This window comes from Labeo rohita, chromosome 22, assembly GCF_022985175.1.
Source record: "Labeo rohita strain BAU-BD-2019 chromosome 22, IGBB_LRoh.1.0, whole genome shotgun sequence".
NCBI lineage: Eukaryota > Metazoa > Chordata > Actinopteri > Cypriniformes > Cyprinidae > Labeo > Labeo rohita.
Window position 1 is genome coordinate 17,182,092 of NC_066890.1, and position 72,089 is coordinate 17,254,180.

The 72,089-nt window shown below is 33.4% G+C and overlaps 2 protein-coding genes and 1 long non-coding RNA gene across 7 annotated transcripts in view; 2 read left to right on the forward strand and 1 right to left on the reverse strand.

The window, feature by feature from the left end:
• Window positions 1–4,184: 4,184 nt before the first annotated feature.
• On the reverse strand, window positions 4,185–11,499 carry LOC127154242 (uncharacterized). Its single transcript, XM_051095673.1, has 17 exons — window positions 11,434–11,499; window positions 10,058–10,108; window positions 9,883–9,941; window positions 9,740–9,790; window positions 9,562–9,625; window positions 9,256–9,306; window positions 8,947–8,997; window positions 8,631–8,681; window positions 8,329–8,379; window positions 6,683–6,733; window positions 6,357–6,407; window positions 6,041–6,091; window positions 5,882–5,940; window positions 5,739–5,789; window positions 5,575–5,633; window positions 5,420–5,486; window positions 4,185–4,460 (listed from the first exon to the last, which is right to left on the reverse strand). The coding sequence occupies exons 1-16, from the start codon at window positions 11,475–11,477 to the stop codon at window positions 5,463–5,465; spliced, it is 819 nt and encodes a 272-aa protein (XP_050951630.1). The 5' UTR covers window positions 11,478–11,499; the 3' UTR covers window positions 4,185–4,460; window positions 5,420–5,462.
• Window positions 10,667–16,343, forward strand: LOC127154243 (uncharacterized). The gene is made up of 3 exons (XR_007825463.1): window positions 10,667–11,124; window positions 14,516–14,631; window positions 15,842–16,343. It is a non-coding gene; the product is annotated as an uncharacterized LOC127154243 (long non-coding RNA).
• A 45,950-nt stretch (window positions 16,344–62,293) lies between these two features.
• The window catches only part of pcbp4 (poly(rC) binding protein 4), a 117,585-nt gene continuing 107,789 nt past the window's right edge, over window positions 62,294–72,089 (forward strand). For all 5 annotated transcript variants that reach the window (XM_051094837.1, XM_051094838.1, XM_051094841.1 and 2 more), the window contains exon 1: window positions 62,294–62,448. The gene's annotated coding sequence lies outside the window, so the exon portion shown is untranslated. The remainder of the gene's footprint in view (window positions 62,449–72,089) is intronic.

The window sequence follows — 72,089 nt, forward strand, 5'->3', positions numbered from 1 at the left end:
CTGTTGAGCTGAGGACCTCCGCAAACAGCGACACACAAAGTCCTTCAGGAGCATATCTGAGAGGACGTGTCACAGAGAATTAATAAAACTGTCTTGAGCCGTTCAGTTTTAATTAAGAGCTGGAGGGGTCTGGGAAGTGAGTTTTAAAGTGAAATGATTCCACCCCTTCTTAGCCCAGCCCAGACCTTAGCCTAACCCCAAGGACGGCCTTCACTGAAAATGCATTCTGACATGCAAATAAAACCGCCAGTCAAAGTGTGGCGTGATGCTCCAAATACGCTCTGTTGTGAGTGCTTACAAGTGTCTCCGAGGAGTCTGGGAGGTGAATTTTAAAGGATAGTTCAGGCAGATAATTTACTCACCCGCATGTGGTTATACACCTGTACAAAGAAAGAAAGACTTATATATAAATAAATTAATTAATAAATAAGATAACTGTGACTATTTCTCAGATTAACAGCTTTATTTCTCACAATTGAGACTATTGCTCATAATTGTCTTAAAGTCAGAGTTCTGAGAATTGACATGAGAACTGTGGAATATAACAAGGCCAGTGTGAGAATCATTTGTAATTTTGAACAACAATCACAGTTGTGAGAAATTAGGTCACATTCCAGAGTAATTATGTGACAATTATGTGACAATTATGTAAAGTCACAGTTTTGAAAAACAACTCACAATTGAGATATAAAGTCGTAATTATTAGCAATAGCGGGAGTTGTGAGATCACACAAGTTATACTTGTGAGAAACAGTGGCTATTATAAGCAACAGTCGCAGTTGAGAGAAATTCTGTCACATTTGTGAGAAATTAAATGACAATTACAAGAAATGAAGTCGCAATTATAAGATATAAACTTGCAATTGAGAGAAGGTTACAATCATAAGCAACAGTCGCAGACAAGGGAAAAGAAGTCACATTTATGCAAAATGGAGTGGCAACTGTGAGAAATAAACTCACAATTGAAATATAAATTTGCAGTTATAAGCAGTTAAAAGAGAACTGCTCCAGTTACTGCTGAAGTTAAGGGAGAAGTCCACTTCCAGAACAAAAATTTACAGATAGTGTACTCACCTCCTTGTCATCCAAGATGTTCATGTCTTTCTTTCTTCAGCCGTAAAGAAATAATGTTTTTTGAGGGAAACATTTCAGGATTTTTCTTCATATAATGGACTGATATGGTGCCCCGAGTTTAAACTTCCGAAATGCAGTTTAAATGCAGCTTCAAACGATCCCAAATGCGGTTGTAAACAATCCCAGCCGAGGAAGAAGGGTCTTATCTAGCGAAACAATCAGTTATTTTCATTAAAAATATATAATTTAAATACTTTTAATCTCAAATGCTCATCTTGCCTTGCTCTCGTTGAACTCAGTGTATTCTGACTTAAGACAGTTAGGGTATGTTGAAAAACTACCGTCGTATTTTCTCCCTCAACTTCAAAAATCATTTCAAAATCATCCTACATCGCTGCAGAAGTACCGACACAGTCTCTGCAAAGTGAACATGCAAAGAAGATCAAACATCCTTAACAAACAAGGTAAAACAATGATATAGGACAATTTTGAAGTTGAAGGAGAAGATGAGATGGGAGTTTTTCGACATACTCTAACTGTCATGAACCAGAACAAAAACAGTTCAGGCAGAGCGAGACAAGACATTAAAAAGTATATAAATTGTATTATTTTTCTGAAAACTGTATTTTGGAAGTTCAAACTCGGTGCACCATAGAAGTCCACTATATCGAAAAAAATCCTGAAATGTTTTCTTCAAAAAGCATTTCTTAACGACTGAAGAAAGAAAGACATGAACATCTTGGATGACAAGAGGGTGAGTACATTATCTGTCAATTTTTGTTCTGAAAGTGGACTTCTCCTTTAAGACCAACAGTCATAGTTGATAGAACTGCAGTCACATTTGTGAGAAGACAATTTATATACTTTTTAACCTTAAATGCTTGTCTTGTCTAGCTCTGCGTGAATTCTGTGTATTCCGGTTCAGTACAGTTAGGGTATGTCGAAAAACTCCCATGGAGACTGTATTGAACCGGAATACAAAGAGTACACAGAGAAATCCTGCAATGTTTTCCCCAACAAAACATAATTTCTTTATGATTGAAGAAAGAAAGACATGAATATCTTGGATGGCAAGGGGGTAAGTAAATTATTTGCAAATATTACATTTCTAGACAATTGCGAGCGAACAGATATTGCTGTTAGCCATTAGATATAACATTGCATAGCATAACATTATAGCATTGCAGCTATGAGAATAGTTGCAATTGTGAAACTCACAATTATAACTTATAAAACATAATTGTGACTTTATTTCGTAATTATGACTCACAACTGTAATTATATCTCACAATTATGAGAAATTAAGTCGCTACTTATTTCTCACAACTGCAGCTGTTGTTCATAATTGTGACTTTATAGCTTACGAATGTGACTTTCTCACAAATGCTATGTACTTTATTTTTCATGATGGTGATTTATGTTATCGCTTATAAGAACAATTTGTTTTTAAATTGGCTGATCCGCTACACGTCTACAGTTCCTGAGGCAAAGTTTTTAAATGACTTCAGAAGACTTTAAACAAAACAGTGTGAGTAAACAACAGTTGTTTGGTGAACTTTTGCTTTAGAATGAATTGATTCCACCACTACTTAACCCAGACTTTAGCCTAACCCCCACGGACGGCCTTCACCAAAAATGCATTCTGACATGCAAATAAAACCGCCAGTCAAAGGGCAGTCTGACGTTCCTAACAGAATCCATTGTGAGTGTTTCAAAGTAGCTTGGTCTCTTTCTTGAGACAATTTTCCACAGTCAGACTCACTTAGATGAACTAAGCTGCGTCCCTTTAGCATGCCGTATTGTGCCGACACTATTTTTAGAACGGCTGATGTATTTCCTCTATTATTTTAAGCAATGAAACAACCATCACAGATTATATAAACACCCTCCCAATGCTCTTCAAATGCCAAAGTATCTTCTCCATACAAATCCATAAATGTGTTAAAGGATTTCACCGTCCCAAAAAATTGAGATTTTGTCATCATTTACTCACCCTCATGCTTTCAAAAGCCTGCATAGGTTTTCTTTCTTTTGCTGAACATGATTTTAAAGTAAGTACTGGTCAGTTTTACATGCAAAAACATCATAAAAGTGGTTTGATTTGATTTCTTCACTACATTCCAAGGCATTATTCCCTGAAAACCTTGACATCTGCCATACTTTTACCTTACAACTGATAAATGACTAACAGCCCAAACAGCCAATCAAATCACAGCACTGCCTTGTTGCTATTCACCATTTTTTTTTTTTTTTTTTTTTTTAATTATAGTAAAAAGGCGATGTTATGCCACATTTAACTTGAATACTAGATATCCAGAGTGGCTAGTTAATTCGAGTACAAATAAGTACAAATAAAGCATGTGTTTGGGTAGTTTTCATTAACACTGCATTTAGATCCAATTTAGAGGATTACAAGGAGTTTTAAATGGCAATGTGTTCAAAGTCAGAAAAGCTGAGCAGGATATTTGGTTTATTTCCTCCGTAAATCTCTATCTTCAGTCAGACTGAACATCTGCACACTAAATTCAAATAGGCTTCATCCAAAATACTCAGGCATCTGTTGACTTCATCTTTCGTGAATATTATTTGGTTTTATTTGAAAAACAGAAGCATGCTGAATTGACTCCAGGTTGTATCTCCGGTTTCAACATCTCTTTGCTCTGATAAGTAATAAACAATGTGACATACAGCCAAAGTTAACATGATTTTAAAGAAACACAGACACAAAATATGATTTACCCCTGTTTTGTATCTCTGAAGCTTCCATCACACATTTCTCAAGTGTTAATGTCAATAATTATGACTCTTGTTTAGATTTCATTTTATTTATTTATTTGTTTGTTTGTTTTATTTTTTGCATGATGATAAACTGTGATGAACTGCATTTTCATATGCAAGTTCATACGGACATGTTCACCCTGTTTTTGAAATATGTATTGACTTTTTTTTTTTCTTTTGAACATGATTTTGAAGTATGTGCTGGTCACTCTTTTGCATGCAAAAACTTCATAAAAGTGGTTTATATGATTTATTTGCTGCATTCACAATCTATTAAAGGACAGCTGTGCAACACAATCAGACTCAAATTTAAGTTATTAATCACTGAAAACATTGACATATGCCTTATTTTTACCTTACAACAGATAAATGACTAACAGCCCAAACAGCATTACATCACTTGCTCTCAAACGGATCCTCTGCAGTGAATGGGTGCCGTCAAAATGAGAGTCCAAATAGTTGATCAAACATCAAAATAATTTTTGATGAAAAAAGGGAAAATCAAAAATTTTATCAGAACAGATTTGGAGAAATGCAGCATTACATAACTTGCTCACCAATGGATTCTCTGCAGCGAATGGGTGCCATCAGAATGAGAGTTCAAATAGCTGATAAAAACATCAAAATAATTTTTGATGAAAAAGATGGAAAATCATACATTTTATCAGAACAAATTTGGAGAAATGTAACATTACATCATTTTCTATCCAATGGATCTTCTGCAGTGAATGGGTGCCGTCAAAATGAGAGTCCAAAAAACTGCTAAAAACATAAAAATACTTTTTGATGGAAAAATGGAAAATCAAACATTTTGTCAGAACAGATTTGGAGAAATGTAGCATTAGATTACTTTCTCTCCAATGGATCTTCCGAAGTGAATGGGTGCCATCAGAATGAGAATCCAAATAGCTAATAAAAACATCAAAATATTTTTTGATGGAAAACAAAAAAAAGAAAATCAAACATTTTATCAGAACACCTCTGAAGTGAATGGGTGCCATCAGAATGAGAGTCCAAACAACTGCTAAAAACATCAAAATAATTTTTTACAGAAAAAATGGAAAGTCAAAAATTTTTATCCGAACAGATTTGGAGAAATGTAGCATTACATCACTTGCTCACCAATGGATCCTCTGCAGCAAATGGGTGCCATCAAAATGAGAGTCCAAATAGCTGATAAAAACATCAAAATATTTTTTACGGAAAAAAAAAAAAAAAAGGAAAATCAAAAATTTAATCAGAACAGATTTGGAGAAATGTAGCATTACATCACTTGCTCACCAATGGATCTTCTGCAGTGAATGGGTGATGTCAAATGAGAGTCCAAATAGCTGATGAAAACATCAAAATGTTTTTTGATTAAAAAGGGAAAATCAAACATTTTATGAGAACAGATTTGGAGAAATGTAGCATTACATCACTTGCTCACCAATGGATTCTCTGCAGCGAATGGGTGCCATCAGAATGAGAGTTCAAATAGCTGATAAAAACATCAAAATAATTTTTGATGAAACAGATGGAAAATCATACATTTTATCAGAACAAATTTGGAGAAATGTAACATTACATCATTTTCTATCCAATGGATCTTCTGCAGTGAGTGGGTGCCATCAAAATGAGAGTCCAAAAAACTGCTAAAAACATAAAAATACTTTTTGATGGAAAAATGGAAAATCAAACATTTTGTCAGAACAGATTTGGAGAAATGTAGCATTACATTACTTTCTCTCCAATGGATCTTCTGAAGTGAATGGGTGCCATCAGAATGGGAATCCAAATAGCTGATGAAAACATCAAAATAATTTTTGATGGAAAACAAAAAAAAGAAAATCAAACATTTTATCAGAACAGATTTGGAGAAATGTAGCATTACATCACTTGCTCACCAATGGATCTTCTGCAGTGAATGGGTGCCGTCAAAATGAGAGTCCAAATAGCTGATGAAAACATCAAAATAATTTTTGATGAAAAAGATGGAAAATCATAAATCTAATCACAACAGATTTGGAGAAATGTAGCATTATATTACTTGCTCTCCATTGTATCCTCTGCAGTGAATGGGTGCCAACAAAATGAGAGTCCAAATAGCTGATAACAACATCAAAATAATTTTTGATGAAAAAGATGGAAAATCATAAATTTAATCACAACAGATTTGGAGAAATGTAGCATTACATCACTTGCTCACCAATGGATCTTCTGCAGTGAATGGGTGCCGTCAAAATGAGAGTCCAAATAGCTGATGAAAACATCAAAATAATTTTTGATGAAAAAGATGGAAAATCATAAATTTAATCACAACAGATTTGGAGAAATGTAGCATTATATTACTTGCTCTCCATTGTATCCTCTGCAGTGAATGAGTGCCAACAAAATGAGAGTCCAAATAGCTGATAACAACATCAAAATAATTTTTGATTAAAAAAAATTAAAAAAAAAGAAAGAAAATCAAACATTTTATTAGAACAGATTTTGAGACATGTAACATTACATCACTTGCTCACCAATGGATCTTCTGCAGTGAATGGGTGCCGTCAAAATGAGAGTCCAAATAGCTGATGAAAACATCAAAATAATTTTTGATGAAAAAGATGGAAAATCAGAAATTTAATCAGAACAGACTTGGAGAAATGTAGCATTACATTACTTGCTCTCCATTGTATCCTCTGCAGTGAATGGGTGCCAACAAAATGAGAGTCCAAATAGCTGATAACAACATCAAAATAATTTTTGATTGAAAAAAAAAAAAAAAAAAAAAAAAAAAAGAAAGAAAATCTAACATTTTATTAGAACAGATTTTGAGAAATGTAACATTACATCACTTGCTCACCAATGGATCTTCTGCAGTGAATGGGTGCCGTCAAAATGAGAGTCCAAATAGCTGATGAAAACATCAAAATAATTTTTGATTGACAAAAAAAAAAAAAAAAAAAGAAAGAAAATCTAACATTTTATTAGAACAGATTTTGAGAAATGTAACATTGCATCACTTGCTCACCAATGGATCTTCTGCAGTGAATGGGTGCCGTCAAAATGAGAGTCTAAATAGCTGATGAAAACATCAAAATAATTTTTGATGAAAAAAGGGAAAATCAAAAATTTTATCAGAACAGATTTGGAGAAATGCAGCATTACATAACTTGCTCACCAATGGATTCTCTGCAGCGAATGGGTGCCATCAGAATGAGAGTTCAAATAGCTGATAAAAACATCAAAATAATTTTTGATGAAAAAGATGGAAAATCATACATTTTATCAGAACAAATTTGGAGAAATGTAACATTACATCATTTTCTATCCAATGGATCTTCTGCAGTGAATGGGTGCCGTCAAAATGAGAGTCCAAAAAACTGCTAAAAACATAAAAATACTTTTTGATGGAAAAATGGAAAATCAAACATTTTGTCAGAACAGATTTGGAGAAATGTAGCATTAGATTACTTTCTCTCCAATGGATCTTCCGAAGTGAATGGGTGCCATCAGAATGAGAATCCAAATAGCTAATAAAAACATCAAAATATTTTTTGATGGAAAACAAAAAAAAGAAAATCAAACATTTTATCAGAACACCTCTGAAGTGAATGGGTGCCATCAGAATGAGAGTCCAAACAACTGCTAAAAACATCAAAATAATTTTTTACAGAAAAAATGGAAAGTCAAAAATTTTTATCCGAACAGATTTGGAGAAATGTAGCATTACATCACTTGCTCACCAATGGATCCTCTGCAGCAAATGGGTGCCATCAAAATGAGAGTCCAAATAGCTGATAAAAACATCAAAATATTTTTTTACGGAAAAAAAAAAAAAAGGAAAATCAAAAATTTAATCAGAACAGATTTGGAGAAATGTAGCATTACATCACTTGCTCACCAATGGATCTTCTGCAGTGAATGGGTGATGTCAAATGAGAGTCCAAATAGCTGATGAAAACATCAAAATGTTTTTTGATTAAAAAAGGGAAAATCAAACATTTTATGAGAACAGATTTGGAGAAATGTAGCATTACATCACTTGCTCACCAATGGATTCTCTGCAGCGAATGGGTGCCATCAGAATGAGAGTTCAAATAGCTGATAAAAACATCAAAATAATTTTTGATGAAACAGATGGAAAATCATACATTTTATCAGAACAAATTTGGAGAAATGTAACATTACATCATTTTCTATCCAATGGATCTTCTGCAGTGAGTGGGTGCCATCAAAATGAGAGTCCAAAAAACTGCTAAAAACATAAAAATACTTTTTGATGGAAAAATGGAAAATCAAACATTTTGTCAGAACAGATTTGGAGAAATGTAGCATTACATTACTTTCTCTCCAATGGATCTTCTGAAGTGAATGGGTGCCATCAGAATGGGAATCCAAATAGCTGATGAAAACATCAAAATAATTTTTGATGGAAAACAAAAAAAGAAAATCAAACATTTTATCAGAACAGATTTGGAGAAATGTAGCATTACATCACTTGCTCACCAATGGATCTTCTGCAGTGAATGGGTGCCGTCAAAATGAGAGTCCAAATAGCTGATGAAAACATCAAAATAATTTTTGATGAAAAAGATGGAAAATCATAAATCTAATCACAACAGATTTGGAGAAATGTAGCATTATATTACTTGCTCTCCATTGTATCCTCTGCAGTGAATGGGTGCCAACAAAATGAGAGTCCAAATAGCTGATAACAACATCAAAATAATTTTTGATGAAAAAGATGGAAAATCATAAATTTAATCACAACAGATTTGGAGAAATGTAGCATTACATCACTTGCTCACCAATGGATCTTCTGCAGTGAATGGGTGCCGTCAAAATGAGAGTCCAAATAGCTGATGAAAACATCAAAATAATTTTTGATGAAAAAGATGGAAAATCATAAATTTAATCACAACAGATTTGGAGAAATGTAGCATTATATTACTTGCTCTCCATTGTATCCTCTGCAGTGAATGAGTGCCAACAAAATGAGAGTCCAAATAGCTGATAACAACATCAAAATAATTTTTGATTAAAAAAAATTAAAAAAAAAGAAAGAAAATCAAACATTTTATTAGAACAGATTTTGAGACATGTAACATTACATCACTTTCTCACCAATGGATCTTCTGCAGTGAATGGGTGCCGTCAAAATGAGAGTCCAAATAGCTGATGAAAACATCAAAATAATTTTTGATGAAAAAGATGGAAAATCAGAAATTTAATCAGAACAGACTTGGAGAAATGTAGCATTACATTACTTGCTCTCCATTGTATCCTCTGCAGTGAATGGGTGCCAACAAAATGAGAGTCCAAATAGCTGATAACAACATCAAAATAATTTTTGATTGAAAAAAAAAAAGAAAGAAAATCTAACATTTTATTAGAACAGATTTTGAGAAATGTAACATTACATCACTTGCTCACCAATGGATCTTCTGCAGTGAATGGGTGCCGTCAAAATGAGAGTCCAAATAGCTGATGAAAACATCAAAATAATTTTTGATTGACAAAAAAAAAAAAAAAAAAAGAAAGAAAATCTAACATTTTATTAGAACAGATTTTGAGAAATGTAACATTGCATCACTTGCTCACCAATGGATCTTCTGCAGTGAATGGGTGCCGTCAAAATGAGAGTCTAAATAGCTGATGAAAACATCAAAATAATTTTTGATGAAAAAGATGGAAAATCATAAATTTAATCACAACAGATTTGGAGAAATGTAGCATTACATTACTTGCTCTCCATTGTATCCTCTGCAGTGAATGGGTGCCAACAAAATGAGAGTCCGAATAGCTGATAACAACATCAAAATAATTTTTGATTGAAAAAAAAAAAAAAGAAAGAAAGAAAATCAAACATTTTATTAGAACAGATTTTGAGAAATGTAACATTACATCACTTGCTCACCAATGGATCTTCTGCAGTGAATGGGTGCCGTCAAAATGAGAGTCCAAATAGCTGATGAAAACATCAAAATAATTTTTGATGAAAAAGATGGAAAATCATAAATTTAATCACAACAGATTTGGAGAAATGTAGCATTACATTACTTGCTGTCCATTGTATCCTCTGCAGTGAATGGGTGCCAACAAAATGAGAGTCCAAATAGCTGATAACAACATCAAAATAATTTTTGATTGAAAAAAAAAAAAGAAAGAAAGAAAGAAAATCAAACATTTTACTAGAACAGATTTTGAGAAATGTAACATTACATCACTTGCTCACCAATGGATCTTCTGCAGTGAATGGGTGCCGTCAAAATGAGAGTCCAAATAGCTGAAGAAAACATCAAAATAATTTTTTACAGAAAAAATGGAAAAGCAAAAATTTTTATCCGAGCAGATTTGGAGAAATGTAGCATTACATCACTTGCTCAGCAATGGATCTTCTGCAGTGAATGGGTGCCAACAAAATGAGAGTCCAAACAGGACACTTTCCATAATCCATAAAAGTCATCTTGTCTGAATCAGATCAAGCACACTTTACAAGCAAATATGAGGACAACAGGAGATGTATTTTTTCACTGGAGGAAGCGTTATTATAGATAGACTTATATTTTGGCCAGAAGCAATGTTTTAACATTAAATCATCTCTCTCTCTCTCTCTCTCTCTCTCTCTCTCCATATATATATATATATATATATTTTTTTTTTTTTTTTTTTTTTTACTAACACTCAGCTTTTTACTTCTCAATACGTTAACTGATGGACTGGTGTGGTGTGGATTACTTGTGGATTATTATGATGTTTTTATCAGCTGTTTGGACTCTCATTCTGATGGCACCCATTGGTGAACAAGTGATGTAATGAACCATAAAGAAACAAACATTACGTCCTAAATAGCCTAAGGGTGAATAAATGTTCAGCTCATTTTCATTTTTGGGTGAACTGTTCCTTTAAGAACCTGCCATTCCAAAATGATAGATTCATTCCTCAAGTCTGCCGGCGATCTAATTATAGAAGCCGTAGACGGCGAGGGTGAGAGGACAGGGAGAGGTAAAGAGATAGAAAGAGGGATGTTTTTCCTCCTCGCGACAGTAATGTCATCTCCCAGCGGACTTCGAGGCAGTTGCAGGCTGCCGTCTCCCGCCTGCAGCCTCCCAGCTGAGGCGAGCCAGACAGACGCGAGTCAATAATAACGGCACAACTCTCTTCCGCAACGCCGCTGAGAAACGCTGGAGGAAAGACGCGAAGAATGAAGGGAAGCGGTTCAGATGTGAGAAGACTGTGGCGAAACGGCCTTAGGAGAGAGAAGGCGTCTGTGAGGAGTCGTGACAACCCCAAACCCCATCTGTGAGTGTTACAAACGCGTGACGTCTGGCGAAAAATGACACGGTGTTTACGTTTAAAGGCTCTGGAGTACCATAGTAAGCGAGGTACTCATATGCACTCCGCTCGGCCCTGTCCGATTAGAAAAAATGAAACTGTTCCCATCAGACACCTGCTCCAAACCGCTGGCAAGAGCTCCAAATAGTCACCTAGCCAGAACCGGCTAAAAGACCGAATGAAAAGGGGAAAATAAGGGTGACTTTGGATCCATTATGAGCAATGCTCGGTCCCTGCTGGGAAAGATTTGGCTTGACATTTTTACATAGCAATTACCGCGTATTTTCTTCTCTTTCGCGCTTTCTTCGCAGTGCCGTCATGTGATATTGATGGCTCGGCCTCTGTGCGTGGTTGAAATCAAACGTATATCAGGCTCAATCTGGGCAAAACACACGGTGATGGTTTTGATTCAACTCTAATAGAAACTTAATACATTCATGAATGACAAACAAGACGCCACCTGATCTCTGGCAGCTGGGGAAGAAGAAAAACGCCACATGCAATGCAACGTAACAACCCTGAAAGCTGCTATTAAAAAAGGCTACTTTTCAAAAACTTTTTTTTTTAAATTAATTTATTTTTTTGTATATTTGCAGATTCAGTGCAGGATTATGATAATGATGCATCATCCAGTATATTGTTATTGGAAATAATAGGAATAATCTGCTAATTTTGTAACTGGGGTAAAATGACCCCTAATAGGGTAAACTTAGTGTAAACTGCAAAATATGTAACTTTTCTTATGAAATATGTAAGATTAATGATTCATTAAAACATTATGTAAATTTATGCATTGGCAATTCATTTGAACAACTGAATGAGACAAATAAGGTGAGGTAATTATATTACAAGGAAGTAATTACAATGTTTTTTTAAAATAAATAAATGCTGGAGGTATCATAATTATACTATTTAAAAAGGTGGTAAAAAGGTAATTACAATATTACAAGGAAGTGCGTCAATTACAATGTTCATTATTTTTTATTAAATAAATAAATAAGGTTAGTGTTTTTTTCCCCCAACAAATGTTTAACAAACATACAAATACATTTATTTAGTAAGTGATGCAATAATATATTATGTTAAATGTAAATAAATAAATAAGTAAATGCAAGAAGTGAGGTAATATTTATTATTTTTAAAAACTAAATAAATAAAATGTGAGACTAAGCAAATTGTGTTCATTTTAACATATTCAAATATTTTAAATAAATAAAATGAAAAAGACAAACACGTAGCGAAATAAATAAATAAATAAATAATGTGTATTATTTCAAAAATGTTAAACAGTGCAGTAATATTTATTATGTTAAAAAGTAAATAAATAAATGCAAGGGGTGAAGTAATATGTATTTAAAAAAAATGCAAGAACAGGCAAATTGTGTGTTCATTTTAACATATAAATATTTGAAATAAATAAAATGAAAAAGACAAACAAACACTCTGTGAAATAAATACATAAATAAATATTTTAATATTTATTATTTTAAAAAAAATGTTAAACAAAGTGATACAGTAATATTTATTATATTAAAAAAGTAAGCAAGTAAATAAGTATATGCAAGAGGTGAGGCAATTTTTAATTTTTAAAAAAATAAATAAAATTAAATAAAAATGCAAGACTGGGCAAATTGTGTGTTCATTTTAACATTCAAATATTTTAAATAAATAAAATGAAAAATACAAACAAACATTCAGTGGGCAAATTATTATTATTATTGTTATTATTAATATTATTTTCAGACACACAAACAAACAAATAAATCAATGCTGTAGGTGTGATAATTATAATATTTTTCAATATTAAAATGTCTTTAAATAAATGTTGGATGTACTGTATGGCAATTACATTATATTTCTAATATTAATATTAACCAACCAATTAAAAAACAGAATAAAATAAATATAAATAAATAAATAAGGGCGGAGAAGTAACTGTAATTTGAAGAGTTTATTTGCAAAAGTAATGTTTTTCATTGTGCATTAAAATTAATTGCAATCAAACAGGGTTATTTTGATACAAAGTAAAAATAACTAAAAATACAGCTAACTAACACAATAAAAACATGATAATATAATAAAAAGATTTAATTTTAAAAATGTAAAAAAATGGATTTATGTGTTTTTGCAAATAAACTCCTCATTTATTATTATTATTATTATTATTATTATTATTATTATTATTATTAATAGTATTATTATTATTATTGCTACACTACATCCTGCAAGCTCTCCTTGACAGCATGTCCAATTTATTAAAGAGTTAAGTTAACACTTGAGCTACTCAGAATGAAACCTCTATAACAATTTCCATCATCACTGTGCATTTTATTATCATAGTACATCTTAAAATGCTAAACTGGCCTTAGGCTTTGTAGCCATCACTAGCTTCACTAGTCGTATTGTCGTTTGGCATATGCTCTATCTTTGCCGCAGCTTGTTTGGGCTGAGCGGAAATTGAGTTCAATTTAACGACTGCGTTTCATGAGCCTCAGAACTGATTGTTTTTATGCTATATAACCACTGGTTTTTATCGTTTGGCTGAAAGAGAGCGATACTCATGGCAAATCTGATGAAAGTTGCCTTCTATAACTTTTTAGTTGTATATTTTATGTCACATATGTTGCAGGCACCAAAATGCCAAACGGTCCACTGGCATTAAACAACCAATTTAATTGGGCGTCTCAAAGTTTTCCTCCGCCACACTCACTGCTGGGCCAGTCAGCGGTGTGATTTAGTGGAAATACTCAAAATATGAGTGTTTAAAAGGAAGTTTGACTCCAAAACGCCTGCTAAAACAACAGAAAAGGCTGCTTTTCTAAAAATGGTTGAGAAACGATTTCATCCCCGTCCTTGTGAATAATATTCCTTGGCTTTTAGTCCATATGATTCATAATTATTTGCATGTAGCTTTTTTTTGTTTCTCTGCCGTGAATAAAGTGCGGATTAAGATGACTCATTCCACATTTGCTCCAGTTTATTGCCTGTTAAATGTCGCTATCAGACCCTAAGGACTCAAAGCGGGATGAGAGCAGGAACGTGATCCCTGACAAGCTAACAAAACCCTATTTTAGGCCGTTTTTTATTTATTAATTTTTTTTAATTATCTAAACTTGTCAAGCTTCTTGCCAGAATTAGCCGTGATTAAAATCCCCTGCAATTTCATACTTTGTTCTACCACGATTGTCACATTATAACACTGTTTGGGCAATTACTGCCTCTTTCACCAGGGAATTACACTTGCATTTCATTAAAATAAGAGCTGCAGAAATAATTGTCTTTTTTTTTTTTTTCCTTTTTTTTCCCCATTTATTTAATCTGCTCTCTATTTCTTCTGCTTTTTTTCTGTATCTGAGAGATGCTGGAACAGAGGAACAAATGTGCTGGTGATAAATGAAATTAGTTTGAAATGACAAAGAAAGAGGAGCATCAGGCGTCATCAAGGGGATCCTGCATCAGCCGAAGGTTTTCACTGTAAGAAACATCAAGTTTGTGTGATGGGGAGAAAGTGCTCGATTCACTACTGTAGTGCAGCTGCTGTTGTGCATAGTTTGAATTATGATGTGTTATGAGGTGTTAAATGTTTGAAAATTGGGTGTGTTACAGGTTGATAGATAGATAGACAGATAGATAGATAGATTGATAGATCGATAGACCGATAGACAGATAGACCGATAGACAGATAGACCGATAGATCGATAGATAGATAGATAGATAGATAGATAGATAGATAGATAGATAGACAGACAGACAGACAGACAGATAGACCGATAGATAAATAGATCGATAGATAGACAGACAGACCGATAGATCGATAGACAGATAGATAGATAGATAGATAAATAGATAGATAGATAGATAGATGAAAGAAAGAGTGAAAATGAATGAATGAATATATAAATGAATGAAAGATTGGAAAATAATGATTGAGTGAGTGAGTGAGTGAGTGAGTGAGTGAATGAAAGAATAAAATGTATGACAATGAAAAAAAGGATGAACATTAATGAATAAAAGAAAGAATGATTGATGAATGAATGAATGAATGAATGAATAAAAAGTAAAAAATATATGAATGAATGAATGAAAGAATAAAAAGAAAGAATGAATGAATATATAAATGAATGAATTAATGAATGAATATATAAAAGAATGAATAAATGAATGAATGAATATTTGAAAGAAAGAAAGAATTAATTAATTAATAAAAATTAAAGAATGAATGAGATAAAGAATTAATGAATATATAAATGAATGAATGAGAATGAAAGAGAAATAATGAATATTTGAATGAAAGAATGAAAGAAAGGATGAATATTTGAATGAATGAATGAATGAATGAATGAATATATGTATGTATGAATGAAAGAATAAATGAAAGAGAATGAATGAATATAAAAATGAATGAATGAAAGAATTAATGAATATATAAATCAATAAATGAAAGAGAAAGAATTAGAATAAAAGAGAAATAATTAATAATTGAATGAATGAATGAATAAAAAAGAATTGATATATAAATGAATGAATGAATAAGAAGGAAAGAATGTATGAATAAATGAATATATTTTAGGGGTGTAACGATACATGTATTCGTACCAAACCATCACGGGAGTCTCGGTTTGGTGCATTAGGCCTTACAACGAATGCATGCAATAATGCAACTCTGTTTGATAACCGCCGGCAGAAGAACAGCGAATGCCAGGAGTTGAAAACAAAGACCACCAGACAGTGATCATGTGCTGATTCTGAACGCGTCTCTCACTGACAAAGGAGTATCCTTTTAAGGCTTGTGCACTCCATTGTTTGAGAAATGGAACTTTGTGCTCTTGTATCCTACCTCTCTCATTCAACACAAATCCAAATATTTCCAAATATTCAAATATTTGGAAAATATTTCCAAATCCAAATACTGCTGTCAATTCAGCGAACTGATATGTTTTGTGTGTGCGTGTGTGTGTGAGTGTGTGTGTGTGTGTGTGTGTGTGTGTACCAGCGCGATTACTTTAACTGTTTCCTTATACCAGCAAAATCAACTGAAAACACTGTCATTTACTGTCTTGTTAATAATGCATCACTGTAACAGGTCTTTTGTAAAATAAAGAAGACAAATAGGACGTCGCTTTCTGCCATTTGAGTTTCCTTGCTGTCACAAAATGAACTGAAACTCAGCAAATATAGGCTACGTAACGTGTCGCACAGTTTTTTTTTTTCCCTTGTTTATCTGTTAACTTAAATATATGTCGAGTATTTATTCCTTGTACATATATAGGGTATGTACTGCATATATATATATATATATATATATATATATATATATATATATATATATATAGACTGCAAAATGTATTGCTTGCATTTAATTTTTATTGCATTATTTTTGTTATAATTAATGACTATAACTGAATACCGATCGTCAATTTAATAATTAATAATGTAAGACTTATTTTGATGAATAATCTTTTTTGTTTTGTTGTTTTTGTTTCAAATATTCAAGTCAGATTCCTGAACAATATTTTACAATAGAATAGAATACAATAGAATAGAACAGACATTTTGTACGACCATACCATGAGATATAAGATTATTGCTCTACAGTACTGTTACCAACCCTCTCACTTTCTCTCTCTCTCTGTCTCTCTCTCTGTCTCTCTCTCTCTCTCTGTCTCATATACGCCATCTGTGCTCCCAGAGACAGTTCAGGCAGCTTTGACATGGGAGCAAAACATGCCATCAGAGAGACAGTTTGATTTAGCCCTTAACGTGCTGTGTTTTTGTAGACATTAAACGCCACAAGTTTCTATTTATTCATGTTCTCACGGGAACCAAAACGACACGTGCCTCACACAGTCAACACAAAGATACCAAACCTGCTGGAAGAGGAACAGTTCAGCCGAAACTGAACATTTGGCTGTTAGTGACACTTCCTCACCCGTGTCCTTTTGGAAGATTGAAAGCGTTACTCCCCATTAATTTTAACAGCGTGGAAAAGAGCAGCAAGAATGCTTTTCAAAATATATGCATACACTAAATAACTAATTAAATAATTATGTTAATGGACAAATAAATAAATAAATAAATACATTGCATGGAAAAATTAGTATTCAAAATATCTGTATAGAAATGCAGATACGGCAATATTGTTTTTAAAATACTGAAATATGTTAAACAAACAAACCAACAAATAAATGCAGGTGAGGTAATTATAATAAACAATAACAATTAAACAATCCACAGAATAGAATATCCAACAGTTTTCAAAATATTGTTATATAAATGTATAAATGCAGATGATGTAATAGTAATAATAATAATAATAAATCAATTAAACAGTGTATGGAAAAGAGCAGCCTTGACATTTTTCACAATATATGCAAATAATTTATTTATGTATGTATATATTTTATTTATTGTAATATTAAAATGTATAAATAAACAAAGACATATGAATATACCAATGTATGGAAATACTGACGTTTTCCAAAATATCTGTATATGTATATAAAATATATGAATGAATGAATGAATGAATGAACAAAAGTAAATAAATGGAAAAGCGCAGCCATGACATTTGTTAAAATAAATAAATAAATAAATAAATATCTGTATATAAATGTATAAATAAATGTATAAATAAATAAATAAATAAATAAATAAATAAATGGAAAAGAGCAGCCTTGACATTTTTACAATATATGCATATAATTTATTTATGTAATATTTTATTTATTGTAATGTTAAAATGTATAAATAAATAAATAAATAAAGACAGCTTATATAACATATAAATATACCAATGTATGGAAATACGGTGTATGGAAATAAGCAGCCATGACGTTTTCCAAAATATCTGTATATTTATATAAAATATATGAATGAATGAATGAACGAATAAACAAATAAATAAATGGAAAAGCACAGCCAGGACATTTGTTAAAATATAAATAAATATCTGTACATAAATATATAAATAAATGTATACATGTATAAATAAATAAATAAGTAAATGGAAAAGCACAGCCATGACATTTGTTAAAATAAATAAATATCTGTATATAAATGTATAAATAAATGTATAAATAAATAAATGGAAAAGAGCAGCCTTGACATTTTTACAATATATGCATATAATTTATTTATGTAATATTTTATTTATTGTAATGTTAAAATGTATAAATAAATAAATAAAGACAGCTTATGTAACATGAATATACCAATGTATGGAAATACGGTGTATGGAAATATGCAGCCATGACGTTTTCCAAAATATCTGTATATTTATATAAAACATATGAATGAATGAATGAATGAATGAACGAATAAACATTTTTTCACAATACATGCATATAATTTATTTATGTAATAGTTTATTTATGATAAATTAATAAATGGAAAAGTGTAGCCATGACATTTGTAAAAATAAATAAATGAATAAATATCTGTATATAAATGTATAAATAAATAAATAGAAAAGAGCCGCAATGACATTTGTCAAAATATATGTAAATAAACAAACAAATAAATAGATATCTATATATAAATGTATAAATAAAAACAGTCATTATGTATGAAAAAATAGTCATTATGTATGTATATATGTGTAAATAAATAAATAAATGGAAAAGAGCAGCAATGGCATTTGTCAGAACATCTGTATGTACTGTAAATGTATAGATAGATAGATAGATAGAAAAAAAAGTAATAGTTACGCCATAAATGACAGACTTTTTTCTGTTTTGCTTGAACTGTGCCTTTAACTAATCAATTACACAGATTCTCAAGCAGAATATCGATCTTATATCAAAACGAATTCCGGTTCCTCTCATTTGACAAATTACTCTCGATGGGAGACTGAAATCAGTCTGCACAGAAGCCAAAAGCACAGGGCCATAAAAGGGAAGCGGGTCAGTGGGAGGTGACAGTCCGACAGCGGAAAGACAATCGCCGCGGAAATAACGGAGCAGCTCCTTTAAGAGAATCTCTGTGTTTTCAGCGCGTCTCATTCGCTGTTAAACACTTCAGGGCCGTTTCGTTTATCTGTCCTCCTTCTCAATAAAACAGACATTCTGATATAACAAAAGACAAACAAACGAAGGAAGTGAAAAATCTTCAGGAAGAATTTCACGTATTTATGTATGTCCACAGGTAAACCCATCCGCTTTGTCGATAGCATAGCGCCCCCTAGAGGACCAGGCGGGAGCAAACTCATTTGAGGCGATCCGTCCTCGCCCCCTCCTTCTCTCTTTCTGTGCCATAGAAAAGCTGTAAGCAGTCTTGTCAGTGCATAATCACAATCTCGCTAAGCAGCCTTCCTCGCGGTTTTATTACAAAATGGAAGACAGACATTCATTGCGCTACAAAGGCTAATTTTGAAACCCGGAGCTCAGACTGCGGCTGATTACTGACGTGTCAAGCTGACAGATAGACTCCGAGTTCGTGCGCTCCGCGGAGGCGCGGCTGTATAAACCCAACGGGCCTTTAGGAACAAAAGGATATAACGCGAGGGACGAGCAAACAATTCCCTGCTCTCATTTGGGGATCAGTATATACAGACGCCCCCCCTGCTTCATTTTCCCTAAATCCTGCCATCACTAATGAGCATGGAAATGAGAATGGGAATGAGGCGGAATGCTGAGCAAACCTGCATCCTGACATACAGTATTTGCTCACGGGTTTTAACCAGTGACAAATAAGAATGACTTTATAACAGTGTTGGGGGTAACGCATTACAGGTAACGCGAGCTACGTAATAATATTACTTTTTTCAAGTAACCAGTAAAGTAACGCATTACGCATTACGAGTTACTTTTTCAAATACTTTCCCCGTTTATTGATTGACAAGTCTCCTGTCAGGAAATTGGGAGTAAACATGATGTTACTGTAGTTCTAGACTAAATGTGAACATGCATTATTTCATCTCACTTACAAAAAACAGATTCAGTGTTCCTCAAAATGAATAAAAACAGTGAAATGCAAACTCAGAATATGACACAACCCTGCAATAATTAAATGTTAAATACAACAAATATCCTTTATGTATCTAATTCCATTTTATTAATCAGTTTCTTTTCTGCTGACCCTCCACGATGCAATTCAACCATACTAATAAGCAAAAATTACTTTAGATAAACTAACATTTGTGCTTCATTTTTTATAGCTGAAGACAGGGGTGTTTCTAGGATTTGAAAACATCTGGGGCTGGGGGCAAAACACCAGGGGCAAGTAATGGTGAATGGGAGATCACATCATAATTATGTAAGATTTTGTTAGACACAGGTGGGTGAATCAGGATCCTTCTAGGGCCCCAGAAAAAAAATTGATATATTTTAAAGTTAACTTCATTAATCTGGTGCACTTTGAGAGTTCAAAAATAAGAGCTATAAGTTAACCCATGTTCAGTGTGCAAACTGAACAAAGAAAAAAGGTTGATGACCTGACTCACCCCTCTTCTGATACTCTGAAAACATCTGATCATGAACTGATCGTTTGAGCAAAGTCATATTGTGCTTTCGATTTTAGTTCATTTGACAGATACTTTGCCGAAGCAGTGGCACAAAACAACACTGCTACACTATGAAAAAAAGTAAATAGTAATGCAAACAGCAAACATATGAAAGCATTATCACAAAATTATAACTTTACAAAAATATATTACACAAATAAAATAATACATTTAAAAATATATATTCGCATGCAAAAATAGGGCCCCTATTATTTTTTTCAAATTCCATTTTATTTATTCATTTTTTTCTAAATTCTGTTTTTTTCTGTTTTAATTTTTCTGGACTCCTTTTTAATGAGTAAATTTAATTTTATTAATCAAAAACATGTCTAATTAATTAAAACAATGAAACGTATACAATTTAACGTCAATTTATCAAAAGTTAAGTTATGTTTAGGGCCCTATGAAATGTTTGATTTTTTTCTCACCTTATATTTTATTGTTACCAAATTTGTTTTAGCATGTCTATTTATTTAAATGCATTAAAAAACTTTTATTTATTTCTACAACAGCCTTGTGAAATTCTGTGTTGTGTATTTATTTTTTTCTGGTTATGAAATAAAGTCATAAAATATTAATTTATCTTTTAATTCATGAAAATTAAATTTTATTTTTGGCAAATAAAGGGGATGTACTAATTAAATTTAAAAGATGGAAGGAATATTGTGTAACAAAGTTTTATTAATTTTTCAACAGTAGTAGTAGTACTGTAGGTACATGCATTCTACTGAATGATAGTTATGTATTTCTGCCACAATGTCTACAAGCTAAACTTTTATTTTGACGGGTTTCCGTGAATACCTTTACTTTTCTGTGAATATATAACCCTGGTTTACTCAAATGAAACAGTGAACTGCTCACGAAGTGGGTGGCAGACGCTGAAATCACCGCGAGCGCTTGTGTGTAGTAAAGGAAACCGCGCCTGCGTCTGCACCATTCATTCATAAAGAGACACGCAGAACATACAGCATTCATGTTTAAATGGTATTTTGCGGCGTAATATTTTCAGATACTAGTCCATATCGCGGTTTGATTGAAGTGTAATGACCGGCTTTCGATTAATTCATTCAAACTTTGACAAATTCCGTGAATTCTTCGGAAATCATACAGCGATACAAAAACATTCGGGGCTAAAGAGAAATCTTTCGGGGCTCGAGCCCCGAATGATAAGCCCTAACTACGCCCCTGGCTGAAGAGTGATCTCCTGTATAAATGTACTTTTTGAGGTGAATTCATTTTACTTTGGGTGTAGAAGGGCTTTTAGAATTGTTTTGCATTAAAAAGAAAGAAGCAAGCCCTGCCCAGATTTAAAAAGTAACGCAAAAGTAATGTAACACATTACTTTCCATAAAAAAGTAACTAAGTAACGTAATTAGTTACTTTTTCAGGGAGTAACGCAAAATTGTAATGCATTACTTTTAAAAGTAACTTTCCCCAACACTGCTTAATAATAATAATAATAATAATAATAATAATAATAATGTCTCCTAAAAATCTAAAAAAAAAAAAAGAAAAGAAATAAAATGTGTCAAAATAGTAATGTTACTTTCATATTGCTTTAAATAAATAAATAACTATTATAGTTAATAATTAACAATAGTTTCTGTACTTTTGGTCTGAAATGAACAGGAAATGGGATAAAACAAATATTAATAAATTATTATTAATAAAAATATAATTAATTTATATTTTTAATAAAAATATAATGTCTTACAAATGTCATGTTGTGGGGAGAGAGAGAGAAATGAATATGATGATAATAATAATAATAATAATAATAATAATAATAAAAGTCTTCTAAAAATCTAATTGAAAGAATAAATATTATATTTATAATATTTATTTATATTTATTTATTATTTATAAGAATAAAATATTCATGTCAATAAATAAATAATAAATTAATGTAAATAAATAAATAAATAAATAAATAAATAAAAGTGTCTGTCCTTTTGGTCTAAAACAAACAGAAAATGGGATCCAAAAATATTAATAAATTACTATTATGAAAAAATATAATAATAATAATAATAATAATAATAAAAGTAATCAAAAAATCTTGTTTTAAAAGTAATATTTTCATGTTACTTTTATATTGCAATAAATAGTGTTGCAATAAATATTTTAATAATAATAATATACTATTTTTTATTATTATTATTATTATTATTATTATTATTATTATTATTAATATTATTATAGTTAATAATTAATAATAGTTTCTGTCCTTTTGGTCTAAAATGAAAAGGAAATGTGATCCAAAAATAATATAAATTATTATTAACATAAAAAAATATAACATTTTAAAAATTCCATTAATAATTAATTAACTTTTTGAATGTGCACACATCTCAAATAAATATATGTATGAATCTATGTAAGTATTTATTTATTGTTTGTTTGTTATAAAATATCAAGAATTAAGATAATAATTATAATATAATTTGGTAGAAATTTATTTCAAATTTATTATTTGCAATCATGTTAGTTTCATATGACTTTTTTGTCCTGTTGGCCTAAATGGAATAAAATTGGGATCCAAGGGGATCCAAATGGTAAGACATTATTTAAATAAATAAATAAATAAATAAATAAATAAATAAATAAATAAATAAATAAATAAATAAATAAATATATTTTGCTGTGAAACTTCTAAAAAATAAAACACTTTCTAAAATATACATATATGCTTAATACAAATTATTAAGTTGGTGGAAAATTAATTAATTATACATTTATATGCAGACAATTAATTAATTATTTGTGTCCTATTGGTCCAAAATGAAGAAATACAAAAACAATATAATATAACTATTTAAAAGTATAACATCTAAAAACACTGACAATATCATTGATTAGTTATGTTTGTTAATAAATATTTTATGTTTGATGGATCTGATCATTTAAAATAAAAAAGTTTATTATTATTATTATTATTATTATTATTGTTAAAATAATTTAAATCCTCATATTACAATGCATTAATTAGTTAATCACAGAAAATAATGAATTCATGTTACTTGTATGAGCTGTATCTTTTATGTATTTGAATAAACATTACATTTGCAGTCAGCTGTGTTTAAGAATACATATTAAGAGTATTTTTAACTGCAATATTTATTTCTTTTAACCCATTTGAAGAGCTAGCACATGTAAAATATTCATCTTAATTCTCTTAATTGATATGTATTATTCATGTTGGGTTTGTACTGTGGAGATCTCATTGTACTTGTAGGACTATGCAGAAAGGCAGTGGATGTCGAATGCTGAAATGATCTTAACTCATCGGCTGGACATGTCAGCCATCAGCGGTGACGCTAAGCGCTTCAATAAAACACAACCTTGATTCACTGATGCCCAGGAAGCGTTAAAGTTTTCTCAGGTCGAATCTGGCTCGTAAACATCGGTGACAAGCTTTCGGCTGAAGTGATGCTCTCATGAGGTCAATGGCATCTTTTTATTGCTTTGTTAAGTTTAATGTTTGCATTGTAAAGCTGGAAATATCTAATAAAATCTGGGAGCAGACAGAGTAATGGCCCTCTCAACCTTGTATGTGGCATGGAAACCGACGGCCTGTTATTACGCTGCTTTGTATTGTCTGGAATTGGTTTTCTATGAATAAGTATCCATGGTGAATCGGCCTGCAGGAAACATCCATTGTAAGGAAAACCATTTTGTTATGAGGAGACTGTAGTCCTCTTAATCTATATTTTCTATTATATCTCCTCTATACGTGAAATGTATGCTGAATTAAATTTCTGTAATTATTTGATATGTCTACTAGGCACTAGATAGGAACTGTAACCACCTTGAGAAAATAGGATGGTTTCAAACCGATTTTCAGGCAGAAAATTTAATGATGTTGTAAGAAAAAGTGAAGAGGACGTAGAAGATCTTGATGAAGATGTTTACTGCAGCATAGCAGTGGCAAAGTGCATGTTGTACCTTGGGTTCAACGGAGTCGGAATGAACCCAGAACATCCTAAGCTCAAAACTTTTATACAGTTAAAGTTTACTACCCTTAATGTAAATGAAGTTGCTCCTTTCGTAGCAGCTGTGGTGTGTATGTTAATCATGTTCTGACACCTCTTTGTCTGAGATGGTTCTTAGTGTCCCACACCCGCTTCCATGCTACAATGGGTCACCATTTGCTCAGGATGTAATCATCCTAAATGGTCTAGAAACAACATAACTTGACTTTCTTCTTCTCTATAATAATTAAGCCATTTTGGGAAATGAGCATGATTGCACATATATTGTGGAGTGGAATCTGGGTCGAGGCAGACCATAATTCCTTACAATGTTTAGAGCTGATGGTGTTGATCAAATCATATTTTACCATTTTCCTTTGGAATTAGGATTTAGGTATAATTTTGGTATTGAAGGAAAAGAAAAGAAAAGAAAAGAAAAGAAAAGAAAATAAAAGAAAAGAAAAGAAAAGAAAAAAAAAACTATAAACAAAAACAAACAATACAAGACAAAAAATGAAAATTAAAAACAATGTCAAACAAAACATAAAAACAATACAAGACTAAACAATACAAGAAACAAATAAAGAAACAATAAAACAAAATTAATTAAAAACACAATACAAAACAGAAAGGAAAACGAAAAAAACTAATGTAAAACAATAATAATAATAATAATAAAGAAAAAAATAAATAAAAGCAAAGCAAAAGTTGAAACATACTGGGAGATAGAAATGGCATACAGTAAAACAAAACAAAAATAAATAAATAAATAAATAAATAAATAAATAAGTAAATAAAATAATATAAAATGTGACCTTCAGGATGAAGACAAGAAAGAACAAGAAAAGAAAAGAAAGAAAGAAAGAAAGAAAGAAAGAAAGAAAGAAAGAAAGAAAGAAAGAAAGAAAGAAAAACCTAAAACTAAGAACAAAAAATAAAATATTCAATTAAATAAATAAATAAAAACACATAATACAAAACAAAAATTAAGCAAAAAGAAAATGAAAAACAAAATAATAATAATAATAATAATAATAATAATAATAATAATAATAATAATAATAATACAAAACAAAAATAAAATGAAACGCAATTGTAAACAAATAATAATAATAATAATGATTAATTAATTAATTAATTAATTAAAAATGCAAGACAGAACAAAAGAAAACAAAACAATAACAAAAAACAATGCTAAAGAAAAAAGAAAACAATACAAAACAAAATAAAACAAAACAAAAACATTACAAAACAAAAATAAAATGAAAAGCAAACAAAAATAATAATAATAATAATAATAATGAAGAAAAATAAAATGAAACCCCAAAACAATACAAAATAAAATGAAGAAGCCATACAAAGCAAAATGGAAACATTTTGGGAAACATAACTAAATTAAAAAAAAAGAAAAGAAAAGAAAAGAAAAGAAAAGAAAAGAAAAGAAAAGAAAAGAAAAGAAAAGAAAAGAAAAGACCAATAAATAGAAATATCCAAAAACAATGCTAAAGAAAAAAAAAGATAACAAAAACAAAATGAAAAGTCAAGCAAAATACAATGCAAAATGAGAAAAAAAGGAAAAAAAAGACACAATATAAAACAAAAGCAAAATAATAAATAATAATAATAATAATAATAATAAAAAAAAAAAAAAATCAAAAACTGAAAGGCAAAACAAAAGTGGGAACGTTTTTGTACAGTAAAAGGTCAATTAAATTAAATTCCTTTGAAGAATGATTTAATTAAATAAATTTATTTATTTATTTATTTATTTATTTATTTACTTATTTTAATGGTATTCAGCCATTGAATTATGTTCTGAGGTTATGAGTAGAAATATGAAATAGTACATTGGTGCTAAGGACATTTTAGTGATCGTTCCTTGGAAACTCAAAATGTTGGCAACGTCAGTTTTCCACAATCTTGTCACTGCATTTCGGGTACAATTTGCCTTGCTCCGCTAAGATCCGGTTTAGTAATGCACATCCTTTTGCATCGCTCTCCCTGTCTGTCTGTCTGGATTTAGCAGTAGCTTCTGAAGAGCCAGTGTCTTTGACTCGGATATAAAGCAGGTCATTGGGCAGGCAGCAACATGGTTAGTTCTGCAGAAGGCTTTCGCTTCAAATGCTGGGGGTGGAAAATGTCATGACGGCGAACGGATGGTTTTCAGAGCTGCCAAGCGGGCTTTGGGAGCAGTGGACCAAGAGGAGACTCAGAGGACCCCAGCCCTCCTTCTAATTAACTATTTAACACCTTAGATTAAGAAAACAGTGAATTATTGAAAGCTCTGAGCGCGCTGGAACTGGGAAGGGCACAGCAGAAAGCCACACTGTACTGTAAAAGAGCTGAATGTGTCGCAGCATGTTAAACGCCTTGAGAAATGAAGCAGTGCTGCGCCAGAATCTAATATGTAATACGCAATAAATTAAATACAACCAGCTATCAAAAAGACAAGAAATCACTTACAAAGAATTACAAAGAGTGATTTTAATATAAAACCTCACGGCATGGACATGCAGAGCAGCCGCTCTCATTTTACAAGTCTCATTTTACATTGAATGTCATGATTCGACCCAACAAAAGAGCAAAATTGCTATAAAGCAGTGTGCATTTAAGAAGAAAAAAAAAAAAAACACTATTAAAAAATAAATTAAAATAACATTAATAATAAATAAAATAAAATAAAATGGGAAAGCAATATGGTTAGTTGCATTTTAATATTTGTATTCGACACTAATGTACCCGTTATCCGTGACGCTATCAGAACAGATCTGCCATCCATTATTTAAGGAGCACTGATGTAGAGGACTCAAATAAAATCTGTGACTTTCCCATCATGGCCAAAGCAGATGAAAAAAGAGAATATACAGAGGCTGTTGATTCGATATGATATATTATTGTGTTGCCTAAAATGCGTTTTGCAGCAAAGATGAAGCTGATTTTGCACATCAATGCTTTTGCATTATGAGGCAGACAGAAATCATACCTGAGCTGTATCTATTTGTGACAGGAGAATGGCCAGAAATGTGTCGATCTATTTTCAAAGTGGGAACAATGAGCATTTCATCTTCCCACAAACCTATTTATATTTTTTTTACTGTCCCTTAGCAGCATTAGTTAGCATATATGTCAACCTTTTTATTATTTTAGATCATGGATATTCAATTATTGTTTTTCTTCCAGATAAACATAAATAAATAAATAAATAAATAAATAAATACAAACATTTTAAAAATCAGTATGCTACATTTAAGGCTTAAAAGCTTTAAAAGTAAAGAAAAAGTCAACAAAATAAGAAAACAAAACAAACAAATAAACAAAACAAAAAAATACACAAAAAATCAAAGGAAAAAAATCAAAACAAAACCAAGGCACAAAAACAAAATGAAAAAAATAAATAAAATAAAATAAATGTTGCTAGCATGATTAGCATGTTACTAGCATGTTATTAGCATGTTTAACATGTTACTACCATGTTGTTAGCATGATTCGCATGTTGTAATTATGTCGCTAGCATGTTATTAACATGATTTGCGAGTCACTAACATGTTGCTTGCATGATTCTAGCAGGATTCTGGCAAAATCAGCATGTTGTTAGCATGATTAGCAAGTTACTAGCATGGTGCTAGCATGATTTTAGCATGAATAACGTGTTACTACCATATTGTTATCATGATTCTAGCATGATTAGCATGTTACTAACATGTCGTTATGTTGCTAGCACTTTTGTTAGCATGATTAGCAAGTTACTAGCATGTTTAACATGTTACTAGCATGTTGTTAGCATGACTGGCATGTTACAAGCATGTTGTTATGCTGCTAGCATGCTGTTAGCATGATTTGTAAGTCATTAATATGTTGCTAGCATGATTCTAACATGATTAGCATGTTGTTAACATTTTTATAGCATGATTAGCAAGTTACTAGCATGTTGATAGCATGATTTTACAATGAATAGCATGTTTCTAGTATGATTAGCATGTTACTATCATGTTTTTAGCATGTTTAGCATTTAACTTATGCTACTTGTTTAGCATTTTACTTATCATGTTTAACATGTTGTTATGATGTTGCTAGCGTTTTGTTAGCATGATTCTATCATGATTCGCATGTTACTAGTATGTTGTTATTAACAAGATTTGCGAGTCACTAGCATGTTGTTAGCATAATTATAGCATGATTAGCAAGTTACTAGCATGTTGCTATCATTATTTCAGCATTATTAGCATGTTACTAGCATGTTGTCATCATGTTGCTAGCATGTTGTTAGCATGATTTGCGAGTCACTAACATGTTGCTACCATGATTCTAACATGATTACCATCTTGTTAACATAATTCTAACATGATTAGCAAGATAGTAACATGTTTCTAGCATGGTTACCATGTTACTAGCACATTGCTATCATGATTCTAGCATGATTAGCATGCTATTAACATTTTGTTACCATGATTCTAGCATGATTAGCAAGTTACTAGCATGTGTAGCATGTTACTTGCATGTTGCTATCATGATTTCAGCATGATTAGCATGTTTCTTAAGTCATTAATATGTTGCTAGCATGATTCTAACATGATTAGCATGTTGTTAACATTTTTATAGCATGATTAGCAAGTTACTAGCATGTTGATAGCATGATTTTACAATGAATAGCATGTTTCTAGTATGATTAGCATGTTACTATCATGTTTTTAGCATGTTTAGCATTTAACTTATGCTACTTGTTTAGCATTTTACTTATCATGTTTAACATGTTGTTATGATGTTGCTAGCGTTTTGTTAGCATGATTCTATCATGATTCGCATGTTACTAGTATGTTGTTATTAACAAGATTTGCGAGTCACTAGCATGTTGTTAGCATAATTATAGCATGATTAGCAAGTTACTAGCATGTTGCTATCATTATTTCAGCATTATTAGCATGTTACTAGCATGTTGTTATCATGTTGCTAGCATGTTGTTAGCATGATTTGTGAGTCACTAACATGTTGCTCCCATGATTCTAACATGATTACCATCTTGTTAACATAATTCTAGCATGATTAGCAAGATAGTAACATATTTCTAGCATGGTTAGCATGTTACTAGCATGTTGCTATCATGATTTCAGCATGATTAGCATGTTGTTATCATGTTGCTAGGATGTTTGACATGATTTGCGAGTCACTGACATGTTGCTAGCATGATTCTAACACGATTAGCATCTTGTTAACATAATTCTAGCATGATTTGCAAGTTACTGGCACATTGCTATCATGATTCTAGCATGATTAGCATGCTATTAACATTTTGTTACCATGATTCTAGCATGATTAGCAAGTTACTAGCATGTTGTTGGCATGATTAGCAAGTTAGTTTGAATGAGTTTAAATGGATTAGACATATCACATAGAAGTGAAGCTTGATTGAGTCTCAAGGGATTCTGGGAATTTTGGCACTTGGGGTTTGAACAGTCTTGGCTCATTTGAACATTCCGTCAGTGTAAGTCTGTGGGATTTTTCCCAGATTTATCCGTTATTTTTAGGAAAACTGAAAGTCTGATCAGTTAGAAAAGATGTAGCGCACTCAGTCAGATCAGTCTGAAGAGCTGGGCTGAGTTTGGAGTTTGTAGAGCTAAATCTCAAGGAGGAGTCAGAAATTTTAGTCTCGGTCCCATCTTGTCACAGTTAACATAATTCACATTTTGTTTTATTAATTTCCTACCATATTGGAGAGAAATGAAGAGACATGTTGATTTGCCAGTTGTGTGTCTTTCATAGCAAGAACTCTCCTCATATGTTTGCATAATGATCCTTGAACATGTTAGTTGCGTTGCTGTCTACGCAGGCTCAGGAAAAAAGCTCTCAGATTTCATTAAAACATATTTTAATTTGTGTTCTGAAGATGAATGAAGGTCATACGAGTTAGGAACGACATGAGGGTGAGTAATTAATGACAGAATTTTCATTTTTGGGGGAACTATCCCTTTAACGTTTACAAAAAACTATTGTACAAGTGATAATACAGTGAATTTAATACCTAGGAATACTAACGTGAAAAAATATGCATCCTTGGAGTGCGATTAAGATGTTTGTTATCGGCTCATAATTGCATCTGGATATATGGAGCGCTTAACTGAAAAAAGAGCTTTAGGGGAGCATTCGTAAGCCACCTGCGCGTTGCCGAATTCATTGTCGGAGAACATCTGTGCGTTGAAAACAGAAATAAAAATAATGAGGGAGATTATCTTTCCATTCAAGCCCCTACTTTGCTAAAGAGAGTTCATAATTACACTGTCAGGGCACAGGGCCGCGTGTGCTGTTGATAATTTAAAAATGCTTATAGATATATCCTCTGCTCCGTGTTTCTGGCCTCAATGGATTTAAATATGAGAAATAAGGTGGCACAGGAGTACTTTTAATTGCCTATATGAAAGGGCTTATCACACATTAAAAGCAGCCGTACATCATAAGCACGCACACGCGAGCACACAAACATGCACGTATGAATAGATCAAACCTGGCAACTCATAGCAACATTAATACTGCTAATTAGACTCTGCTTTCAAAAGGCTGAGAGTACCGTTTCAGGTCTTGGGGTTTAATTATGATCTCGGAGCATACGTGTGTGTTTTTGTGCGAGTTGAACTATTCGTCTCAAATGAAGTGGAATATTCTCCCCGAGTGCTATGCATCTACCTATCTGCCTTTGTAGGTCTTCACAGCAGGGCATTCTTCCATTACGCTAATGAGTGAGGAAATGAATCGCTTCTAAACAGACCTCACTGCCCCAGGTGAAAACGGGTTTCCTGTATGAGCGAGAAGATCACTGGGCCCTGTGGCGCCACATCACACATTGTAACCTAAAAAAGAACATTGAGTCTAATGATTTTGCAGTGAAGAACCTCAGCCGTGTCTGTAAAACATGCATTGAAATATTGATCCCACAAATCAACGTTTCCTTACTGTTCAGTTGGTGCATCCAGGTCATTTGCCCATTTAAAAATCAAGAAAATATATGAATTTATTGTCTTTATTTTAGTGGTCTTCTTATTAGTGTTTTTATGGTGGTCTTTGCCAAGAAAGACATCATGGACATCATACTTAGGGTTAGGAGTCCTGGCTCTTCCCAGCTTTGTATGGCAGTGAATAGTGCCCAAGTTTTTGAAGCTCCAAAAAAGCACGTCCATCCATCATACAAGTAATCCATTAGTCTCCAGTGAATTCATGAATGCCTTCTGAAGTGAAGCGATAAACTACTATCACTGGTTTCCGGCATTGGTTCACGAGAGAGTAGAGTTATGACATGTGACGTAAGTGTAGCGAACACTAATGTAAGAATTGATGAACGAAGAAGCACATTTTAAAGTGGATGCTAATATAAATCTACAGTACAGACAAAGCAACAACAATAAGAGATGCTACGCCTATGTCATACACCATAACTCGACTCTCTCATGAACATGCATATAGCAGTTGCCAGAAGTCATTGATAATAGCTTATAAAGTTGTACGTCATTGAAACACAATAATGACAACTGACAATGACTCAGGTGGGCGCTTTTCTGGGAAGTGTTGCCAAGTCTGCGTTTTTCAAGCGGAATAGGACTACTTTTAGACTCTTTCTGCAGGTTGCTGTGATCTATGCCCTCAACCTGAAAAGCATTTTGACAGAGGAAAATGCACTGAAAAAAAAAAAAAAAAAAAAAAAAAAAAAAAGCAATTTTGGTTGGTTTTGTTTTCAAAGATCTGGCAACCCTCTTTCTGGGTCGGGTTTACTAAGTTCCAGCTGTATTTCCATAGTGATCTGGTGGATTTATGAATGAACTGCTCATTTTAAAATCTTCCTGGTCTACTGACATTTGTTAAGACATTTGCTGTAAACACTACAATGCTCACAATAGCTTTCGTTAACTCCACAATACATAAATCCACTTTACCAGCTAATTTACTCTTAGATAGTAATGCCATAGAAATATATCGAGCTACTGCTCAACTTGAAATTCAAAGATAATATTCTAAAGATGGTTTGTTTCTCTGGAGAATAAGGTCAATAATATAAATGCAGATATTGTACACTCTAGAAACTCACTAGCAATTGCATGTAAATACCCTATCACCCACAACCACACAGTAACTGAATTTAAACACCCTGACAACCAACCATAACACCAGAGTAATGCCACAGCAATCACCCACTGTCATATAGTAACCACAAAGAAACACCCTGGCAGCCACTCACAACCCCTGTGCAACTGCATAGCTACTCCCTAGCAACCAACCACACCCCCATATCAACTAGACAAAAAAAACCCATAGCACTCACATAGCAATGTCATGGCAGTCACCCCTAACCCTCTACCAACATCTTAGAAACAATTTGGCAGTCACTCACAACACCCTAGACAACACGCACAGCAACTCCCTGGCAACCACTCACATTCCTATATCAATCAGATAGAAACACTTTGGCAATCAGCCATAACCCCTTAACAACCCCATAGAAACACCATGGCAGCCACTCAAAACTTCATAGATTCCACATATAAACACCCTGGCAACCTTCCGCAATCCCATAGCAACTCTTTGGCAACCACCTACACTCCCAGAGCAATCAGATATAAACAACCTGTAAACTACTCAAAACCCCACAGCAACTGTATATACAGACCCACAACCACATAAAAAAAAAAAAAAAAACTTCTAACAACCGCATACAAACTCCCTGGCAACCACCAAATATCCCAGTAATCAGACAGAAACATTCTAGCCAGTACACAAAGTCCAGCAGTAACCACATATAACCATCCTTGCAACCACCCAACAACCTACAGCCATCACACATAAAAACTCTAGCAACTGCACAGATACACCCTAGCAACAACCCACACTACCATATTTCAGTTAGAGAGAAACACTCTGCCAACCACACATGACACAGTAGCAGCCATATATAAATACCCTAGCAATCACCCACAGCCCCATAGCAACCACACAGAGAACGCTTAGCAACCGCATAGCAACTCCCTGGTAACCTACAACTTCATAGAGACCACACAGACCACTCACACCCACAGAGAAACTATCAGATAGAAACAGTCTGGCAACCTTCCACACTCCTCTATCAGCCGGATTAAAGCATATAAAGCCTGGCAACCACGTGCAACCACATAGATAAACCCTAGCAACTGCATAGCAACTCCATGGCAACCACCCACAACTCCATAGCTACCACATAGACCACTTACACTTCCATCAATCAGATAGAAACACTTTGGTAACCACGCACAACATACCTTCAACCACATATAAACACCCTGGCAACCATCGATAACCCTATAGAAACCACATACAGCAGTGGTTCCCAACCACGTTCCTGGAGGCCTCCCAACACTATATGTTTTCCATGTCTCTTTAGTCAAACACACCTGATTCAGGTCATCAGCTCATTAGTAGAGGCTCCAAGACCTGAAATGCCTCCAGGAACGTGGTTGAGAAACCCTAGCAACCGCATAGCAACCCAATGGCAATCACCTACACTCCCATATATCAATCAAATAGAAACACTCCGGCAACCTCCCACACTCTTCTATCAATCAGATTGAATCATATAAAGCCTGGCAACCACCTACAACCCCATAGCAACCACAAAGCAACGTTCTGGCAACCATGCACAACATCCTAGCAAGATAGCAGGGACTTTTGCATGGTCAAACACAGCTGACATTATCTTCAACTACTGTGAAAATTGAGTTATTTTTACAATATTGGAGCACATTTCTACACAGTACTTGAAGTTATGCAAGAACATCAGTGTGTGGGATGTCTTTTCTCTCCAGAAACGGGCCTACAGGAAATAAAAATATAAATTATGGTTATTGTCTACTGATGAGATGATAACTACAGCACTTTCAGCTCAAGTATTTTGACTGTCTACTGCACTCAAAGCAAGGTATACATGCAGTAGTTTCAAACCACATCATTTATTGATCTCGTTCTGTGTGGGCTCGTTTTGTCTGGCAGAGTTTAGTATAACACAAGTATGTCTCTCCAGAGACGACACTTGGCCGCTCAAGTTAATGTTTTGCAGAAGCATGACGCATTTGAAAAAGAACATGGAACTCATTGCTACAGTAAATGGTGAAAAGAACATAACCAATAACATCAAATTAGATTTCAGTGTCTACAACTTTAAATGATTTGCCGTCACAGTCAATGTGTCAACCACTCTACATGCAGAACACATTGACACCATGATATGAAACTGTAAAACAGATTGGATCTCGGAATTTAAAGGTTTGATAATGAGATTCTGGAATATAATAACCCTCATCTTATCCTTTTACAGCTTCTGAGGAGATAGGAACAATAGTGATGGAATGACAGAAGGTCATGTTGAATGACTTGCTGGAGTTCGCAGAGACTAAATGTATCTACTGCCCCTCTTTGTTCCACTGTTCAGCAAGTTCCCTACACCCTACAGGCACAAAAAGGCAGTGGGAGGACATTACCGATTAAAAGCAATTAATACCCGCAGTCCATAATTAGAAGATATGACGAAGTAAGAGAACTTTTAGAGCAGCCTAAACAAAAGACTATAGTGTAGGAGGGCTGAATTTCGTATAGCATCACCACACAAAAGGAATGAACTCCTGCTGAACGGTAGAATAGAATAGAATAGAATAGAATAGAACAGAATAGAATATATAAAAAAAAAAAAAACTATAGAGAAAGGGGTCTTATATCAAGAAGGTTTTTATGGTAATAAATTAGCCAGAGGTGAGGTGTTTGATATATGGGCTTTCTGGAACGCCTACGCAAGAGTAAAGCTCAAGAGAATTAATATGATCTTGCTTTTTATTATGTATTTCATCATCCTATGCTAAAACCCTTTTTTTCATCTTTTTGAACTGTCAGTGTTGCCGCCATAAATTCCCATAAAACATATTTGCATTGTTGAATAAATTTAAGATCATTAGGAGTAGCAAAAAAAACAAGTTGCAGGCAAGATGTTGCTGTGTGTTTGCTAAGGTCTTCTAAGGTTTAGATTTTCAGCAATATTGCTAAAACTCATTGAAACACCCTAGCAAACTTATGTTATATGCTGAAAACTACCCAGAACACCTTAGCATGTTGCTATACTGTTGTGAATGTATTGTCGGTGGTTTTTAGCATATAGCATATGCTAAAGCTCATCAGAACACTCTAACAAACATATGCAATATGCTAAAAACCACCCCACAATACATTTGAAACAGTACAGCTACATGCTAAGGTGTTTTAAGGAGTGGTTTTCAGCATTTACTTTTGCAGTTGCTAAAACATTCTAATGGTTTTTTACATGTCCCTGCTGGAAGAAAAAAAAAAAAAACAAAAACAAAAAAAAAACAGCTAAAACCAGCCAACCAGCTTAGGCTCATTCAGGTCATCCAGGCCATCCAGGCTGGTCATAGCTAGGAGACCAGCTGAAACAATCAACTAAAACCAGCTAAGACCAGCCTAGCTTGTTTTGTTTTGTTTTTTTCAGCAGGGGTTGTAAAACAATTGATAGGGTTCTTTGGCTTGTTTTTAGAGCAACATGCTAAAATTCATCAGAACACACTAGCAGACATTTGCTATATGCTAAAACACCTACAATACATTTGAAACAGTATAGAAACATGCTAAGGTGTTCTGAATGGTTTCCAGCACTTTGCTATGCAGTTCCTAAGGTATTCTGATGGAGTTTCAACATTCTGCTAACCAGTATGCTGCTAGAGTGCTCTGCGTTGTTTTTAACTGTATAGAAATATGCTAAAACACAACAGAACACCGTAGCAACTATATAGAAACATGCTAAAAACCCATCAGTATACCTTAGAAACTGTATACCAATATGCTAAGATGTTCTGAGAGGTTTACAGCATTTTGCTTTGCAGCTGCTAAAATATTATGATGGGTTTTAGCATGTCACTAAACAGTTGCTACCCTGATAGCACACGTACAGAGACGTCTATTTGACTCTGCATTTACATCTGCAAGATGTATTTTTTAGATTGTTTGCTCATCTGCAATACATCCATAGGACGTTTCCTATCAGATGTCAAACAGACGTCTATTAGATGTCTTTAAGATGTTTATGATTTAAAATGTATGTAAAACTAACATCTTACAGACGAGTGATTTTTAACTTCTTGCAGACATACATGTGCTATCTAGGTAGAGTTCTCTTGCTAGGGTTGTTTTTATACAGTGTATAGCAATATGCTAAAACTTATTGGAACACACAAGCAAATATATGCTTTATGCTAAAAAACCACCACAATACATCACATACAGAAGAGTATAGCAAAATACTAAGGTGTTCTGAGTTTCAACATGTTGCTGAGGGTCTCCAGGTCTTTGCTTACTAGTGGTATGCATTTATGGCTCAGATTCCTCCTTCAATTTAAATCTTTGAGCGTTTAATTGTCCACCAGTGTTCTTAATTATAATGTTGCCAAACTTAATTATGAGCAGTAGTAATAGTGATGTTTGCATTTGCATCTTATTTAAGAAGACGAATAAGAATTAGAATGAAAAGCAGTGGGGTTGCCATTACTTACTGCTTGTGCCTCTTAAAAATTGTCCTTGTGCTGATCTGTTTAACTGGCACAAGCCCACATTCCCCATCAGCCCTGAGAGACCAAGGCTCCTGCCTGTGCAAGTCTACCCGCCACAAGTTGTGGATAAATCTCAGTTGGAGGTTAAAAAGGAGCTCCCTTATCCATAATACAGGCCCACAAGATCCCATCTATCCTGTAAACGGCTTTGTTTGGGACCAAGTTGAGATTCACGTCTTGCCTGTATTGTGCCTGACCCGAGGCCTGTTGGGATCTGCAGTTTGTTTGGCTGCCGGCCAATCACTATGTCCTATCCAAGACCTCACTGGGACAGTGAGATGATACATCACACTCGTTCTCCAGTGCTGATTCAGGCTCTCCGTCTTGAAAGGTCCAAAAAAATGGCTGCGTATTAAATTTGGATGACCTCTTTGGGATTGTCCATTTTATTTATTTATTTTAGCTTCTTCGATCTTAATATCAGCAAAAAGTATTTTCCAAAAGATCCACAAAACCCTGTCTGGCAGCTGATGTCGCTTTTTTAAATGGCGGTCTGCCAGGGTATACATTAATGCATGTACAAATCAGACAGACCCTGCAGTTGTCAGAAGCAATCTCTGTCTACAGCTGATGAGCTCCGAAGTAGGCAGAGTAAAGACACAGCCTTTCTAGGTCTCTTGCAGATGTGTGGGAACTTTTTTTTTTTACTGGAAGATAATTATTTAAACTATCGACATTTCTGATCAAGCAAACAGGGTAAAGCAAGAATCTAGAAGCGAAAATAAAAGAAGAAACAAACGTCAAGTTCTGACGACTTGAGAAAAAGTGTGGGCCGGTGGTGTAGGTGTACCATAAAACTGGTCATAAAACTGTTTGAATCTCATGTGGGTATGTTGCAATTTCAAGAAATTCAGAAGAAGGAAAGGATGAGCAGTTTCTTGTGGGAGGTTTGTGGGAAAAGCAGGGCCCATTACAGTCTCATGGTAGTAATTATAGTAACTCTGTTTATGGTGTGTCCAGATGGCGGCTCCTGTAATGTTTCTGAAGTTTAACTTTTCAGTTAAAATCTGTCGCTGCTTGGAAGTGCCAGATTTGGAAGCGTATCATCTCTTTTCAATTGTTTCTATTCAGTGGGCCCGGGTTGCGATTCTATTCGAACGACGCAGACACCATCATTTTCGAATTTTCACACAGGTGTGAAGCGCTCTCTCTCGTTACCTGGCTCTTTTAGAAAGTGCAGGTGTTACACAAAGGCGTGACCGCATGTAATAATTGTATTTCTTCTGCTTGGGATGACGCCCCTTATTCACAAGAATGTGTTTAATCCAGTGAAAAGCCAGACAGTCTGTGAGTTGTTTCACTAAATGGATGCTGCAAACTGAGGAATAACAGGTGTACAAAATATCTTTGGCTCTTTGAAATACAGCCGAGCGAGAAGAGAGTATAGTCTGAAACCAAATGCTAGAACATTCCTCAATGAATACTGGATGTATGCCAGAAACATGGGTTTTCTGAAGAGTGGTTTTCATCCTGAATCCCTTTTATCTGGGATGATACAACATCATGTTTTTAAGGTTCCAATAGGTCTTGGAAATAGGTCCAATAGGTCTTATTATCCAGTCACTCAACCCCCATTCTGAAATGATTCAGGGCAAGGATGCAAAATGGCATCTGCCTTGTGTAGTAGTTTGCTTCAAGTACTAAGGAAGTTCCAATTTCTAAATTTAGATACAAGGAACATAAATGGCTTCTGCCAGCTAAAAGTTAAAAAACCCAATTAACCAAATTAAGTTTTGGTACTCTTGAATGCACATGACCATCAACTGGATCAGGGATGTCTGAACTCAGTCCTGGAGGCGCCGGTGTCCTGCAGAGTTTAGTTCCAACCCTAATTAAACACACCTGAACCAGCTAATCAAGCTCTTATTAGGCATGCTAGAAACTTCCAGGCAGATGTGTTATGGAAAGTTGGAGTTAAACTCTGCAGGATACTGGCCCTCCAGGACTGAGTTCAGGCACCCCTGTACAAGGCATACTTGAAACTTGCAGGCAGGTGTGTTGAGGCAAGTTAAAGCTAAAGTCTGCAGGACACCGGCCCTAGATGGCCAAGTTTGGTAACCCCTTAACTGGATCATCCCAAAAATTGTTTTTCGTGTGAGTTGAACTAAAGAGATATATCTTGCAGTTGTTGGTGGAGTTTATGGGTGATTTGAACAGGTGTGAACAGTTCTGGACATTTCAGTCTTTCCAGCACTCAAGAAACTGGACATTTCAGGACATTTCAGTCTTTCCAGCACTCAAGACACTATATTTTTTTCACCTACATAGCTAATAGCTGCCTGAAGTCATTTCCAAGATGCTGCCAAGTGAACTGACTTGCCTTAGAGGGACCTAGTCCTCCCCTTTTCAAAGTGGTCACTGGAGACACATCTGGGACAAATGTTAATACCCGATATAAACAGCAATCGGTCATGGCTGACCGCTTGTGATTGGATCATTGAAGGTGGGTGTTAACACCAGGTATAAAGGGGGCTATGAGTCCTCAGATATGGGCTCTTGGTTGATAAGCTAGCTGAAACCAGTCATATAATGGAACAGGATGACATAGGATACCGCTAAATAAAGTTCTGGTCTCGTTCCCAAGAGAAAACAAGAATCGCTGTCCTTTCTGTTTTAAGATCGTAATGCTCCTAAGCACCACTTTGGGGACAGTTAACACATTATGCTGGCTTGCTGACATTTTCTCTGCCTCTTACTTACTTCCTGCACTCCTACTACCAAAACTTCACCTCAGTTTGGAGAATTTTGGCAAGTGTTTAAATTTTGGAGTGTTTAAATTATACCAAAGCATCCAATATTTGGAAGAAAAAGAGGTTCCAGCATTCCCAAGTGCAGAAAGCACATGACCTGGCCGTATGCCACTGAAGCTGTCGCAGAGACCATAGACGCTTTCTTCCAACATACCTGCAGTGCTGTAATGGCTTGTGACAGCTGGCACGTCGCAGTTCAATATGATGATGTTTGGGACTAAACACCATCCCTGAGATGATGCAAAGTGCTTGTTGCAGGACAAAATATTCATGGCGTGTCAACTCCATTTGGCGTTACATCAAGAACTATGGGGAGGTAGTCAACAATCTCCCCAGCAGAAGATGATTTTGAAAGTAAGATTGAAGAAATTACTACTTTGTCTGGTAAATGACTACTAGAATTACATTTGTAGAAGCTGAAAAATACAGTGCATGAAAGGCAGCAAAAGACAGTTAGATATATGGAAGGTTCAATTGGATACAAGAAAGAAAACTAATTATAGTTTTGTATGCAAATGAAAGTCAATCTTGTATTTCAGCAGAATTGATTTCAGTAGAGCCTGTCATTAGCAAGCTGCTAAGCTAACAGCACAAAATCCAACAAAAAGCATAAAAACCCTGTTGGAAAAAAAAAAAAAAACCAGCATATGCTGGTTGGGTATGTTTTGTAGAATGGAAGCCAGTTTGAGCTGGTCCTGAGCTGGTTATAAGATGGTTATAAGCTAGTTTAAGCTGGTCAGGTGCTGGTCCTAAACTTGTCTTAACCAACTAGCTCTGGGGTAGGCAATGTCGGTCCTGGAGTGCCAATGTCCAGCAGAGTTTAGCTCCAACCCTAATCAAACACACCTGAACAAGCTAATCAATGTCTTCAGAATTACTAGGGCTATAGGCAAGGGAGGCTTTTTCAGGGTTGGAGCTAAACTCTGCAGGACATCGGTACTCCAGGACTGACTTAACCCTATCCCTGAATGAGCTCTTGCTCAGGACCAGCTTAAACCAGCTCATGAACAACTAAGGACCAGGTTAAACCAGCTCAAACCAGCTGTCATGCTTCAAAACATACCTAACCAACATATGCTGTTTTGTTTTTTGTTTTTTCAACAGGGAATACATACAGTAGCACACAAATACTTTTGCTATATTTGTTAACATTAGGCTATATTTGTTGATATTTTTCAGTACGATGCCATAAATGCTGCCACTGTATGCAGCTCACAGCTAACACTGTTAGCTCACAGTTAACTGTCTTCATAAGGTGTTAAACACAATTTTTACATCTGATACTAATGTTAACTAAGATTGCAATTACTGTTGCTGCCTCAAATGTATTTTTTGTTCACCAGTGTCTGTTTAGCATTCTAGTTAATGTATGCTAACTCTGAGTTACTGAAACATTTGAAATAGCTGTTGAAAAGTTATGTGAACCACGTGCAAAGAACTGCGAGACAAAGAGATACGTGTTAAAAATGGCATCTGGCTGTCTGTCTGGATCCTGTAATGAGCACATGTACCACAAAACAGGCCTGGGCAAGCCAGGTGCATCATCATTCTCACTTAAACTATCATGTGGAAACCAAATCTGAGATGAGTGTTACCAAGAAACACCCTGAAAAGCTCACAAAAATGCAGAGAGGGTTTGTGGATTAGTGTACTAAATGCAGACTCTGCAAAGTTCATCCCGGGTAGGATTTCTGCTTGTTCAAGTTTTCATTAAAAATACATTCTTGAACTTCAAACTGGATAAGAATTCGAAATTGTCTGAGGGAAGAGTATACTGTAGCTCACAGATGAACGTGTTTGAACACTTAATGACCATGTTATCAAAAAAAACTTGACTCTTTAATTAATCCAGTACTGGATTGCTTAAACACATCAAAGCACGCCTTGTGAAGCTATATATCATTTACACAACTTCAAAGGAAAGGTATACAATGGTTACGTACAGCGTCTTTACTCATCTTAAAAAAATTACAGAAGATGAAAGACTTACTTTATTGAAGCAATAAATGAAATTAAGCCTTATATATTTGCACAGGACAGTGCTTTGAGACATATTTTACACAGTAAATGTCAAACGTATACGACTTACCTTCTGAGAGACTTCATATAGATGTCTTAGGAATAACATCCTTTAAGGGCTCCTTATGTAACAACCCAGATATATAGCCTGTATTTATAGAAATGGTTACATCTTGGTACTATTTTTAGCCCTAGACCAAGAATTACCATGTTGTCAATAGTCTAAGCCCTAAACGGTGTGATAAAAGCGCCCTCTCGTGGAAATGAAGGTAATTACATCTCAGCATTTCTTGGAAGCCAAATTCTGAACCTACAATGGCCTCCAAAACTTATTTGGATCCTTAAGCTACACACACACGTTTACTTAGATATCTAAATGTGGCCTTTACATTTTCTAACCTAAACCTAACCCTAACCCTAACCCCAAGCCTAACCACTACAGAAAACTTTATGCATTTTTACAATTTCAAAAAAACTTTGAGAAAAATATTTTAGTTTAGTGTCCAAATGCTGCTCTCATTCTTTAACTTTTTATTTGATCATCTAATGCAGTGACATTTACATTTTTAAATGTCCAAATGCTTTTTTGGGATATCATGCATCTGTGTTAATGCTCCTGTGTTATTCACTGCCTAAAATTATTCAGAATTGATGCACTTTGGAGCTACTTTAGAAAATGTCAAATAATAAATGACTCATTTCTAAGGGTTACAGGCGGCTCCATGTTTAAGAGCAATGTGAAAGCCCTTGGTTTTGTGAAGTTCATGTATAATTGACTAAAGATGGTTATCAAGTACATTCTCTTTCACCACAAATCACCACAGCGGGAATGAATTCAACTGTCACATCTGCCATGAAATCTTGGGATTAAGATCCTTGTGCAAACATAATGAGCAGCATGCCAGTCAAACTTCAACGGAAAAACAAGCAGCATAAATCAATACGCACATTTTCAACCACGCTCTGCATTTATAACACCTGAGAGAGGGAGCTTTTGAACAATGGACTATTGATTTCGTGTCGGCCTAATACATCCTTTGGCTTATGAAAGTAAGCAGAAGCATTTGAAGACAACTTTTTCTGAATTCCAGGGGTCTCGCAAACCCTTAGGCAGATCACAGAAAGCTCTCAAAGCCATAATGGCCTCCTCTTGATATGACGCTTTCATGGTTTCCCAAATAGAGCTGACAAGGTTTTACTCGCTGACAGTTTATTTGAGGGGGAGCGAGTGAAAGCTGCTCTGGGTCTTGATCCGCTCCAAAAGACCTTCTTCTTGTCAATATTCCTGTCTCTATAAATTACGGCGCTGAAGTTCTATTTCGCTGAATTCTTTTTTTTTTTTTCAACACAGAGAAGGCTGTTCATTGAGGAGGTGAAAACTTTTGTATAGTAAGGCTTGTAGAAAGTTTAAGCTGTCTATAACTAGCAAAGCTTAATGACGATCAGAGACAACATGCTAAAAATCATAGCAACATAGTAAAACATGTTAGTGATGTGCTAATCCTCCTAATAACATGCTAATCATGTCAAAAGCATGCCAGCAACATGTTCATCATGCTAGAAACATTTTAGCAACATGTTATGTTAAAAGTATTAAAACGTTAGCAACATGGTAATCATGCTAGAAAATGCTGACGTTAAACATGCTAATCATGCTAAAAAGATGTTAACCTGTTAACCATGCTAGAAACATGTTAGCAACATGCTAATCATGTTAGAAATATGCTAACAACATGATACTCATCCTAGACACATGCTAAAATCATGCTAAAAGCATGCCAGCAACATGTAATCATGCTAGAAAATGCTGATAACGTTTTAACAACATGCTAAAAAAATGCTAACATGTTAACCATGCTAGAAACATGTTAACAACATGATACTCATCCTAGACAAATGTTAAAAATCATGCTAAAAGCATGATAACAACCTGCTAATCATGCTAGAAACATGTTAACAACACACTTCAGAATGCTAATCATACTAAAACATGTTAGTGACATAATTATACTAGGAACATGCTAACAACATTGTTTAATACATGTTAACAACATGATAATAATGCTAGTAACATGTTAATAATGCTAGGCACATGCTAACAACATGCTAATCATCCTAGACACATGCTAAAAATTATGGTAAAAGCTTGCCAGCAACATGATAATTGTGTTAACAACATGCTAACCATTATAAAACTAACAAGATATTAACAAATCATACTAAAATATGTTAACAACCTGGCAATCATGCTAGACATGACAATCATGCTAATAACATGCTAGCAACATGTTAATAACATGCTTGTTAAACATCGTATAGATTTTAAAATCTTGCTAATTACTTATAAAGCCCTGAATGGTTTAGCTCCCCAGTACCTGAGTGAGCTCTTATCGCATTATAGTCCCTCACGTCCGCTGCATTCTCAAAACTCTGGCAATTTGATAATACAGAGAATATCCAAATCAACCTCGGGCGGCAGATCTTTTTCTTATTTAGCACCCAAACTCTGGAACAATCTACCCTACAATGTTCGGGATGCAGACACACTCTGTCAGTTTAAATCTAGATTAAAGACCCATCTCTTTAACCTTGCTTACACATAACAAATCCACATTCTTATAATTCAAATCCGTTAAAGGATTGTTAGGCTGCACTAATTAGGTCAACCGGAACCGGGAACACTTCCCATAACACCCGATGTACTCGGTGCATCGTCAGAAGAATGGCATCTACGCTAATATTAGTCTGTTTCTCTCTTATTCCGAGGTCACATTAACCACCAGATCCAGTCCGTATCCAGATCAGATGGTCACTGCAGTCCCCCGGATCCAGTCCGAACCCAGCCCAGATGGTGGATCAGCACCTAGAGACGACCTCTACAGCCCTGAATGTCAGCGGAGTCCACATCAACTAGATGAGCCCCAGAGACGGATCCACATTAAAGACCACATCACCTAGACGGCTGTCGGCACAAGACCACGGGAACTTTGGCCAGAGGAGAACTGGCCCCCCCGACTGAGCCTGGTTTCTCACAAGGTTTTTTTCTCCATTTGTCACCGATGGAGTTTTGGTTCCTTGCCGCTGTCGCCTCTGGCTTGCTTAGTTGGGGACACTTTCTCTTAACACAATATTGCATTTTATTTTATTGTTTTTGATTAACTACCTTTACCTATAATGTGAGTGTTTAATGTTGCCTTTGGCATTGTTGATGTACTGTTTCCTATTTAATACTGTACAGCCGCCTTGTCACAATTCTGTATTGTTAAAGGCGGTATATAAATAAAGGTAAAAAAAAAAAAATAATAATAATAATAATCATGTTAAAAATGCTAATAATGCTAAGAGCTTGCTATTTGTCCTAGATGTATGATAAAAATTGTGTTAAATGCATGCCAGCAACATGCTAATCATGATAACAACATACTAATCATGATAAAGCATGCTAACAACAAGTTAACAAAATGTTAATCATGTTAATAATGTTAGGTAAATGTTAACAACATGCTAATAATCATAAATGCATGCTAAAAGCATGTTAAAAGCATGCTAGCAACATGAAACTCATGTTTACAACATGTTAACAACATGTTAGAAACATACTAGCAACATGTTGACAACATCCTAATCATGTTAGAAACATGCTAGCAACAAATTAGCATGTTAATCATGTTTAAAAAAAACATGCTAGCAACATGACAGTCATAGTAGATATATGTTAGCAACATGATAATCATAGTAGAAATATGCTAGCAACATGGTAACAACATGATAATCATGTTGCAAACATGGTAGTAACATCTTAACAACAGGCTAATCTTGTTAGAAACATATAGCGATATGGTAATCATACTAAAAATATGTTAGCAACATGTCAATCATGTTAAGAACGTGTTAACAACATGTTAATAGTGCTAGACACATGTTAACAAACATGCTAAACATGTTAGGCACATGCCAGTATATGCTAACCAGAAACATGTTAATTAGGTTAAAACATGCTAGTAGTTCCTTAAGAACATGTTAATCGTGTTAAAAAACATGGTAACAACATGCAAATAATACTAGGCTCACGTTAGCAACAGGACAATCTAGTTAAAAACATGTTAACAATATGATAATCATGCTAAAACATGCTAATCTTGTTATAAACATGTTATCAACATGCTAATTGTGTAAAGAAAAGGGTTAACAACATGCTAATAGTGCTAGGCACATGTTAACAAAACATGCTAATCATGTTGGATACATGTTAACAACATGCTACAAGCATGCAAATCATGTTAGGCACATGCTAACAACATGCTAACCATGTTACAACATGCTACCAGCATGCCAATCATGTTAAAAACATGTTAGCAACACGTTAATTATGTTATAAACATGCTAGTAATGTCTTAGCAACATGCTAATTAAGTTAAAAACATGCTAACAACATGTTAATAATGTTAGGCTCATGCTAGCAACATCTAATCATGCTAAAACATTCTATAAACATGTTAATAACATGACAATATTTACAATGTGATAAATTATGCTTGTTCCAATGCTATCAACATCTATCTAAACTTTTAAATGTCAAGCTTTTACAACTGCTTCAAACTTTTTTGAAAGTTTCAAGCTTCTTCAAGCTAACTTCAAAGTTTGTTTGTGAACTTTACTCATCTAATTTAATATGATTATGGAATGTCCCATTTGGCATTGTGTATATGATCTGATCCCAACACTTTTTGAAAATACAGAAGTGACTTTTGGAAAAGGTAATATTACATACTTAATTTATAATAAACTAATTTTGTTACATTATACAGAAATTGTAGAAAATATAAATTGTTTAACATACAAAAACGTATATATATATATATATATATATATATATATAGATATATATAATGACAATTTATCAACCTTTACAGACAGATTCAGTGGTATAAGCTTTTGTTAAAGCCATCTTCTTGCATTATTATTATTTTAAATTATGGTGTCTATTGGTGGAAAATTCTGGTAAAAATAATAATAATAATAATAATATTAAATAAAATAAAACATACATTACCTATAACGCTGTTGTTGAACACATCAAACACATGGTGCCCTCTTCAGGTACTTACAGGTCCACAAACTCCAGAGCAATTATAAAAAGAATCTCATCCATATTTCAGAATCCTCCACTTGCTGACTTACAATCGGCTTAAATAAGATCTCACTTTCTAAAGCGGCACAATTATTCGTAACACCTGCACTGTGCCGCTGCACTGACAGAGACTCCTCATCTTTAATTATTTCTAGCAAATGGACTGAATCTGCCTGCTTTTCTGCTAATACTCAATATATTTCAAATCACTCTTGCCTTAAACGCTATTGGAAAATAGGTGGAAATCCAAAACATGTGACCTGAAAATTTCTAACAGGAGGATTTCTGATTTCAGAACTAACTTATTAGAGCTGGATGCTAGATTATTTTGACTTTGAGGCCTATAATTAATAGCAACACAGAATAACAGTGCATCTGAAGCAAAGGTCATTCTCATTATCAGTAACACAGGATATCACTGCACCCCAGTGAAATAAAAAGACTCACAAACACACCTAAGCAACAAAGTGGATGTGTGAATATAAATAGCTTCTTAATGAAAAACTGTTACAAAGACAAACTGCCACTAAACTCCAGAACAAAACAACAAGATACCTCACATTAAATGACAATATTTGATTCCACATGAGTGGCTTTCTATAGATTATCTCAGGCACACCTACTCTGCAAAACATAACTAGTTCTTAATGAGTATTTTTGTCTTTTATTTCTTTTTTTTTACCCAATTGTTTAACAGATTATTATGTTAGGAAATAACCTTATCAATAAATGTTGAAAAAATCAGCATATGCTGGTTAGGTAGGTTTTGATGCTGGAATGCTGATTTTAGCTGGTTCTTAGCTGGTTTATGCTGGTTTATGCTGGTCTTTTGCTGGTTTATGCTGGTCCTTTGCTGGTTTATGCTGGCTCTTTGCTGGACCAGCATAAACCAGCTAAGGACCAGCATAAACCAGCTAAGGACCAGCATAAACCAGCAAAGGACCAGCATAAACCAGAAAAGGACTAGCATAAACCAGTAAAGGACCAACAGAAACCAGCAAAGGACCATCATAAACCAGCTAAGGACTATCATAAACCAGCAAAGGACCAGCATAAACCAGAAAAGGACTAGCATAAACCAGCAAAGGACCAACAGAAACCAGCAAAGGACCAGCATAAACCAGCTAAGGACTAGCATAAACCAGCAAAGGACCAGCATAAACCAGCAAAGGACCAGCATAAACCAGAAAAGGACTAGCATAAACCAGCTAAGGACTAGCATAAACCAGCAAAGGACTAGCATAAACCAGCAAAGGACCAGCATAAACCAGCTAAAACCAACATCCCAGCATCAAAACCTGCCTAACCAGCATATGCTGTTTTTTTTCAACAGGGAGATGGCTTGAGATGGTTTAAGCTAGTTCTTATTTGGTCATGAGCCGGTTTACGTTGGTCCTGAGCTGGTTATAAGCTGATTATGAGCTCGTTCTGAGCAGTAGCTGATTGTTTGGGATGAACTTAGGACCAGCCTAAACCAGCTCATAACCACTTTATAACCAGTTTAGGACCATCTTAAACAAGCTCAAACCAGCTGCCATGCTTCAAAACATAACCAGCATATGCTGGATTTTTAAAAACAGTGTGCAGTTGATTCATATTTAAACCAAATAAATTAATTAATCAATTAATTAAATAAATAAATAAATTTAAAAAATAAACAATGGGATAAGAATAGTACATTCATTTATTCATTCAGTTCATTTAGGAAGGAAATACCTGTTATTCATATTAAACATTTACATTAAACATTTTCAAATTTACGCTGTACACTACAGTCTCCGTGCTCAGAGTGTCCCAAACACAAGTAATTTTTAATATTTATTTATTTATATTTTTATTTTCATTGTATGGCTATCTGGGATTTCGGTATGGAGTTAAAGTGTAGGATTCTAATTTTTTTGGTAGCATTATATCACATTGTGAGTGTATAATTAGCACCGCTTGTTGTTTTCTTGTATCATCTGATAGAATGTTTGGACCCGGAAGTCACAGAAGAGGTGACGCTTGACGTCAGACTTAACAAGTGAATAACAGGGAAAAAGCCTGCAAATAGCTATAACCACACAACCATTTGTCCAATCAATATGAAAGTTGGTATGCAGTGTCTTTGTCCAAAGTGCCACAGGTATCTGGACATTAGTGTATCTTAAAAAACATGTCCGCCTTTGGCCAATGAAGTTTCATCACCTATTAGACAAGGTTAACGGAGGTTGACTGTAATGAAACTTAGTGGGCCTGTTTGACTGATGGCCCTAAAGCAGGGGTGCCAAACTCAGTTCCTAGAGGGCCGCAGCCCTGCAGAGTTTTGTTCCATCCTTGCTCCAACACACATACTAGGCAGTTTTTAATTAAGCCTGAAGGACTTGATTAGTTGGATCAGGTGTGTTTAATTAGGGTTGCATCTAAACTCTGCAGGGCTGTGGCCCTCCAGGACCAGAGTTTGACACCCCTGTCCTAAAGGTTTGAAAGAAATCGGCCACTAGGGGGGGCGATATCGCATTTCTCAAGGGCGTAAATGATTGTATAATACACACTATTGGTATCATTGAAAGATCTCCTCATTCTGAACAACTTTTCCTCAAGAATCACTGCTGTCAATCTGATTGTTTGTTAAATAATTGAGAATATGCAAGAAAAAAAAAAAACTTTTTCAAACTAATCCTAGGTTTTTTATTCAATCTTAAAAAAAAAAAAAAAAAAAAAAAAAAAAAACACTGCCGTCCAATTCTCTAGACACTTTAGGTCAATAATTATCAAATAAATAAATAAATAAATAAAAATGTCGAACTTTACCCTTTGGACTACTACCTGTTTGGAAAAGGGGTGTGTCCAAAAGCCTATAAATCTTATATGAATAATCAAAACTTCACAAAACAAGGTGAACATGTGCGACAGATGATTCTAAACAATTTTTTTTTTTTTTTTTTTTTTTTTTTGTGATCAGACCACAGGTGGTGCTTTAACAGTTAAAAAGGCTTCAAAAAAGTATGTTTCTATGATAAATGACTTCAAATTGCAGAAAATGTTCATATATTCACACACACACTGCATCTTCACACTGTATGGTCGATCTCGTAATTCTGCACAACTTTGGCTGCAATCAAATTGTCCTTAAAAAATGTGACATTATTTAAAAAAAAAAAAACAAAAAAAAAAACTGTCATTTATTTAGGTGGTTACATGCTTGCTAAATAATATGTAATGGGTTTTTTTGTTGTTGTTTGTTTGTTTTTGTTTTTTTGTTTTTTGTATGTGCTTAAATGCCTTAAAACACTTGAACTCTATGCTATATTTTTTATCTTATATTAATATAAATGTAATATCACACTCACAAATACGCAAAAACAAAGCACAAATACTAGTACTAGTACAAGTACAAATACTACGGAAAAAGGGTAACACAAACAAAATGGTTAACTAGCATGAGACTAGTATAAGATTCAATTTCCTGCAAATCTTGGCTTTAAAAACAAAAAAAAATCTCATAACAAAAAGGAATCTTTACACACTTTATAGCTTAAATGAAACACATTTTTAAAAAGGTTAAATAATAATAATAATAATAATAATAAGCCATTTTACAAAGTACAAACTTCACATTTAAGCCTTAAACCTTCTGAAATGTCTTGATAGACTTACACTGTAAGTAAGTGAATCACTAGATTTTTGTTTGTTTGAATCAAGGAGCGAATCAAATTGCCTTTGCCAACTGACAGCAATGTCCCGACTGATGTCAATAAAGCTTAACTACCCGAAACATTCCTTTACACCAGACCGAGCTCCAAATACGTTGACGATGAGTTTGAGTATGTTTACTCAGCAGAAGGCAACGCCACACGACAGATGAGAACATATGCCAGTGCTACAGTCCTGCGCCGGCGGATGCCTCTTGACTGTAAGGACTGTTAAGACTCATTTTACAGCGGATAATCAACACCTGCTTGCGTGATAATGAAGCTCCTCTCTGATGGAAAAACTGGTGTTATGTAACAGGCCACAGTAAGGTCAAAACGATGAACATGGGGATTGGATTTAATTTGCAGCCTGACCTTCGCTGTCTTGAGGGATGATGTGATTTGGCTTGAGAGGTGTAAGCACCACTTTTGAGGAATGAACAAGCTGATGTTCACGCTCCAGTGAGATCATAACAACAACATACTAAAATGTGAAGACATTTAATGGCATTTTCCAAATACTTTGGCCGAAATCAATATTATCAGTATATTAAGTTTTATTCTCCATGTGTAATCAAGACGCATTTATTGGAAGACCAAAATTGTTTAAAATTGTACATCCCTATCCTTTAGGTCCCACAAATTCTTTGGTTTTTCAGCATTTTTTGTGTATTTGAACCTTTTCCAACAATGACTGTATGATTTTGAGATTCATCTTTTCACACTGAGGACAACTGAGAGACTCATATGCAACTATTACAGAAGGTTCAAACACTCACTGATGCTCCAGAAGAAAACACAATGCATTAAGAGCCAGGGGGTTAAAACTTTTGAACAGAATGAAGATGTGTACATTTTTCTTATTTTGACTTATTTTGAAGTATCATATATATTTTGTTTCATGTAGTACTGCCCATCAGAAGCTACAGAAGATACTTACATGTTTCCCAGTAGACAAAATAAGGTAAATTTTCAGTAATCTTAAAATTCAAAAGTTTTCACCCCCGGTTCTTAATGCATCGTGTTTCCTTCTGGAGCATCAGTGAGTGTTTGAACCTTCTGTAATAGTTGCATATGAGTCCCTCAGTTGTCCTCGGTGTGAAAAGGTGGATCTCAAATTCAGTCATTGTTGGAAAGGGTTCAAATACACAAAAATGCTTAAAAACCAAAGAATCTGTGGGACCTGAAGGATTTTTCTGAAGAACAGCAGGCAGTTCTACTGTTCAGGATAAACAAGGAAACAAAAAAAAACAAAACAAAAAAAACACAGCTTTGGATCATTCAGGTAACAACACAGTATTAAAGAAGGGGATGTAAATGTTTAAACAGGGTCATTTTTATATATTCAACTATTATTTTCTCTTGTGGATTAATGTAAACATCTTTTATGTGAAATATCTTATTCAGCTCAGTACTAAATATAAAAGTAACATGCATTTTGTGTGATCCCTCTCATTTTGGTAAAGCAATTAACATTTTACAGATTGTGCAAGGTGTATGTTACATTTTTGACTTGAACTGTAAATTAGATTTAAAATTGAATTTAGACACAGACTTGGAGATAGACTTAAACTTAGTCTCAGATTAACAAGTCAATACACAATATAAAGACTAAAGATATTTAATATTTTGATTTCTATTACTCAAAATGGAAAATGCTTTACCTTGGCAGTCCCAAAATATCATGGACAACAAGAAAATGAACAGAGAAATGTACCATCTTAGCTGCAACTTCAAACTTCAACAAAGTCCTTATCAAATTAGTGGAAAAATAAACCATGTTAGAATAGATCTTAGTCAGGTTAGATGCTATATTGAAGTTTACACAGCTAAAAACAAGCTATGAAAGACCAATTTAAAGTCTTTATAATGGCACAAACACTGTATAAAAGTCCTAGATTATGTCATTTTCATATTATGGAAATCAGTGGCTACCAGCAATTTTTCAAAATGTAAGCTATTCTTCTGCACTGTAAAAAATAAAAAACAATTTGTTGAGTCAGCTTAAAATAATTTGTTTCCCTGCTGCCTTAAAATTTTAAGTTCAGTCAACTAAAATAAGTTTAGTCAACTTGAAATGTTAAGTTGTATTAAGTAACAACTTAGATATTTGTGTTTGCTAAACTTAACAGATGGGTAAGTAACCCAGCTGCCTTAAAATTTTAAGTTGATTCAACTCAAATATCTAAGTTGTCACTTAGTATAATTTAACATTTCAAGCTGAATAAACTTTTTTTTTGAGTTGACTGAACTTAAAATTTTAAGGCGGCCAGGTTACAAAGTTGACCCAACAAATTGTTTTTTACAGTGTGTTCAACAGAAAAAAAAAAAAAAAAAAACAATGAAAAAACTACCCATCTAAAATGAAACATGGTACTACCCTAAGGTCGCTAGCAGGGGTGCTCAACCCTGGTCCAGGAGATCGACCTTCCTGCAAAGTTGAGCTCCAACCCTGATCAAACAGCTAATTAGGATCTGAAGGAGCACTTGATAACTACAGACAGGTGTGTTTGATTAGGGTTGGAACTAAACTCTGCAGGAAGGTCGATCTCCAGGAACAGGTTTGGGCACCCCTGGTCTGTAGGCTTGAAATGTGAAAAAGCAAACAGAAAAGCTGTATTACCATTAAACACCACTAGAGGGAAGTATGTTTCCACATCAGATCTTATGGGTATGTGTGTTCCAGAGTTCTTCTTCAAAATCTTTAAATGAACCAAAATCTGAATTTGAAGTTAAATTAAAAAGCCTATACACTATCCAAAATGAACAACATGTCAAATTCACAGTCGGCAATAAAAGCAATGCCACTTGCTTCATCACCGAAAGAGAATTCAATTACAATCCCCATTGTCATCATTACTATATCTGGGTCGCTTGAATACTTCTAGACCACTGCGTGCCTGTCATGTTGCACTTGTGTACTGTCTGGAAGCCTTTCACACCTCGACACGCTCCCCCGCCGCGTTACACTCGCTCCGATTCGCTCATCAGCCCGGTGAAGTGCGGACGTGTGCGGCGAATCTCAGGTATTTCTCATGGCTGTCGGCACGCGAGACACCTGTCGGCCTATCTGTCAAATCTGACTGCATTTGATTCGCTCAAGAGCTGTTTGAGTATTAATAAAGTAATCGAAAATATCCTAGACTCTTAAAAGTAAAGAACAGATGCGGTTTGGGAGTCAGCAGTTATGATCGTTAAAGCTTTGGGATTTTGACATTGACGCATTGAGAAGCAAATACAGGTGTGCGCTATAAGTGCCCGAAGCCAGGTACTATAAATCAGTCCAGAAAGGCCGTCAAAACCATTTATAGTTGTTTACCAGAGACAAATGTTCGTGTCAATTTAAGTTAATGTCAAAAAAGAAAATGCCAGCCATACTGGTGTAAAAAAAGAAACATAATCTACTGACCCCCACACCAGTATTCCCTTTCACTGTATTGAAAACTTTGTCTGCACTAAGACACAAAGGGTGTGGAGAAAAACTTCTGTCATCATTTACTTACTCTTATGTCATTCCAAACCTCTGTGGCTTTCTTCTGTGAAGTCAAAAGGTAGCAGAATGTTGATAACAACTTTGTAATGACAGTCATAAAGTATGGAAGCTTGTTTGTGCCACATGGTAAAAAAAATCAAATAAAATAAAAATAAGAAAATAAAGAATAAATAAAGGTAAGTTGAACAAGGACTTGTTTTCTTGCAAATCCATCAGAATTGTGAGTTTATATCTTGCGTTTCTGAGTTCATAAGTCAGAACTGAGATTTAAAAAACAAAAAAGTTGCAATTACCATGTTTATTGTTTATTCTGTGGTGGAAATGGGCACCCATAATATAGTGACTATGGACCAAGAAGGCTAAAAAAGCACCATAAAAGTAGTAGTAGAAATATGTTCATGAACTGAACTACACAGATTGCGTGCGTGTTTTTGATTTACAAAACAGAACCAGTTCCTAAGAGTCATTTGTTTTAAATTTGGACTTTACAGATCACATGTTTTTGATTGACTTAAAATAACCAGTTCCTAAACAACACAAATTGCGCTGCGTGTTTTTGATCCGCTAAAAAAGACAAGTTCATAAGAGTTGTTTTTGATTCATTAAAAATAACTATTTCCGCAGTTATTTGAGTTGTGAGAGTTTGGACTTCACATCATGCTTCACTTTAGAGAATTGGTTCCTTAGAGTTCTTTGTTCAGAATTGCAGAGTTTAGATGCAAAAGCCTCTAAGTGTCGTTTGAAATTATCTTCTAAAATGAGCATTTTTATCAGGCTCCTATGTGTAGGTTCAGTAATTTCACTTTAATGGCAAGGAGTAGGTTCTTTTCACTGCCATTAAAGTAAAATAACTGAACGGGAGCCTGAGAAAAGGCAATTTTAAAAGAAAATTTTAAACGGCACTCTTCATTTGGACTTCACAGATCACATGTTTTTGATTCACTAAAAAGTACCAGTTCCTAAACTACTCGAATCGTGCTATATGTTTTTAGTCTACTAAAAAAAGACCGGTTTATAAGAATCATTTGTTTGGGAATCGGACTACACAGATTGTGCCGTATGATTTTGATTTGCTAAAAAGAACCAGTCCCTAAACTACACAAAACGCACTGTATGTTTTTGATCCATTAAAAAACACTGGTTCATAAGAGTCATTCATTTGGGAATCAAACTGCACAGATCCCACGGTATGATTTTGATTTAATAAAAAGAGTCGGCTCATAATAGTCACTCGTTCAAGAATCAGACTACAGAAATCTTGCTGTTTGTTTTTGATTCACTAAAAATTCCATGTTTTTGTTTCACTAAAAAGAACCGGCTCATTTGTTTGGGAATTGGACTACACAGATCACTAAAAAGAGCCAGTTCATAAACTACACAGATCGCATATTTTTGATTCACTAAAAAGAACTGGCTCATAAGAGTCATTTGTTTGATAATCAGTCTATAGAGATCGTGGCGTATGTTTGGATTCACTAAAAAGAACCGGTTGCTAAACTACACAGATTGTACGGTATGTTTTTGATTCACTAAAAAGAACTGGCTCATCATTAGTTGCATTTGTTTGGGAACCAGACTATATGGATTACACCATATTTTTGGATTCACTTAAAAGAACCAGTTCCTTAGATTCTTTTTTTTTTTTTTGGAGTTTGGACTTTGGACTTTACAGATGACATGTTTTTGATTCACTAAAAAGAATCAGCTTATAAGAGTACACAAATCTTGCCATGTGTTTTTGATTCACTAAAAACTGCATGTTTTGTTTCACTAATAAGAACCGGCTCGTTTGTTTTGGAATCGGAGTACACAGATCATGTTTTTGTTACACTAAAAAGAGCCAGTTCAGAAACTACACAGATCGCATATTTTTGATTCACTAAAAAGAACTGGCTCATAAGAGTCATTTGTTTGATAATCAGACTATAGAGATCGTGGCGTATGTTTGGATTCACTAAAAAGAACCGGTTGCTAAACTACACAGATTGTACGGTATGTTTTTGATTCACTAAAAAGAACTGGCTCATCATTAGTTGCATTTGTTTGGGAACCAGACTATATGGATTACACCATATTTTTGGATTCACTTAAAAGAACCAGTTCCTTAGATTCTTCTTTTTTTTGTGGGGTTGGGGGTTTGTTACACTAAAAGTGTAGTGTTTTTGTTACACTAAAAAGAGCCAGTTCATAAACTACACAGATCGCATATTTTTGATTCACTAAAAACAACTGGCTCATCATTAGTGGCATTTGTTTGGGAACCAGACTATATGGATTACGCCATATTTTTGGATTCACTTAAAAGAACCAGTTCCTTAGATTCTTTTTTTTTTTTTTTTTTTTTTCCGGAATTTAGACTTCACAGATGACATGTTTTGATTCACTAAAAACAGTTGTTTCCTAAGAGTCATTTGTTCAAAGTTCAGACTTCACAGATGACTTGTTTTTGATTCACTAAAAAGAATTAGCTTATAAGAGTACACAAATCTTGCTGTGTGTTTTTGATTCACTAAAAATTGCATGTTTTGTTTCACTAAAAATAACCGGCTCATTTGTTTGGGAATTGGACTACACTGATCATGTTTTTGGTACACTAAAAGAAAAGATCAAGTTCGTAAACTACACAGATTGTACTGTATATTTTTGATTCATTAAAAAGAACGAGTTCCTAAGAGTCATTGATTCAGAATTCAGATTGCAACGTATGTTTTTGATTTATTAAAAAAACCTGGTTGCTAAACTATGGATCACACTGTATGTTTCTGGTTTACTAAAATGAACCAGGTCATAATAGTCATTCGTTCAGTAATCGGACTATACAAATCTCGCTGTGTGTTTTTGATTCACTAAAAATAACTGGCTCGTAAGACTCATTCATCCTGGATTCAGACTACACAGATCGCACTGTATGTTTTTGGTCCACTAAAAAAACACAGATTCTTAAGAGTCATTTGTTTGGGAATCAAACTGCATGGATCCCACTGTATGTTTTTGATTCACTAAAAAACACTGGTTCATAAGAGTCATTAATTTAGGAATCAAAGTACACAGATCGCACTGTATGTTTTTGATCCACTAGAAAGAGCTGTTTCCTAGAGTCATTTGTTCGGAATTCAGACTTTACAGATAAAATATAACAATAACTCATAAGTCATTTTTTCAAGAATCGAACTACACAAATATCACTGTGTGTTTTTGATTCACTAAAAATTGCATGTTTTTGTCTCACTAAAAAGAACCAGCTCATTCTCATTGGACTTCACAGACTATGTTTTTAGTTCACTAAAAAGATCCAGTTTCTAAACTACACGGATTGTACTGTATGTTTTTGATTCACTAAAGGAACTCGCTCATAAGAGTCATTTGTTTGGGAATCAGACTATACTGTATGTTTTTGATTCACTAAAAGGACCAGTTCATTAGAGTCATTCGTTCTGGAATTGGACTACAGTACAGGAATCACATGTTTTTGATTCACCAAAAAGAAAAAGAAGGAATCAGACTACACAGATCATACTTTTGGTCACTACGAAAATCCTGTTCCTAAACTATATGGATTTTACTGTATGCTTTTGATTCACTAAAAAGAACTAGTTCATAAGAGTCATTTGTTTGGGAATCAGACTACACAGATTGCGCCTTTTGTGTTGAATTCACTAAAAAGAACCAGTTCCTAAAAGTCATTGGTTCAGAATTTGTATATTCTTAATTCTTAAGAGTAATTTTCAATACATCCAAATCTGAACTTCACGGGTCATTTCATTCCTTTAAAATTCAAATTTCAGATTCATTCCTTTAAAAATCAGACTCACTGATCACACAGTGTGTTTTTGATTCACTAAAAAGAGCTGTTTTCTATGAGTCATTTGTTCTGGAATTGGACTACATCACATGATCACATAAATCACATGATTTTGTTTCACTAAAAAGAACCGGCTCATTTCTTGGGGAATCGGACTACCACAGATCATGTTTTTGGTTTACTAAAAAGATTTGTTTCCTAAACTACATGGATTGTACTGTATGTTTTTGATTCACTAAAAGAACTCGCTCATAAGAGTCATTTGTTTGGGAATCAGACTACACAGATTGTGCCTTTTGTGTTGAATTCACTAAAAAGAACCATTTCCTAAGAGTCATTTGTTCAGAATTTGTACATTCTTAATTCTTAAGAGTATTTTTTTTGTGAATCAAACATCATGGATCGCATCATATGCTTTGATTCAATAAAAAAAGAATTGGTTCCTAAAATAAACAGATTGCTCTGTTTGTTTTTGATTCATGAGAGTCATTCTTGGCTCATAAGAGTCATTCTTGGCTCATAAGAGTCATTCTTTTTCAAAGTAGTTTGATTACACTGGCTGGGTTGTTCGGTTTGATCCGCTAAAAGGAATCCGTTTTATTAGAGTCATTATGAGTCAGCTGGACTACACTGTTCATGCTTTTGATTTGCAAAAATAATAAGAAGATAAGTCATTTGATGGCAATCAAACTACACCAATCAAACTGTTTGTTGACGTGGCTTATTAGACTCAGTCATTAGGGAATCAGATTACATTGTCATACACTATTATAAAAAAAGGGCAAAAGTGCAGTTCAAACATTCTCATTAAAATGTTTGGAACAATTCATTGTGAGTGTCTAACATATGCCTCTTATGTCTAACAATTCACTAAACGGCTCTACAACAATGGAAATAGGCGACATACGATGCCCGATCACCTGTGCCCATTTTTCACTGTCACATGATCATTTACCATCGCCTTCATTCCACATGAACTCAAATACTAGTGTATCAGTTTCAGCCCGGTTAAATATACACAGATAATTACACTGTTGTAATTAATTCAAAGAACCATGAGACGACAGGCCAAAGCACAGAGATTAGGTTTTCATACTTGAGTTACAAATAAATTATGTGAAACAATTTCTGCACCGCAATGACATATATTGTGATTACATAAAGAGCACTCAAAATACACTGCATAGTAGGTATTTGCAAGAAATATGTAGTATTTCTTTGTAATTTAGTAGCACAAGCAGAGTTCTGGGATGGTTTGCAATCAACAGGAGGTCTAGCGTTCAAATCATCTCTCACTGGCTGAAATGAAAGATTTCTCCGACCCCGTGTGGCCCTGCACTGCTCGTTACGAGACCACAGAATATTGAGAAAGGCAGCTTCAGGCTCCCGCTGACTTTATATCATTTTTACAGCAGGAAAATTAATTAAAACATCCAGAGAAGGAGAAAGACTGCCAATAACACCCTCAGATAGCGAGAGACTGTCTGTCTACACGCACCTGTGGGGAGAAGTGGAGTTATGTGACATGACTAAAGCAAGTTAAGAATTACAGGTACGTCTATTTAATTTGATTTGCACGTTTATTAATGTTTTCTTGAGTTTGGAGATTTATTAAGGTGTAATTAATATTTGAGAATCAATTTGCATTGCATAGAATTAAATTCTAAATTGAAAACATAAAGTCTCACTAGTTTTATCTGCAGAATTTTAACTTCCAGTCAATTATTTGGAAATTAGTTTGCTTATAATTCGCCCTCTGCTGTTCATGATACATACAGACGTTGCATTGCCACTAGGTGGCAGTATTTCTTAGGACATGCCAGTGTGCCCTGTTTACCATGTATTTATTCATTCATCTATTTATTGTTGATCAATATAATGCATAATGCACAGAGTCTTCGGTCTGGATTTAAGCACCTGAAGACTGTTTGATGAGTCCGTCCGCAGTAGCCAAATGGATTTCATTGTGCAAATGGATTTTATAATGTCTATAAAATCAGGGCTATTCTGCAAGCAAATGAGCTGTAAAGTTGATCAACTTGATCGCAAAATGAGATGAGACTCATGATGAGTTTTAGCATGAAACTAAAGTTAACCATCGTGTATCTTTAATTTAAATAAGAGATAAATGTAGTTCAATGGCACTTTATGAATAAGATTCTTAATGTGCATTCAAATAGGCACATGTTTTGACACTTCAATATATTTTCATATACATTTGATGAACCACTTGAGGTCTGTTAATGAGTCAGATATCATGTTACTGAAGTGGTAATGTCTGTTTTACAAACTGCTAAATATGTCTATAAATGCGAATAATTATAACAAGAATAAACACACCTGTCTGTTTTTGCTGCTCTTTCTTGATCTTTTTTTTATTTATGACGCAGGACCTTTGATGAATCAAAACGAATCAAATCAATTTGTATGTCAATGACTGTCAAATTCATTCATTCATTCATTCATTCATTCATTGTTCAGTCATCACTGTCAAATCAAATATTTATACATTTATGACACGGGAGCTTCAATTAATCAAATCAAATCGAATTGTATGTCAATGACTGTCAGATTCATTCATTCATTCATTCATTCATTCATTCATTCATTCATTCGTTCATTAGCCCATCACTATCAAATCTTTATTTATTTAGGATGCAGTAGCTTCTATTAATCAAATCAAATTGTATGTCAATGAATGTCAAATTCATTAATTCATTCATTCATTCATTCATTCATTCATTCATTCATTCTTTATCCCATCACTGTCAAATCAAATATTTATTAATTTATGATGCAGGTGCTTTGATTAATTGAAATAAATTGTATGTCAATGACTGTCGAATTCATTAATTCACATTCATTCATTCATTCATTCATTGTTCAGTCATCACTGTTGAATCAAATATTTATAAATTTATGACACGGGAGCTTCAGTTAATCAAATTGAATTGTATGTCAATGACTGTCAAATTCATTCATTCATTTATTCATTCATTCATTCATTCATTCATTAGCCCATCACTATCAAATCTTTATTAATTTAGGATGCAGTAGCCTCTATTAATCAAATCAAATTGTATGTCAATGACTGTCAAGTTCATTCATTCATCCATTCATTCATTCTTTAGCCCATCAATGTCAAATGAAATCTTTATTAATTTATGATGCAGGAGCTTTGATTAATAGAAATAAATTGTATGTCAGTGGTCAAATTCATTCATTCATTCATTCATTCATTCATTCTTTAACCTAATCTTTATCAATTTATGATGCAGTAGTTTTGATTAATCAAATCGATTTGTATGTCAGTGACTGCCAAACATTCATTCATTCATTCATTCATTCATTCATTCATTCATTCATTCATTCATCAGTCCATCACTGTCAAATCAAATCTTTATTAATTTATGATGCAGTAGCTTTGATTAATTGAATTTAATTGTATGTCAATGGCTGTCAAATTCATTCATTTATTCATTAATTAATTCATTCATTCATTCATCAGTCCATCACTGTCAAATCAAATCTTTATTAATTCATGATGCAGTCGCTTCCATTAATCAAATTGAACTGTATGTCAATGGCTGTCAAATTCATCCATTCATTCATTCATTCTTCAGCCCATCACTGTCAAATCAAATCTTCAGAATTGTCAATTATAATTATTCTGTCAAATAGAATCTAAGTAGGAAACCAAGTATTTCCCCCTCAGTCACGTACTATCGAATCAAATTTTTCACTGAATCGCTGTCAAATCGATTTATTCCCCAACCACGTCGAATCAAATCGAACCTTCGTACAGAATCGAATCCGAATTTTTTTTTTTTTTTTTTTTTTTTCCATCCAAGCGCTGTCGAATCGAATCTTTCCCTGTCATTCCCCCGTCAGATGACTTCAGAATAACCGGACCGCTTGTGCAAAGGACAGTCAGATGTTATGGCGTGATGTTTGAGAGGAAATGCATTTCTTATGAAATCCTCGAGAAAGCACAGTGGCTCAAATTCCCAAAAGCAGAAACCAACGCAGGACGTTTTGTCCTCGGCATATGGTTGTGCATTGTTGTTCTTTTTAACCCTCGTTTGTCTTTTGTAATTGGATAGGATGGTCCTATCTCCTTTAGCCCCCCCTTTCGCTCTCTCTCTCTCTCTCTCTCTGCCTCTCTCTCTCTCTCTCTCTCTCTCTCTCTTTCGCTCTCTCTCTCTCCCTGACATCGGGGTTTTCTGTCTTACAGTAAGCGCCTGGCACTGACAATGTGGACATCAGCGGGGAATATATAGTGTATCATCTAAATTCGCATCGTGATATCAGCGCATTCAACTTCATTATTACCAGGTAAGACGGCATTATTCTGCCGGATATCTTTTCTCTGTATTCATATCGTATCTGTGTAGCTTTTGGTAAACGCATCCGCTGTTAATCTGATCCGGTCAGAAGTGAGAGATGGTTGAGACTCGCGCTGTTATCCCGTAGGAAAGCGCTGCTGCTGGTGTTGTTATGGCAATAAAAGCGTAGCGCGGTGCGAACGGGTCCGTTTCAACACTATTAATACAAGTTGAACAACTAATATAAAACCTTACGGCGAAGTTCCGTGCTTTATGAACGTTTTATGGAGCAATTCACCTCGCAGCTGTTTGAACGCGCCGTTTAAGTAAACCTACCGCGTAATATTCACCACCGTACATTGTGTAGATTACGAGGCGAAGTTGACTTGTAAATTTAGATTGCTAGTTAATCTGATTAAGCCAATGCAAAGTAAGATTAAGCCAATGCAAACTAAGAGCTGAAAGAACCCAGCCCTGACTCTTTGTACTGCTTCTCTGCAGCACTTTAAGGTTATGAAAATACGTTTTGGTTGTATAAGCTTGTTTACACACATCAACATAGGTCTACTACATAACCTAAAAAGTTCTTTGTACTCAATGTGTCCTTATCAGTCTTTTTTGGTTCTGCTGAAGCCTTTATAAATGTGTGGGTTTTGAAGACATGTGTTTGTGGTCTGAATTGAAGTTCATAGGATTGGTGGCCAGATGCCCGAGGTCTGGGCGATCACTCCTTCTGGACATCTGATTTGATTTCGGATGCTCTAATTGATTAGGTTGACCGGGAACCGAACCCTCGCAATTAGTGCAAATACTAATTTGCTTGGGTCAGTGACTGAATGACTGAGCATCTTTGTAATTGAACTGAGAGTGTATTGGCTGTTTGTGGGCCAGAAAACGCAGCAGCTCTCCAACTTAGACTTGGAATTAATGCTTGTACAGAATCAGACCTTTTTTCACCTCTTGCTCCATCAGTCTAATCAAACAGATTTTATGTACAGAGTCAAGTTTTTATACGTCTGACATTTTCTGTCAAACATTTTCCACTTGTGCTGATAGCCAACTATTTATCTATCTATCTATCTATTGCTAATATAATTAAGTCAGTAACACTAAGTGCATTTTTAATACAATTAATATACAATATAACAAAATATACTGTAATAATATTATATTATATTATATTATATTATATTATATTATATTATATTATATTATATCATATAACACTGAGTAAAATTGGTATATGATTTACTTTGAAACACTTTCAGTTATTACGTTTCACAAAAAAAAAAAAAATGATGAAGAAATACATTGCATTAAACATTACATTTTAAGGAGAAATTAAAAAATAATCTTTTATTGTAAACCATACTCTAGTATTTGTTTTTTGTTTTTTTTCTAACTTTATTTAAATTTTTTTTTTTTTTTTTTTTTTTTTTTTGAAGTTTACATAGCATACTGTAATTTAAAAGAAGGAATAATTTAATATAATTCATTTATTAAATTATTTAATTATTTCATATCGACTGCAAAATAATTTTTTAATGAACTGTTTTTAAATATTTTAAGAAACAAGGGATTTTTTAGGGATGCATGACCGATATAAGCATAATAAAACATAAAATAAAATAATAAAATAAAATAAAATAATAACAGTGATATCATCAGTATTATACAATATTACTTTCATTATATTTTATTATTTTTTTAATTGTTGTTTCAGCCTATATTGTCTATATATGTTGGTCAATATTTGGATATTTAATTTTGCATTTCCTTCTTTCTAACTAATTTAGATTTAGATCATCTAGCACCAACTTCACTTGTTACATTTAAAACTATTAATTTATTTTTAGCATTATTTATGTATATTGTTTTTAGTATGTGATATACTTTTTGTTGACAAATTAGTATTGAATTTTAATATCAGCCATTTATCAATTATTGGTCATAACATTAAAAAAGGAGTTTATAAGGGATTTATTTATTTATTTATTTATTTATTTTCCTGTGAAACATAACTCATATTTTCACTAAAATGTACATTTTATTATAACATGTACAATTCATACAAAATTTGTTTTTTTTTTTTCTTTCTATGAAACACGAAAAAACATTTTCACTTAAATTTGACATTTTTATTATATTTAGATTTCATACAAAAATTAAATTAAATTAAATTAAATTAAATTAAATTAAATTAAATTTAATTTATTTAAGACAGAATTGAATCAGCCATTTATCAATTATTAATGTTTTAATTACAGGTTTTATTTATATAATGTAATATATTTTAGAGAAAAGTATTGCATTTAAATATCAGCTATTTATTGATCATCAAGCATAACATGAATTAATAAATCATTTTTTACAGTGTATATAGGATATTGTATTTTAAAATAAGGTAGTATGTGCCACACATAACTGTTGTTACATTATATGACATATTTCTAAATATTATTAAGGTATTTGTGGAATAATAGAGGTGATTAGTGCTTCAAATCGTTCTCCATCACCTAGAAATGAAGTAAAAGCTTTGACTGCAGCAGCCGAACTTGTTACGTCGAATAAAACCCTCATTGTGCTCATGGCATTTTCTCTGCTAAACTGTTTGGCATGTGAGCGCCTAATTCTTGTTCTCCGAATCGCTGAATAGAGATCTTTGTCGACCGTTCTTTTGCCTCTCTGTGCAAATCAGCTTTGAAGTTAACTCTGGATATTAATAGGGCGAACAGGGACGTGTTCGGAGCTTGTCCTTATCGCCCGTTGAGATGTCCTTCAAAAATAAGCCCTTCGAAGGTTGACGTTTGGGCGAAATGAGACGTGGCGACGTAATTGTTTGCCATTAAAGTTTTGACAAATCTGCACCAAAGCACATTGGTTTTGCTTCTTTGATTAAGTCTCCTGTCAACTCAAACTGATATTCCCTCAAAGCAAGTTTATGGGAAAACAAATTGCCTCTCTGGATGAGGAAATGAGAAGGCCAAAAAAGTGATGAATGATTTAGAAATGAAAAAAGGAGGATGAAGTGTAAACATCCTTCTGAAACAAAGAGCGGCTTTGCTTGGAAGATCTTCAGACCTCCTCGTTGAGGTTCAACATGTACGCGGCACCTAACGCAGACAGGCGATTAACTGCGGTTTAATCTGCACGAGGCCTTTTTCTCCTCGACGACACTATTTTTAGCCCCACAAAACAAGCCAGCTTCCCCCAACCCCCTAAAAACACTGCAGGCGTCTGTGAGGAATCCAGCATTTAAGATAAGAGGAGCAGGCTCAAGTTGGCGCTGCGTGAGGATGCTAAGTTTGTCAGCGTGACACGCATGTGATTCATGCAAATTCTCCCTTGTCTCTGCCGTTTGTTTGTTTGTTTCGGGACGAGTTTGCGGCGCGTGGTGCGTCACGAGGCCCTCGGGCGTGCGGCGGCAGAGCTGATCGTACATGGGTTCTGGGTTTAAAAAAAGATTGGAGACGATATTGACCAAACGTGGCCTCTTGGCCGGCATCGTGACTGTCACAACTGATATGAGTTTAAGGCACCAAATTCTGTCTGTTTTGTGACATAAAGGAGAGATTTTGTAGCACTTTCTGATACAACGCCTTTTTTAAACTCAAAAACTCTCATTTTCCTTAGGTTACTTGACGCTTTTGTAATAATAGCCAGGCAGTTTAAACAAATACTTTTTCTTTATTACACTTCTTTATTAAATCTTAATTCTTTCATTATGAATGTAACATTTGTACATTTTCAATGACCTACTTTTAGAGTTTTGATTTTAAGAAATGAGGGGATATTTTAGGGATGCATGACTAGTATATGCATCATAAAGTAAAATAGTTTAGTTAACATGAATTGAGAATGAACAATACCTATCTTAATGTTAATTTATAGCATGTACTAATGCATTATTAAAATCACAAGTTGTTAACATTAGTTAATGCACTGTGAACTACATGAACTAACAATAAACAACTGTATTTTCATTAACTAACATTACCAAAGATGAATATATACTGTAAATAAATGTACTGCTCATTGTTTGTTTTTAACTAATGGAACCTTATTATAAAGTGTTACAAATCATTTAAAATAAACTAAAATAAACTAAAATAAAATAATCATCAGACAATATTACTATTTTTTATATTATTATTATTATTATTAGTAGTAGTAGTAGTAGTAGTAGTATATGTGTTTCTTTCAGCTTATATTGCATATATTTTATATTTGGATATTTTATTGTGCATTTCCTTCTTTCTGACTAATTTTACATTTATTTATTTATGAAAAAAAAAATATATATAAAATATTAAAACAATCTATAATATATATATATATATATATATATATATATATATATAATAAAAATCTAAATTTTAGTGAAAAAGTCTAAGCTATTTTTTGTTACACAGATAAATAAATATTTTAAAAAATATATTTAATTAATTAATTTATGTATTTTTGTATGAAATGTACATATTATAATAAAAATGTAAATTTTAGTAAAAAAATATTCTGGTGTTTCACAGATAGGTAGGTAAGTTAATTAATTAATTAATTAATTAATTAATCATTTTTTTGTATAAAATGTAAATATTATATAAGTTATTTTGTGCTTCACAGATAAAATAAATAAATAAATTAATTAATTAATTAAATGTTTGTATTAAATATAAATATTACAAAAATAGAAAAATAAATATTTTTTACAGAAAAAAAAATGTATTTAATTTTGTATGAAATGTAAATATTATAAAAAATGTAAATAAAAACATATTTTGTTTTTACAGAAAATAAATAAATAAATAAATAAATAAATAAATAAATAAATAAATAAATGTAATTTTTCTGTGTAATGTAAATCAGTAAATGCTGATTTACAGAAATGTAAAATTTTAGTGAATCCTTTGTTTGTTTAATGTCTTTTTATAATGTTTTTGTTTGTTTGTTTGTTTGTTTTAGACAAAACAGTATTGCATTATCAGTATCGGACAGAATTTTAATATTGGTGCATCTCTAATTTTTTTGTTTGTTTGCAACAAAATTGATTTTTTTGTATAAGTTACTTATCGATAAATAGTTATGACAAAAAAAAAAAAAAAAAAACCCAGTAAATATTAGTGCATTCTGTGTTTGTTTAACGTTTTTTAAATAGGTTTTATTTATATTATATGAAATATATTTTAGACAAAACAGTATTGTGTTTGAATATCGGCTATTTGTTGATTTTCGACCATAACATGAATTATGCAAAAGTATTAATGGACTTTTATTAAAGAATTAAGAAATAAATTTATTAATGTATTAATTTAGTTAGTTAGTTAGTTAGTTAGTTAGTTAGTTAGTTGAATGAATGACTGAATGAATGAATGAATGGCAAAATAGTATTGAATTTTTGTATCAGCCGTTTTTCGATTATCAGTTATGACTGTTATACTGATCATAACAAAAAAATATAAATATTGGTGCATCCTTTGTTTGTTTGTTTATCTACATAGATCGCCTTATGTAAAAGAGCCACATGAAGATTCTTCAAAAATTCTTCTTTGGTGTTTCAGAGGGAAAAAAAAAAAACAAAAAAGAAAAAGAAAAGAAAAACAGCACAAGCTTGTAATGTAGTGAGGGTGAATAAATCATGACAGACATTTAGATTTTGGGTGAACTGCCCATTTAAGTAAAGAGAAAGCAGCGTATTGGCAGATTGATAGTATAATAATGGCTTAACGTCTGTCGTATGAGGTAAACAAATTAGATCCATTGAGTCTCGCAGAAAGAGACCAAACTTGCTGTCACAATGTGTTTGCTGCTGAAACAACAACTGTTCAGCCAGACTCTCCTCCTATAGCACTTCCTCCAGCCACATTTGTCAGCTTACATGAGTATGTTTTTCCAGTCTGGTACATTTATAGGTAATGCTTTGAATTTTATTTTTGACCGACAAGGTTTTCCAGACTAGTCTTTAGTATCTCTTTTTGTCATCACAAAGCTTTGATTTAGTTTAGATCTTGGTGTACACACAGTATAAATAGATTTTTAGACGCTGTAAATAAAACAAAGACCATTGAAGTATGTTTTACGGGTATATATAAAAAAATAAATAAATAAAATAAACATTTATTCAGTGTGTTACTTACCATTTCTTTGTAATTATCACCAAAATCTACTAGCAATTTCTGAGTGTTTTTTTTTTTTTTTTTTTTTTTGATGATTATTATTTTTAATTTTAATATTATTTTATGATTTTTATTTATTTATTTTTATGTAATATATTTTTAGACAAAGTAGCACTAGTATTGCTAGAGTGATTTATTTATTTATTGATTGACTGATTGATTAATTAATTTATGTATTTATTTATTTATATTTAAATATAGTCTCCAACAACACAGAAAAAAACAGAAACCAAAAACATAGTAAATAAATAAATAAATAAAGGTACAATAACAGCATTTACAACACAATACAAACTTTAAAACTAACTTTACAATACAAACTTTTTTACTTTAAAATTTTGCACTTAATTCAACGTGTTACTTGCTGTTTTTTTTTGTAATTATTTATGAAATGTACTAACAAATTCTGGGGGGAAATGTTTCTCTCATCTCTAGTTTTATTTATGTATTAGTTTTTTTTTTTTGTTTGATGGTTTATTGATTGATTGATTAAAATAGAGAAGAGAGCTGCATGAAGATTCACAAAAATATTTTAGAAAATCTCATTTAATTCAATGTGTTATTTGCCATTTTTTTGTGATTATTTGTCAAATTAACTGAAGTTGGTTCTCTCATCTCTAATCTATTTATTTATTTATTTATTTATTTATTTATTTATTTATTTATTTATTTATTTATTTATTTATTTATTTATTTATTTATGACATAGTGGCTGTGAACTGCAATATGGAAAAGAGCTCCATGAAAATTCACATAAAAATAAATAAAAAAATAATAAATAAATAAATTAATTAATTAATTAATGGAAAGAAACGGGAGAAACATTTTCCCTCTGAAATTGTTAGTAAACTTTATAAATAATTACAATAAATAAATAAATAAATAAAAATAAAAATAAATACAAGTAACACATTGAATTAAATGAAATGTTTTAAAATAGAAACACTAATATATATATATATATATATATTGTAAATGCTGTTATTGTGCCTTTATTATTATTATTATTATTATTATTATTATTATTATTATTTTCTTTCTTTCTATTCATTTTTTAAAAAATACTCCACAGTATTTTTATATAAATGTTGTTACTGTTTATTATTTTTTCTTTTGTATTTTCTCTGTATTTGTTCTGTATTTTATTTATTTATTTTATTTTATTTTTTTTAATAAATAAATAAATAAATAAATAGACTAACTAACTAACTAGATTTGAGAGAAACATCTCCCAAAGATTTAAAGTAGAAACACTTAAATTGCATTTTTTTTTTTTTTTTTTTGTAAATGTTGTTTTTTTTGCCTGTAAATGTTGTTGTTGTGCCTTTATTCTTTTTTTAATCTTTTTTTTTTTTTTTTTGACTGATTTTTAAATCAGTCAATCAATCAATCAATCACAATAGCAATACATAATATAAATATATATTTTTTTGTAAACAAAAAGATATTTTGATAAATAGTAGTCCATAGTGACTATCTTTTAATCAATCAATCACACTAGCAATGCTATTTTGTCTAAAAATATTGTGTTACTTGCTGTTTCTTTGTAACTTCTTTGTAAAATGACCATTTTCACTCAGAAATTGCTAGCAAATCCTACACCATTTTGTCCTCCTCCAGTGTACTGCCATTTCCGTTCTTCTACTGCTAATACAACAGACCGCATGACGGTTTTGGCAAAAAAAAGGCCAAAACTAATGAGCGTTAATTTGAAACGGACATCACATCTGACTGTTTGAGCCAGCTTGGATCGTACAGCGTCAAGGTTGTTGCTTTTGTCTAGAGACTGTATCTAAACTTAGCAGCGCTGCTCCGTTGTGCATGTTGTTTGACACTCATATCTGCTTCAGTCGAAGTTTTCTCCCATCAATGTCACAACAGCACCCCTCCTTCCTCGCCCACTGTCAATGTTGTGCTTCCAACTTTTTCACAGCGTCTTTGATATATTTCTTTGGAGGAGAGGTGTTGCAATTTAGAGCTCTGAGAATTTTTAGATCAAGACGCGCTTCTTCTCTATCGCGCCAATTCCCATCGGTATCAAAGCCAGCTGGCAAGGTTGCAATCAAAACGCTGAAGATGATTTCCGGCAAACGCGCCGCGTTTGACCCGCTCGTGAAGAGCGACAGAACATCATCGTTTTGATAAAAGGACGCAGAGATGTTTGCGTTCATAACGACTGTTAGAGTTAGCGCGGATTGTGTAATTGTGCCCCTCCTGAATAATTTCCAACAGAACGGTCCTTTCATAGAAAGAGAATACGTGTATTGTTTCATGTGTGAATGCGCGAACCGCGGCCCGTTGCTCCGAATGAGCTTCCCCCCTTATTTTTCTGCTTTCTGAGAGATTGAGGTCATTGTTAATTGAAACACAGACACATGTTAATTAGTGTGAGATATTTTCCCCTGAATCTCTCCAACTAACGATGTCCTTCAATTAATTACCGGGTTCCTGTCTCTGCTGCAAGCTAGCGCTAGTCAAGAGAAAAATAAATTACGGGAACGGTTCAGACACAAATGAACACTCACTCAGCCTCGTGTTGTTCACAAACTGACTTTCTTCTTATGTGGAGCACAAAAGGAGACGTTTAGCAGAATGTTCACGCTGCTCCTTATAATGAAAATAGTGCTGGGAAAAGCACCTCATTTTATTTGCACTGCATTTTTAAACTCAGTGGTGTTTGGTGTCATTGAAATCAAGCCTGATGCAGTGAAAACACAGCTAAAGCAGGAGGGAAGATGCAAATGTTGATTTAAATTTCAGTCCTCACACAAAGCTATTGAATGGTTTCCAAAGAGTTGGTATATAGTACAAAAATCGCATGGACTAGTGAGACTTTTATGGCCCTTTTTGTCAGTTTTGGTGCAGCGTTGTTAAACTAAATTTACCAAGAATTTTTTTTTTTTTTTTTTTTTTTTTAATAAAATAAAATTAAACAAAACAAAACAAAACAAAACAAAATGAAAACCTTTTAATTTTTCCTGTCTATAATTTTTTGGAACAGTGTTATTATTGAAAACTAAAACTACCAAGAATTTTGTTAATAAATTAAATTGTTAAATTAAATTAATATTTGTCATTTTTGGTGCAGTGTTGTTATTGTAAACTACAACTACCAATAATTGTTTTGGCAAATAAAATAAAATAAAATAAAATAAAATAAAATAAAATAAAATAAAATAAAATAAAATAAAATAAAATAAAATAAAATAAAATAAAATAAAATAAAATAAAAAATACTTTTAATGTTTCTTTTTTGTCATCTTTGGAGCAGTGTTGTCCTTGTAAATGAAAACAACCAATAATAAATAAATAAATAAATAAATAAAACCTTTAATATTTCTATTTGTAAACTAATAATAAAATGATGTAGAACTAGAATAAAAAATAGAATAGAAATAAAATAAAATAAAATAAAATATGAAAAAATAATGACTTTAGTTTTTTTGTAATAATACTAAATAAAATAAAAAAATATTAG

Bases quoted from the DNA above. Each gene is read 5' to 3' on its own strand.
- LOC127154242 (XM_051095673.1), bottom strand. From the start codon at position 11,477: ATGACGGCACTGCGAAGAAAGCGCGAAAGAGAAGAAAATACGCG. The intron at 9,791-9,882 runs GTAATGTAATGC...TGTTTTCATCAG, and splicing joins GAGGATACAATGGACAGCAA to CTATTTGGACTCTCATTTTG. The intron at 5,941-6,040 runs GTGAGCAAGTGA...TGTTGTTATCAG, and splicing joins TCACTGCAGAAGATCCATTG to CTATTTGGACTCTCATTTTG.